Consider the following 71,711-nt stretch of genomic DNA (forward strand, 5'->3'; position numbering starts at 1 on the left):
TATCTGAGCCAGGCTTTAATTACAGTCCCTTTCTGACCAAATCCTGCCAGCTTAAAATGTTTCTCCCTGTAACTGCAACATAAACCTTGGTTAGTGTGCGTCATCCCAAGCGCTCCACCTTTGAATGAAAGTACCCAGCATTTCGATCAGTCCCCCAAAATGTTTTCGGATTAACATGTCTTTGTGAAAGCACCACAGAAGTTTTCAATTTTTCCAGAAATTTATTATCAGATAACATCATGATCGGTGACCCAGGGTCAGACATAACTTGAAGTGCTACATGTCCAATCACTGCATCACAACATAGACCCTTTACGTTGCGTACTCAACTCTTGGAACCTTTGCAGAATGCTTGAAAATGGCCCACCTTCATGCAGGACATACATTTCTTGCCAACGGCAGCACAATTGGGAAAATTACCTATGTGTGTTTTTGACCCTCACCTGAAACATTCTAGGTTTCTTTGGTGGTTGTTTTCCTGTGTTATGGCCAGTGTTTACCCCACCAACAGTACCCTCATTGCACACATTAATAAACTAACTGACTGGCATTCATGGACAGCTCTAGTGGAAATCATTCATCGTTCTATTCTTTTTGCTAGTTCAATTGTTTCCGATAGGGTAGGATTTCTGAAGCCGAGGAGTCTCTTGGATATTTTGGGAATAGCATGAAAACACAAACTGATCGCGTATAGATAGATCCACGGTTGTGCCAAATTCACAAGCTGAAGATAGAATTCTAAGCACTGCCACATACTCCTCAACAGTTTCATCTGCGCTCGGCTTTCTTTTGAAAAAGTTGTGACGTTCAAGCATGATACCGGTTTCCTCATTCCCTTTCCCTACGCTTGCAATACTTCCTTGTACGGATCTGTCATCTCCTGACTCACCGTGTGGAACAATCTGTGGAAAATTGTCAAAACCTTGCTGCGCTGCTAATCCAACACAGGTATACAAAACTGCTGCTTTACGTACCGGTGGGAACTTCACAGCATCAATTGCCACCAAGTAACTCTCAAAGATTCTTACCCATTGGGGCCACTTAAAATTGGGTTTGCCAGGAATTTGTAAGAAAGGTGGTGGCAAAGTAATCTGTTGTGTTGCTGCCATGAGTAAAATGTACAATTTGAATTTGCCAAAACAATGCAGAGGATCAAAAATGACGAGTGAAACGCTGACAAGCAAATAAAATAACTGAAGGAAATTATTATTAAGCAAGGGAGCCAGACATAAACCCCCAAAAAATAAGAAAAAACAAAGAAAAAACAAAAACATAAATATACAAATACCTGCTCAGGAAGGCAGTATTGATGATTTGCAGCCCAAACACAGTAGAAATGAGCGTACGCCTGATCAGGCAGGTGAGATCTTGCTGCGTGTACAGAAGGCAGAGTGCAAGGCAGAACTGAAAACACACAAATGTGTGTATGACAGAGCACGCCGAAGGGGCAATCGCGTGAATGGGAGCGTGCACACAATGGCAGCTGTGTAGTACACACCTGCCGCGTTGATGCAGAGGTGCCATAGACCCTCACTGCAGGAATGCATGCGTGTGACAGAGCACACGGTGAGGCAGGCACGACCACAAGCGGTACAACGCATGCCTGCCACGTGATGACGTGAAGTTGCCATAGACCCTTACTGCAGGAATGCATGCGTATGACAGAGCACACTAGTGAGGCAGGCACGACCAGTACAACGCATGCCTGCCGCGTGATGATGTGCAGTTGCCATAGACCCTCACTGCAGGAATGCATGCGTAGGACAGAGCACACCGGTGAAGCAGGCACGACCACAAGCGATACAACGCATGCCTGCCACGTGATGACGTGAAGTTGCCATAAACCCTCACTGCAGGAATGCATGCGTATGACGGAGCACACCGGTGAGGCAGGCACGACTACAAGCGGTACAACGCATGCCTGCCACGTGATGACGTGAAGTTGCCAAAAATCCGTACTGCACCAACGCAAGTGAAAACCAACTCTGGTGAGTTCCATAGTGCGACTCCGAGAGCCTGCAGGTAGGTCTCCCCCCCAGCCGCCACACGGTCCTCCTTGTGCCCTGCTGCTGCCTGTTCTCACCGCCGCCGCTGCCGAGTGAGTCCCCGCTCGTTGTGCCCTGCTCTGTGCCCCAGTGACCTACTTTGTTTTCTGTACCCCGTTGGTTTTGCTCCCCCGCTCTGTTGTGCCCTGCTCTGTGCCCCACTGTCCCGCTCTTCGTTCTGTACCCCGCTCCAGCCCGCGCCCCCCCCCCCCCTGAGCGTCCACTTTCCCGCCACTGAACCCTGCGGCCACGCCTCCCGCTGCCCCTCCCTCCCACTTATATGGAGGCCGCGCAGCACTGAAGGGAGCGACCTCTGACCCTGCCTGCAGGTAGGTCGCCCCCCCAGCCGCCACACGGTCCTCCTTGTGCCCTGCTGCTGCCTGTTCTCACCGCCGCCGAGTGAGTCCCCCTCTCGTTGTGCCCTGCTCTGTGCCCCAGTGACCTACTTTGTTTTCTGTACCCCGTTGGTTTTGCTCCCCCGCTCTGTTGTGCCCTGCTCCGTGCCCCAGTAACCTGCTTTGATTTTCTGTACCCCGTTTTTTCTGCTCCCCTCGCTTTGTTGTGCCCTGCTCTGTGCCCCAGTAACCTGCTTGTTTTTCTGTACCCCGTTATTTCTGCTCCCCCCGCTTTGTAGTGCCCTGCTCTGTGCCCCACTGTCCCGCTCTTCGTTCTGTACCCCGCTCCAGCCCGCGCCCCGAGCGTCCACTTTCCCGCCACTGAACCCTGCGGCCACGCACCCTGCTGCCCCATTCGCCACCCCGCTCCCGCCTCCCAGCTGCCCCTCCCTCCCACTCCCACTTATATGGAGGCCGCGCAGCACTGAAGGAAGCGACCTCTGACCCTGCCTGCAGGTAGGTCGCCCCCCCAGCCGCCACACAGTCCTCCTTGTACCCTGCTGCTGCCTGTTCTCACCGCCGCCGCTGCCGAGTGAGTCCCCGCTCGTTGTGCCCTGCTCTGTGCCCCAGTGACCTACTTTGTTTTCTGTACCCCGTTGGTTTTGCTCCCCCCGCTCTGTTGTGCCCTGCTCTGTGCCCCAGTAACCTGCTTTGATTTTCTGTACCCCGTTTTTTCTGCTCCCCCCGCTTTGTTGTGCCCTGCTCTGTGCCCCAGTGACCTACTTTGTTTTCTGTACCCCGTTGGTTTTGCTCCCCCGCTCTGTTGTGCCCTGCTCTGTGCCCCACTGTCCCGCTCTTCGTTCTGTACCCCGCTCCAGCCCGCGCCCCCCCCCCCCTGAGCGTCCACTTTCCCGCCACTGAACCCTGCGGCCACGCCTCCCGCTGCCCCTCCCTCCCACTTATATGGAGGCCGCGCAGCACTGAAGGGAGCGACCTCTGACCCTGCCTGCAGGTAGGTCGCCCCCCCAGCCGCCACACGGTCCTCCTTGTGCCCTGCTGCTGCCTGTTCTCACCGCCGCCGAGTGAGTCCCCCTCTCGTTGTGCCCTGCTCTGTGCCCCAGTGACCTACTTTGTTTTCTGTACCCCGTTGGTTTTGCTCCCCCCGCTCTGTTGTGCCCTGCTCCGTGCCCCAGTAACCTGCTTTGATTTTCTGTACCCCGTTTTTTCTGCTCCCCTCGCTTTGTTGTGCCCTGCTCTGTGCCCCAGTAACCTGCTTGTTTTTCTGTACCCCGTTATTTCTGCTCCCCCCGCTTTGTAGTGCCCTGCTCTGTGCCCCACTGTCCCGCTCTTCGTTCTGTACCCCGCTCCAGCCCGCGCCCCGAGCGTCCACTTTCCCGCCACTGAACCCTGCGGCCACGCACCCCGCTGCCCCATTCGCCACCCCGCTCCCGCCTCCCAGCTGCCCCTCCCTCCCACTCCCACTTATATGGAGGCCGCGCAGCACTGAAGGAAGCGACCTCTGACCCTGCCTGCAGGTAGGTCGCCCCCCCAGCCGCCACACAGTCCTCCTTGTACCCTGCTGCTGCCTGTTCTCACCGCCGCCGCTGCAGAGTGAGTCCCCGCTCGTTGTGCCCTGCTCTGTGCCCCAGTAACCTGCTTTGATTTTCTGTACCCCGTTTTTTCTGCTCCCCCCGCTTTGTTGTGCCCTGCTCTGTGCCCCAGTAACCTGCTTGTTTTTCTGTAACCCGTTATTTCTGCTCCCCCCCGCTTTGTTGTGCCCTGCTCTGTGCCCCACTGTCCCGCTCTTCGTTCTGTACCCCGCTCAAGCCCGCGCCCCCCCCCCCCCGAGCGTTCACATTCCCGCCACTGAACCCTGCGGCCACGCCCCCCGCTGCCCCATTCGCCACCCCGCTCCTGCCTCCCAGCTGCCCCTCCCTCCCACTCCCACTATATGGAGGCCGCGCAGCACTGAAGGGAGCGACCTCTGACCCTGCCTGCAGGTAGGTCGCCCCCCCAGCCGCCACACGGTCCTCCTTGTGCCCTGCTGCTGCCTGTTCTCACCGCCGCCGCTGCCGAGTGAGTCCCCGCTCGTTGTGCCCTGCGCCCCAGTGACCTACTTTGTTTTCTGTACCCCGTTGGTTTTGCTCCCCCCGCTCTGTTCTGCCCTGCTCTGTGCCCCAGTAACCTGCTTTGATTTTCTGTACCCCATTTTTTCTGCTCCCCCCGCTTTGTTGTGCCCTGCTCTGTGCCCCAGTAACCTGCTTGTTTTCCTGTACCCCGTTATTTCTGCTCCCCCCGCTTTGTTGTGCCCTGCTCTGTGCCCCACTGTCCCGCTCTTCGTTCTGTACCCCGCTCGAGCCCGCGCCCCCCCCCCCAGAGCGTCCACTTTCCCGCCACTGAACCCTGCGGCCACGCCCCCCGCTGCCCCATTCGCCACCCCGCTCCCGCCTCCCAGCTGCCCCTCCCTCCCTCCCACTCCCACTATATGGAGGCCGCGCAGCACTGAAGGGAGCGACCTCTGACCCTGCCTGCAGGTAGGTCGCCCCCCCCAGCCGCCACACGGTCCTCCTTGTGCCCTGCTGCTGCCTGTTCTCACCGCTGCCGAGTGAGTCCCCGCTCGTTGTGCCCTGCTCTGTGCCCCAGTGACCTACTTTGTTTTCTGTACCCCATTGGTTTTGCTCCCCCCGCTCTGTTGTGCCCTGCTCTGTGCCCCAGTAACCTGCTTTGATTTTCTGTACCCCGTTTCTTCTGCTCCCCCCGCTTTGTTGTGCCCTGCCCTGTGCTCCAGTAACCTGCTTGTTTTCCTGTACCCAGTTATTTCTGCTCCCCCCGCTTTGTTGTGCCCTGCTCTGTGCTCCACTGTCCCGCTCTTCGTTCTGTACCCCGCTCCAGCCCGCGGCCCCCCCCCCCGAGCGCCCCCAGCTGCCCCATTCGCCACCTCGCTCCTGCCTCCCAGCTGCCCCTCCCTCCCACTCCCACTTATATGGAGGCTGCGCAGCGGCCGCGCCGCTGGCGCGCCAAAGGCAAGCCCATCTGCGCCCGTCCGTGCCTGGACCACGCCCAGCGCCAGGACCCCTGGCCCCCGAGAACGCCAGACAACACGACGGACCTACGACCCCGCCACCCTCAACGCACTCAACACCGGCCAGAACCCCGCCTGCTACCGAGCCACCCCGAGACGCACCCACGGACCCTTCACCTGCCAAGACTGCAAATTCACCTGCCTCCGGACCTGCACCGCTTCCGCCAAGCCAGACACCAGCAACAACCACCTCAAGTGCATCCTGCTCAACACCCGCTCCGTCCACAGGCACGCCGTCGAACTCTGGAACCTGCTCGACACAAAAGCACCAGACGTCGCCTTCCTCACTGAAACCTGGAGGAACGCCTCCTCAGCGCCAGACATCGCCATAGCCATCCCGGACAGATACAAGATCACCCGGAAGGACCGCGTCAACCAGACGGGAGGAGGCATCGCCATCGTACACAAGAACACCATCCGCATCTCGACCAACTCCAACGAAACCTTCACCGCCGCCGAACACCTCCACTTCCAGATACACACCGACCCCAAGACCACCCTCAGAGGCACCCTCATTTACAGACCCCCGGGACCACAGCACACAGTTCAGCAAAGACATCGCAGACTTCATCAGCCCGCACGCCCTTCCCTCCGCTGACTACATCCTCCTAGGGGACCTCAACTTTCACCTGGAGAACAACAATGACAGAAACACCACCACCCTGCTGGACAACCTCGCCAACCTCGGACTCAAGCAACTGGTGAACACCCCCACCCACTACGCCGGCCACACGCTTGACCCCGTTTTCTTATCCAGCAAGCACATCTCCTTCAGCCACTCCACTGGACTGACCACGGCTGCGTTCACTTCAGCTTCAGAAGAACCACGAACCACCACCACCCGCAAAAGGTTCCTCGCCGGAGCAAGATCACCGTCGAGCAGCTCACCGCCTCCCTCAGCCAGAACCCTCCCACCAGCACAACGGACCCCAACGAAGCAGCCAGCAACCTCACCAAGTGGCTGACCACATGCGCCGATGACCTCGCACCACTAAAGAACCCTCCCAGCAGACCAGGCAGCAAGAAAACCCCCTGGTTCACCGACGAACTCAAGGACTCCAAGAAAAACTGCCACACCCTCGAGAAAGCCTGGCGGCTCGACCAGACCACAAACAACAGGACCGCCCTCAAGCACGCCACCCGCAAACACCATCAGCTGATCCGCGCCACCAAGAAGACAGCACTCAAAAATCGACTGGACAACAACGCCCACGACAGCAAGGAACTCTTCAGCATCGTCAAAGAGTTCTCCAACCCCAGCGCCGGAAACAACAACATCACCCCCTCTCAAGACCTCTGCAACTCACTCGCCTCATTCTTCCACCGCAAGATCGCCGACATACACAACAGCTTCGACGCACAGACCACGCACCCTACCACCGAACCAACGCCCGCCACCACCACCCTCGGCAACTTGACCACGATCAGCACCGAAGACACCGTCCACACGATGAACACCATCCACTCCGGATCCCCCACCGACCCCTGCCCCCACCACGTCTTCAACAAGGCCGACGCCATCATCGCACCCCATCTCCAGGACATCATTAACACCTCCTTCCACACCGCCACCTTTCCGGAGAGCTGGAAACACGCCGAGCTTAGCGCCCTCCTGAAGAAACCAACGGCGGACCCCACCGACCTCAAGAACTACCGTCCCATCTCGCTCCTTCCTTTTCCTGCCAAAGTCATCGAGAAGACCGTCAACAAACAGCTCGCCGCCTTCCTCGAGATGAACGGTTCCCTCGTCCCATCGCAGTCTGGGTTTCGGGCCAACCACAGCACCGAGACTGCCCTGATCGCAGCCACCGACGACATCAGATCCCTGATCGACAACGGGGAAACGGCGGCCCTCATCCTCCTGGACCTCTCTGCTGCGTTCGACACTGTCTGCCACCGCACCCTAGTGCAGCGCCTCAGCAACATCGGAATCCAAGAGAAGGCACTGGAGTGGATCATCTCGTTCCTCGCCGGAAGAGCCCAGAGAGTCCGCCTTCCCCCGTTCAGATCCGAGGCCACCGAAGTCATCTGCGGCGTACCACAAGGATCATCACTCAGCCCAACCCTCTTCAACGTCTACATGAGCCCCCTCGCAGCCATCGCACGCCAACACAACCTCAACATCATCTCCTACGCCGACGACACCCAACTGATCCTCTCCCTCACCAAAGACCCCGCCACCACCAGAGCCAGCCTACACGAAGGGATGAAGAACGTCGCCGAGTGGATGAAGAACAGCCGGCTGAAACTGAACTCAGACAAGACGGAAGTCCTCATCCTGGGATCATCCCCCTCCGCCTGGGACGATTCCTGGTGGCCCCCTGCCCTGGGCACCACTCCCAAACCAACGGACCACGCGCGCAACCTGGGCTTCATCCTGGACTCCTCCCTCTCGATGACCAGACAAGTCAACGCCGTCTCCTCATCATGCTTCAACACCCTGCGCATGCTCCGCAAGATCTTCAGATGGATCCCCACAGAAACCAGGAAGACCGTCACCCAGGCTCTCGTCACCAGCCGACTGGACTACGGGAACACCCTCTACGCCGGAACCACAGCCAAACTTCAAAAAAGACTCCAACGCATCCAGAACGCCTCCGCACGACTCATCCTGAACATCCCCCGACAAAGCCACATCACCGGACACCTGAGAGACCTGCACTGGCTCCCCGTCAGCAAGAGAATCACGTTCAGACTCCCCACCCACGCACACAAGGCTCTCCACGACCTGGGCCCTAAGTACCTCAACGACCGCATGACCTTCTACACGCCCACCCGCCAGCTACGATCGACCAGCCACGCCCTCGCCACCGTACCTCGCATCCGCAGAGCCACCACCGGAGGAAGATCCTTCTCCTACCTCTCCTTCAGGAAGCAGCTCAAGACCTGGCTGTTCGAGCAGTGACGAACCCCTTCCCCCCCCCCCCAGCGCCTTGAGACCCTTCCGGGTGAGTAGCGCGCTATACAAATGTCGTGATTGATTGATTGGTTGTGAAGACAGAGCCCAATGAATAGCCTGGCTGTGATAGCAAGGTCCGGAGCGATGACAACAAGAATGCCCCGGTTACTTACCGGTAATCTTCATTACTCCGAGTCCTTGTCTTCCTAGCCACAGTATTAACCAATGAGCCTTCGGCTCCCACAGAAACTCCAAATGCAAATTTCACATTCTAGTCTACCTCTCCCTCCAATATGGCCCCCAGTTACGACAGCCAATCCCATAAAGGGATACAGAAAGCTCCAAAACGACCTGAGAAACCAAGCCGCAAACATGAAGCCAAGACGACGGCCGGGAGGGAAAGGGAAACTATACTGTGGCGAGGAAGACAAGGACTTGGAGTAAATTAGATTACCGGTAAGTAACCGGGGTATTACCTCCTCGTCCGTCTTCCTCGCCACAGTATTTTTTTATTTTTTTTTAAATTCTTTTTATTAAACCAATTCGACAGTCTTACAACAGATGTTCAGTGGCAGGCGAAATCAAGTACAAACGGCCACATAGTACACATTTTAATACATGTTACAAGCAGATTTTCCAAGCGGTCAGGGGGATACATGAGCCTCATCAACAATCTGCCTGCTCGGTGGGGGACATACATCACCTCTATAGTGGTTCCAAGCTCCCCATACCTTATTCCACTTTCCGGGGCAGCCCCTGACAACAAACAGACTTCTCCCTCCACATGCACGAATCTAGGTCTTCTCTCCATTTCCCTAGCCCAGGTGACTGCGCCGCGCCCCACAACTGCGCGATGTTCCACTTTGCTATCATGAACGCTAGCGTAGCCCACTGTTGAGTATGTGTGTTGAGGTCGTTGGGCTCCCAGACATTTAGCAGGCACCTACGTGCCTCTGAGTGGATGTCTACCCCCAGCACGGCCCGCATAACCCGGTGCACGTCTCTCCAATACGCTTCTATACGCCGACAACCCCAAAGGATATGAAAGTCCCAGTGTCTCAACATCCCCTCCTACACAACTCGCTGTCCGCCCGCCCCATGCGAACCAGCCCGGGACCCGTTACATATGTCATATGTAGAATATTAATCTGTACCAGCCCAAGTCTGGCCTGAGTCGCCACCACCCTAGGGGAGGATACCGCGTCCTGACAATCCTCATCATCAAGTTCAAGACCTTCACTATTCCACTTGCCCCTAAGGCGCACCAGCGGATCCTCCATATTATTGATCAATTTCCTATAAATGAGAGAAATAGTTCTCTCAGGAATATGTCCATCTAACACTCTGGCCTCCAGCGGCGAGGCCTCCAGCAGCGATTCACCCCCAGGGACCCGTGCCCGCAACGCATGCCGGACCTGCAAATAACGGAAGTACTCAGCCTCCGCCATGTCATACTGCTCCTTAAGGGTAGCAAACGGCAAGACCGCGCCCTGACCCCACACATCCTTAATCTGAGTGATTCCTATAAGATCCCACTCATCAAATCCCTTGGATTTCCAGAGGCTCCCTAACTTTTCGGAGTTCCATAGAGGCGTTGCTAGCGTCAGTTTACCGTCCCACCCCAAATGCTTATTGACTGCATGCCATACATGGACTGCATGTGCCGCAGGGCCGGTGAGCGGGAGCCTACCCTGCCTGGCATACAACGCTCTAGTATACTTCCTCGCCACAGTATTAACCAATGAGCCGATACCAAAGCATATCAGCTTCATGTAAGGACAGAGTCCACCAGTAAAGTCAGAAACAAAGCAAAACTTTATTACAACAACAGGAAATAGACACCTAGAATCTCCAACCTAAGGAACCCCAGAACCCAGCACAGAAGAGGCAAAGGCAACCGAAGCACCACCACCAACCTGAAGATGGTAGTGCGACATGAAGGTATGAGGGGAAGACCAAGTGGCAGCACGGCAAATATCCTCCATGGACACCCCCTTGAAAGCGGCCCAGGAGACAGCAACCGAACGAGTGGAACGCCCCTGAACCGGAAGAGACGGAACCAAAGAAGAAGAACCGTAAGCCAACAGAAGAACGTCCTTAATCCAACGACAGAGTGGACAGGGACGGACGCAAACCCCTACGGGACAAACCAAAATTCACAAACAAATTGTCCACCTTGCAAAAAGAAGAAGTCCGATCCAGGTAAATCAACAAGGCGCGCCGAACATCCCGAAGATGCAGCAACGACTCATCCCCAGGGGAAGGATCAGGACAAAGAACTGGCAGAACCACCTCAGCAGAACGATGAAAAAAGGAATTCACCTTCAGAACAAAAGTGGGGTGAGGGCGCAGTACAACACGATCCTCCAGAACACACAAAAAAAGAGCAGACCTCAGGAAAGCTCCCAACTCCCCAATCCTCCTGGCAGAAGCAATAGCCACAAGAAAGACGACCTTAAGAGTCAAGAACTTCAGGTCAACCGACTCCAAAGGCTCAAAAGGAACCAACTGCAGCGCACGCAGAACCAGCGGAAGATCCCAAGGAGGAGAAGATAGAACAGGACGGGGATGCTGAAAAGCCAGATTTCAAAAGCCTGGACACCAAAGGCGACACAGAAATCAAAGGAGGAGCATGAAAGGCCCTAATGGCAGCCCACTGTGCACGAAGAGTAGAGATGGCCAAACCCAAAGCAAAACCCTCATGCAAAAAAATCAAGAATGCGCACAGGATCCAAGTCAGACACAGACAAACCGCGCTGAACGCACCAAGCAGCAAAGTTGTCCCAGTGTTTTGCATAGGAACGCAAAGTAGACGGGTGCCGGGACCGCTGAATAACATCAGCAACTACCACAGAACACCCACCCCGAATCAGGGAGTCCCTCTCAAGAGCCAGGCCCGCAGACCCAATGACCGGAACACCGGAAGAGGAAGCGGAGGCCCCATCAGAGGAAAGGGATCGAAGGGCAACAATCATCCCGAACCCACCGCCAACTCCAACAAGAGAGGAAACCATGGGCGGCGACACCAACCCGGCACAATCAGAAGAACAAGGGCCCCCTCCCTCTTGATCTTCTGCAACACAGTGGGGATCAGGGGAACAGGAGGGAATGCATACAACAGGCCCCTCGGCCACCGGAAGGACCGAGCATCTATCCTCCACGCCTCCGGACACGGCGTAATCGTGCAAAAGCAACGGTTTTTCGCATTGGACAGGGAAGCAAACAGGTCCACAATCGGAGACCCAAACCACCTCCTCAAAACCAGGAACATCAGGCGCGTCAGGGACAAGGACCCTATGGACAGAAATACCCGGCTCAGGCAATCCGCAACCACGTTCTCCCGACCAGGGAGGTAAACAGCCGACAGAGACTCAAGGTGCAACTCCGCCCAAGAACAAATCCGGTAACTGAGGGTTCTGAGGGAAGGAACCCGGCAGCCCCCCTGATGATCAATATACGCCATGACTACCTGATTGTCCGTCCTGACCTGAACATGATGACCCAAGAGAAGGTCCGAGAACACCAACAGACCCAAATGGACAGCCTTCAGCTCTCTGTAATTCGATGAACAAGACACCACAGTCTGATCCCAAACACCCTGAGTCGAAGAGTCCCCAAGAGTAGCACCCCAGCCCAAAAGGCTGGCATCGGTAGTGAGGACCCGAGAAGGAACCACCAGAAAAGGACAACCACGTGATAGATGAACCACGTCCATCCACCATCCCAGGGCCACCCGAACCCCCACCGACACAGGAATCAAGAGATCGAGATCTTGAGAACAGGGGTCCCAATGCAACAAAATGTGGGACACCATGGGATACATGTGTAGGCGAGCCCAAGGAACCACTGACAGGGAAGGTGACATTAGACCCTGAACCCTCAACCAAAGTCTCGCAGGCTGGGAATGACCCGACAGCAGGGACCGAACAGCAGACTGTAGAGTGGCCATCCGAGCAGGGGGCAGGAACACCGATTCCAACAGAGTCCTGAAACGAGCCCCAATGAAAGTCAGATCCTGCGAAGGAAGCAGGGAGGACTTCCCCACATTCACCAGGAAGCCGTGTAATTCCAGGACCTGGCAAACCCTCCGGACATGGACCACCGCCTTAGAAAGAGAAGAAGCAGAAATCAATAAATCGTCCAGGTAGGGAAATACCTGAATGCCCTCCCCATGTAAATGACCAATGACAGGCGCCAGAACCTTCGTGAACACCCTGGGCGCAGAGCAGAGACCAAAAGGCAATACCTGAAACTGGTAGTGCTGACCCAGGACACAGAACCTCAGAAAACGCTGACTGGCGGGGTGCACCGGCACATGGAGATAGGCGTCCTGCAGATCCACCGATGCCAGAAAGTCCCCTCGAGAAATCAGACGGAGGATCACCCTCAGAGACACCATCTTGAAAGTCTGAGGAGGAATGAACCCATTGAGCCACTTCAAGTCCAGGACAGGCCGGAGATCCCCCGTGCGCTTGGACACAAGGAACAGGATGGAGTACACCCCCAACCCCTGCTGATTCACTGGAACCGGAATCACAGCACCTTTTGCTAGAAGAGAGTCTATACCGGCCAAAAGCGCCGCCTTCTTGAGAGCCAACCTGGGGCAAGGAGTGGACCTTAAATTGTCTGGTGGATCCTGGCTGAACCCAAGGCGAAAACCCTCGGAAACCACCCGAAGGACCCACTCCCCGGAGAAACAGTCATGATTTAGAGGGAGCAGCATCGGAGGAGCGAACGTTGGAGAACGGGGACTTATCTGTGGAAGGGGCACCCCGGCCACGCCCCTGACCACGAAAGGGCTGGTGAACACGGCCCCTACGAGAAGGACCAAAGGCACGGGTAGCACCAAAAGACCGGAGACGACCAGCCCGATCCGGAGCCAGCAGTTTCCGATCCTCCGCCGTCTTCTTCACCATATCCTCCAAATGAGGACTAAAAAGTTTAACTCCAGTAAAAGGAATCTTCATAAGCAAAGATTTCTGGGCAGCATCAGCCTTCCAGGAGCGCAGCCACAACTGGCGCCGAGCCACCACAGAATAACCAGCCGCAGAAGCAGCCGCACCCAAGGCATCAAAAGAGACGTCCGAAAGGAGACGAACCTGTTGCTCCATCATGGCCAACGTAGAGGAGATATCCTTGCCCTGGTCCAACAGCTCAGCCAAGGACTGAATATCCTTCAGCAAGGATTGAATGGCATAAGAAGAATAAGTGGCAGCCCGGATGGAAAAATTTGCAGCAGAAAAAGTGCGCTTCACCGCCCCATCCACCTTCCTATCCACAGGATCGGAATCCTCAGAAACCACAGACCCAGACCCATGAGATGACATCGCCGCCATCAAGGAATCAATCTTCACCGATGACGGATACTTGGCAGCAAAATCCTGCAAAGGGTAACGTTTAGACCGGTAACGTGGGAAAGCACCCCTGTCAACATCCCTCCATTCAGTCTCCAACACTTTCACAACAGAAGAATGTAAGGGGAGATTCTCAGGATCGGGACGATGATATTGCGCAAAAAAATCCTCCTCCATCGGAACAACCGAATCAGGAAACAGCAAGTTGACGCGAATGTGCCCCAGCACATCCTTAAGGTCAGCACCCTGTACAAAGCAACCCTTAACCTCCCCATCATCTTCAGCGTCAGAACCAACCAGGGAGGCAGGATCAGATCTGACCTTCTTAGAAGGAGGCGCAGCCATCTTGCCATGTAAAGCAGAAGCCACAGCGGAGTCTATCATTCGCTGTATCACAACTAAGCAAGGTAACTCATCCCGAGACCCAGAAGCGACTTCCCCAAGGCCAGAAGCCACCACGTCATCAGCAACCTCCATAACCGCAGGAAAACGAAAGGCAGGAAGTGAACAAGCATACAGCACAAAACCAAAGAAACCTGTACTTTAAATGGCTATCAATCACCAGGAAAAAAAAAACATGACACGCCCCCAACAAGTACATAAGGAACCATAAGCACGCCCCACCCCCTTTCACCAAAAAAGAAAAACGCAGCCGAGGAGACGCTGCAAAGGACTGCCGCCTCAGAAGAAACGAAACCAAGTCCCAAACGGGAAGACGTTAAAATCAACACCCCGCGCTGGAAGCGCGATCATAAATAATAAAAGCACCGACCGCATGAAGTCCGCTGAGCAGGACTTGCGGTCGGCAATCATCTGACTAACTCGCCGGTAAAGTCCGACCTAACAGCAGGACACCTCGGCGTAGAAACAGAGAGGAGGCGGGTCCCAAAACTAACCCGACCCCAGCCATGCCGGTACCGCAATAGCAGGAACCGGAGCAGCATGCAGGACCGAGGGTCCAATGTAAAACAAAGTACCCCCAATACCAAACGTATACAGGGCACAAGAGTCCGCTAAAGCAGGACCGCCGCCCCACACTTACCTGACAAGCAGGAACACAGCACTCGGAGTAGTGCAGAAACAAAAAAACAGGTCGTTTTGTAGCTTTCTGTATCCCTTTATGGGATTGGCTGTCGTAACTGGGGGTCATATTGGAGGGAGAGGGAGACTAGAATGTGAAATTTGGAGTTTCTATGGGAGCCGAAGGCTCATTGGTGAATACTGTGGCGAGGAAGACGGACGAGGAGGTAATACAAAATAAATATATCCAAGTTGAGTCGGCGGGTGTGAAGGTGCTCCGATTATCGCCAATACGTAGCAAGTTGAAGCGCACTCAGGAGGTAAGATTTTCATAAAGATTTATTAAGGTTCTTTCACACCCCCGACAGTGGGCATCAGACGTCCAAAAGTCTCTCCTGCCACGGACCTGTGTTGCCGAGACACGCAGACGCCGGTCCATCCCCCAGCATGAAACACAAATTAAATGTAAGTCACCTTGAAATAATCCATAAATTGGCCTCGAGAGTCTGACATGAACAAGCCTCGCGCTACCGCGAGGCGATATACCTCATACTACAACAGTACATTTGTGATGCATCCATATTTTATTCACTTTGCATTTCACACGCAAAGCCAATGAGTTTGGCACCTTCTGTCCTTTCTCAATGTTTACGGTTCACCCTTATTTTTGAATATAAAAAAAAAAATCTCCGATTCGTGTTGCTCTAGTGGACACCTGCAGGACTGTTGACTGCTACCACCATTTTAAGACCCCGTTCTCAGGGACTGAAGAGAGACCAGTGGCCCCTCTGAAGGAGGGTCGATCACGGACTATCGGCGCCAAACCTGATCGAGTCACGCCACCACTTGCTTACTTGTTGCCAAAGTCCTGAAATAATTGCTTCATTCACCTGCTAGGATATACAGACACATGGAGAAAGCAATCTGAAGCTGTGCGCCTGAGCGCAGCAGAGCTCGTTTCCAACCAGTGATTTCACAAAGCTTCGTTCCACTAGAAAGTAAAAGCTGCTAAACATGTACACCACAGACATAAGCTCACAGACAGTAAAGGAAAACATGAAAGAAGCAACAATACACCTGCTGTGGTTTACCAACAAAGGAAATCAGAGAGGGCCAGAAACATAGCGGAAGCGATGTGTCAGTGCGGCTTGGGCATTAGCTATAAAAGCAAGGGACGTGCATTGTAATCCTGGCGTTCCCACTTCACAACGTTTTCAAACATCACAACCTTCTGTGCCTTCGTTTCCTCGGCCTCCAAAAATAGGAGCACCGACAACAAGCAACATACAGGCATTGACTCTTACAGACATAAAGGAACTTCAGAAAGGAATCTCAACCACCAATAAGGGGTGGCACTCGTGTGATCTTTTGTTCGGAGTAACCCATTGACCAGGCCAAAGTTTCCAGAATTTAGCTTCGAAGACAAACGAGGCTTGTCAAAATCCAGTGCAAAGCAAGCTCCACCTACCACCAACAGGTCAAAGAATGCTGCTCAGACATTATTAAACACTCATCAGCAAATTTTATTTAAAGCAGTTTTAATTTCATTGCACTCCAACAATTGAGCTCACGATTTAATTATAAAACATTATAAAAGTGGCAAATTTACGCAGGAGGAAAAGCATACAGAAATAAAGAGGTAGCAATTTTGTTTGGGGAAAGAGGATTAAAAAACAGACAGGCGTCCTGGATAATCAAGCCACCATTTTGGAAAGGTCCAAGTCAAAAATAGAGGGGACAAACATTTGAGACCTTGGACAACAGAACACATTTCTCATTGAGAGAAACTGCCTATACTATGAAGTTTCTGTAGGTTTTGTTTTAGCTCATGTAGGTTTTTTCTTAAAATAATTGCAAGGCGGGTCACCAAAGAAGCATAGGAAGTGGGCGGGAGGGGATTCCTCAGAAAAACTTAAAAAAGAAACTCTTTCCCATTGATAACATCAGATGATACATTTGGCCCCACGTCAAACATTTGTCTCTTGAATGGCAGTCTACGGAGAAGGTCTTTAGTTTCTCCCATAAAGGAGGCTAGTAATGGCCCATCCCAGTTTGTGCAGCATCGTTTAAATGGGAAAGCATGGTTATGTTATGGCAGAAGGGGGTAACAGTTCTTCGCTGCATGGAGGTTTCTTCCTCATTGGTTTATTCCAAGACTTTGGGCAGGGTATCCTTGGAAAGGGGCAGGATACATCTCAGAAATCCTTGTTTTCGACTGCCAGCAGATGGGACAGAGGATGAATCAGACAGGGGACAAGGGAACACCTCAACCTCCCATTCGGATGCTCTGGATCAGCTGAAATATTGCTGCAAAGGTAGAAACAAGGAAACCATTAGACGGGGCCAACCCCGGATATCTCAGCTCCTGGCTAGACAAACCTCCAACCGTGAGCCAGAGGAAATTAGACACACCACAGACACAAATACACAATACCAGAAATTAGTGAAAGACTTTTCGATAAAGCAGGAAGCTAAATGGGAGCTTTCTACTCCAGCCTCAGGCACACAACACTGGCTGAGTGCCTTTTTGGGCACAAGTAGGTATTTCTGCTTCCCACCATAAGAGTACCTAGAATTTCCAGCTAAACAAAACAAGTCACTCAGTTCCATTCGAAAGATAAGGCACATGTGGGCACTTTGAAGGGGCTTGATCAGCACTTAAGACTGGTAGGGGTAAATGCATGTAGGGCTACCAAAGCAGTGCCATCATCCAAGGAGCTTGGTAAGAATTCTAATTTTGACAAAGAATGACATTCTGATGCAAGTTCTTATAGTTTCACATCTGAGAATACATCTCTTTACAGAGTTAATGGTGTCTTGTACAGGCACCAGATAAGTTTTGTAATTTGCAGTGCCTTCCATACTACTGCTGTATCTCTACGTTTTGGCGTATATCTGCTCTGATTTCCCCCCAATTTTTGTGTGTGCCCACTGACTATGGATGTCATTCATCTAGCAGTTTAATTACTGGCATATATCAGAGGCCATCACCCCGTCAAACTGAAAAAGACGGATGTTTCCAGTTCTTCTCTTAATACGCACAAATATAGTCCTCCTTTCATTTTTTCATGAAAGTCTTTCCACCATTTCTCACTGCCTTCATATTGTTTCCTAGTTATCAAGAATACATTCATGTGTGCGGCACACTTTATGCATGACTAGTTTAGGACTCCTCGTGTTTAACACCTAATAGAGTCTCAGAGGGCGGATTCCACATCACGCAAAATATCTGGTGGCGGCTCAACAGCAAATTCAGCCTAGAGTTGCTCCTCTTCCTTATTACCTTTTCTTTACCTACTGACTCACCTATATTTATCTTACTTTCCATAGCATACCGTCTCTGGTTCAAGTAACATATGTCCTGATGAAGAGCCTTGAATGTCCGAAAAAAACATCAACCGTTTCTACCGTTCAGACTAGGAAACCAATCAGGGTAGTTTTGAAGGTTGGTGCCCAGCCAGCAACTTCATGCACAGTCTATACCCTGGTTTGACCATTGTTTTTAATTGGATACAAACCATAATTTACACATTTATTGCGCTCTGTGCAATCACTCCTCATTCAGCACTGATGATTGACAAAAGTCATTTTAATTGCTTATGTTGTACAATGCGGTCTACTTTTGAGTTGAAACATTTTGTATGTGATCTATTTTTTCCAGAGCGTACTGCCTGGTGTTTGTTTGCTTCTTGAAAATCCGCTATTTGGAATGTGGGATATTTCGTAATTCCCCCAAAAAATGTTTCTCCTTAAGCTACTTTTTCCATATACATTACCTCACTGAAACACTAAGTCCTGAACTATGAAAGCAGGCATTTATTCCACATAGGTGGCTGCTAGTTCAGACAGCCAGGGTGACAATGAAAGAGTAGACCCTGAACTGTTCAGCAACTGGTTAAACTTGTTATATGAACCCTAAATGTGTCCCAGGTCTGTAAATTCAACTAAACGTTTGACTTGAGATACAGTGCTGAATATATGGGTGCACTTCCTATTTAAAAAATTTAGGATACTTTAAGACAGGGCAACGTTCTAGACTCTGCAGGGCAGATAACATTTTCTGGGAAACTCCACCACAAACATTGTCTATTGGTTAAGAGGCTTCCACTGACTTCTCCCATGTCCCCAAAGAGACCTACCTGAGCCACAAACCACAAACACAAACAGGGCCACCAGCCAAGGACCCACAGGGGCTTTTTCCTCAGGCAGCGGTTTCTGAAAGAAAGAAAAATCTGTTTATACGTAGAAAACAAATAAACTATTGCTCCTGTACCACCACTTCGCACCCCACTCCCACCTCCCCATACAAATATACCTAGCTTCCTATTTTCATATGAAATCTGCCTTTTACACCTTTGTTGGCCAACCATACCCAAACATGTGCCATATCTGTAGGAAGCAAAAGTGAGAAGGGCTCCGTACATTAGAGCCTTCTCCAAGTTGGATCTAAGTGGAAGACACATGGGAAATTGAATTATTTTCTGTTTTCCAAACAGAACAATCTCTTTCTTTAAATGGAAACCATATTACAAGAAAACAACAAAAAACATGAACACGGTCCTTTGTCCTAAAGTTTCTTCCTATTTTATATTGCCTCTCCATCCCACCCCAAGAAAACACAAAGGGCTCATAAGGAAAATAAGGAATAACACTTCCTACCCACAAATTTTATGATCCACTCACTATTTGAATGCAATCAATTACTCTCCTTGGCTCGAAGTGAACAAGTGTTTATGTGGCACCTTAGGTGGAGAGTAGCTGCTTTGGGAAGCACTGTTTCTGCTGTGATCTGCTGCGGACTGATGATGCCCAGAGAATAAATGTTTCTATTTCATGAGTGCAAAACTAGGTTTGAGTGTTGCAGAGTCAGTGGATTCTATACTCACTTCAATCCTCCATTTATGAACCTGATTGTGCGGAACCGCTCCTCGACAGGGTTATATGAATGTACAGTGCACCGCACACATGACATTGTTCTGCAGTGTGCACACTCACTTCCAAACTTGTCGTGAGTTAAGGCAAATATTTAACTACCTATTCATTGACTACTACTTCTTATTACCACCAGTGCCCATTGTGGCAAAACTAGGTGACAAAACAGTTCAGGGAGCAAAAGTGATATATGCCGGCATCACCGCTGCTAAAATCCTGAGGTTCAAGGAAAACTTTATCAAAAAGGATCCTCATATTTGTTCGACAGGAGCAGGACAATGGCCTAATCCTATTGCCGTAAATCCAGTGACCAAAGATTGGTTTGGTTGTCCAATACCAGAACACCCATCTATGAATAGTTACATTTTGGGTAAATCATCTATGCATATGTAACAAGTAAAGTATATGAAATGTATGCAGCATGAACCTAGACAGAGGAAGAGAAGAGTCGAACAGGTTTAGAGGAAATGAATACAAAGACAGAGCAGTTCCCGTGGATGCAGAGAATGGGTGCTAAGTTGTTAAAGGAGAACAGACTATTACATCGAGATGTAGTGTTCTTTGAAGACGTGCGTCTTCTGCCCTTCTCTGAATTGAAGGAGAGTTGGGGTGGTTCTGATGGATGTTAGCCATCATGCCAGATCCTGGGTACAAAGATGAAAGTGCTCTGCCTTATGTTTTTTTGCCTCTGTTCATCTTCAGTCTGCCAGTTCCTTGGCTGCAGATGTGGCACCGGAGAGTGCCAGAGAGGCAGGGTGCTGTTTGGGATAGCTCAGTAGACAACAGACAGTGTAGTTACTCATGATGATGGTGGGGCTTCTAAGGTGGAGTGATGTGGTTTAACTTCTTCAGGGCCTTGAAGTGAAGGATGCCCTTCAGAGGAGCCAGTGTGATGTTAGGGAAGACTGAGGATAGCGATGCCACTTCTAAGATGCTAGAGCACAAGCGCTTCGACAGCAGTTCAGAAGTTGAAGATGCTAGAGCACAAGCGCTTCGACAGCAGTTCAGAAGTTGAAGATGCTAGAGCACAAGCGCTTCGACAGCAGTTCAGAAGTTGAAGATGCTGGAGCACAAGCGCTTCAACAGCAGTTCAGAAGTTGAAGATGCTAGAGCACAAGCGCTTCGACAGCCGTTCAGAAGTTGAAGATGCTGGAGCACAAGCGCTTCGACAGCCGTTCAGAAGTTGAAGATGCTGGAGCACAAGCGCTTCGACAGCCGTTCAGAAGTTGAAGATGCTGGAGCACAAGCGCTTCGACAGCCGTTCAGAAGTTGAAGATGCTGGAGCACAAGCGCTTCGACAGCCGTTCAGAAGTTGAAGATGCTGGAGCACAAGCGCTTCGACAGCCGTTCAGAAGTTGAAGATTCTGGAGCACAGTGTGAGAAGTTGGCCTGATATATGATGTCACTAGTTCTAGTGTACACCTTGTATCAGTCCAAACAACCCTTATGGCGATTGGTTGTAAAGTCAACCTTATAGACCAGCTATCCTAGGGGTAGCATGGACAAAAGCAGTCTTAGGCTAAACTCTGTATGGCATGTGAAGCCAGCTGTTATACCATATGTAATCCCTTGAATACCAAATGAAAGGACACCACAACAGATATATATAAAAATAGAATGTATTTATTCTAGTCAAACCCTCAGCACTCTTTATGAGATTCGAGGTAAGTACAACACAGTCTTATTTAAGCATACATTAAGTCACACAGGTAGTAATACAGTTAGGCCCTAGGGACCACGCAAACCATATACTAAGTAAGTGGTATAAGAACCACTGTCACGAACACAGGATAGGCCTAGGGAGTCGATGGGGCTACACTATACTACCAAAGGTTAGGAAGTGGGAGGCCCACGGGATTCAGGTGCAGAGTGGAAACACTCACGCGTAATGCGTAAAAGTCGATTGAAATGGAAGTTGTTAGAAATTAACAGTTTTAGGACACTTCTGGTATAGCTAGGAAGTCGAGACTCGGAAACTAGACCCTTGGATAATCAATACCCCTGTGAGCACCGAAGTACTCAAGTTACCTAGCCCACAGGCTGCGGGTGCATAGGTGTGAACTTGCGTCGGGTTTCGTCGTTGACTCCTATGGATGCCTGAAGGAAAGTTGCTGACAGGCAGTCAGTGAAGAGTGTCCGGTGGATTCCAAGGATGGAATCGAGAAGGAAGGATACCTGCAAGCAGAAGGGACAGAGTCTAGGTCACCAGCCAGGAGCCGGGAAGGAACCAGGCGATGTCGTGAAGATGCAGGTGAAGAGGTGAAGCTTGTCGCAGCAGCCATGGATACCAGGAGGCGTCGAGGACGACCAGGACCAGGAGGTGAGCTGTCCCACGAAGGCTCTTGCTGTCGGCGGCGTCGAAGTCGAGTTAGGACCAAACAAGCCTTGGCAAGCGGAACCCACGCAGGATGGAGGACTTGCTTCTGGTGCAGACCAGGAAGGTCTGGGGTGCTTCTCTTTCACAGAGGAGCGGGTGCCAGTCTGGAGGAGCCGGACCAGCAGGATGAAAACAAAGGTTCGTCGTCGCAGAGGTTACTAGCCAGCGGGCCAGCAACCGGACAACACGTCGAGCAACTCAGGTGCAGAAGGGCCCCACGCAGAACACGTGAAGTGTGGGGAGCTGGTCTTCTTTGCAGATGGTGCTCGGGATGGAAGCTTCTCAATTCCCCAAGCACAGCCTCGAGGAAGCCTCAGAAGTCGCGCTAGTCAGGTACTAGCCACTTTTCCCAAGTCGCCGGTCCCACGTCCCTCGTCGCCTCCACGGGTCTCAGCTTCGCTGTAGATGTGGATCTGGTTCAGAGGTGTCTGGAAGTCTCGGTGCTGGTCAGTCTCTGCAGTCGTCCCTCGTAGGATCAGTCGCAGAGCAAGCAGAGGTCGCTGGATGGTGCCTGGTTGCCCAGGGTGGTCACTCCTTGGCCACAAGGGAGATTTCTTCAGTCTTCTTCCTGAGGTCGAATGTCGAAGGTCCAGAGTTTCTGTTCAAGTTGCAGATTCAGGTTAATCTAATCTAGCAGGGCTCAGCTACCTACTGATATACCGGGCTAGTGGGCTGGGCTACCTGCAAGGTCCCTCCTATGGGTGGGACCAGGAAGGGGAGTGGCTACACCCCCTTTCCTTTGTCCAGATTCGCGCCAGAGCTGGGGCTGGAGTGCCCCAGCACCGGTTTGAACTGGACTATGCATGGAGCACCTTGTGTGCCCCAGGCATGTCTCATTCCTTTCAGCCCTCCCTGCCCCAATACACTAAAGTCTGTCTGGGGAGGTGCTAGCACCTCCCCAAGCAGGAAACCTATTGTCCAGGCCTCCCTGGCTGGGAGGGCTCCCAGCTGCAGGAGGTCAGACTCGTGTCTGTGGCAGCAGTTTCCATTGTGTGATGCTGAGGCTTTGGTCAGAGTTAAACAGCAAAGTAGGATTTTAACATGTCTCTCCCTCTAGAAGGGAGGAATAATATCCTCATTACCAGAAATGGTATGGGGGTATTATTCTAAAGTGTTAGACACCTTACACAACATGTTTTGATAAAGCCAAACCATAGTTACCATAACCGTTTAAGATTATAAGGTACTTTAAGAGTATATGGTAGGCTATATCATAGAACAGCTATAAGGACATGGTTCCGAAAGCTGCAGACAGGCTCAGCTCATGCTAGAGCACCATCTCACATGTTACCAAGCACTCTGCCTCCAGGATTGTTAAGGCCTGCCATAGGAGTGGCTCACGGGTACACATGTGTCTATTTTAAGGGTAGATATAGGTATACTATATCTAAGCAAGGGGTGATTACACGACCTTGCCCCAGCTGAGTGATCAGCCAGTTGTGTCTGATTGGAAGGCCAGGCCAGGGGTGGCATAATACATGCTGCAGCCCCTGGGAGGCCTAGGGTACACCTATGCCCTGGGTACCTAGGGTACACTGTACAGGGTCCAATAAGGTGACCCTTACCAATTGGGTATGTACCTAAGGTACATGGAGTCCATTTTAAAGAGAGAGCAGACAGCCTGAGACCCTGAATGGCAGGATCTCAGGCCAACTAAGTAGAAAAACCAGCTAGACACTAGGCAAAAAGTTGGGGGTAACCATAGTCAGATATCCACCTTCCTACACACAGCTGCTCAGTAGTTGAAGATGCTAGAGCACAGCTGCTCAGTAGTTGAAGATGCTAGAGCACAAGCGCTTCGAAAGCTGCTCAAGCACAAGCGGTTCGAAAGCTGTTCAGAAGGTGAAGATGCTAGAGCACAAGCGGTTCGAAAGCTGTTCAGAAGGTGAAGATGCTAGAGCACAAGCGGTTCGAAAGCTGTTCAGAAGGTGAAGATGCTAGAGCACAAGCGGTTCGAAAGCTGTTCAGAAGGTGTAGATGCTAGAGCACAAGCACTTCGAAAGCTGTTCAGAAGGTGGAGATGCTAGAGCACAAGCACTTCGAAAGCTGTTCAGAAGGTGAAGATGCTAGAGCACAAGCACTTCGAAAGCTGTTCAGAAGGTGAAGATGCTAGATCACAAGCACTTCGAAAGCTGTTCAGAAGGTGAAGATGCTAGAGCACAAGCACTTCGAAAGCTGTTCAGAAGGTGAAGATGCTAGATCACAAGCACTTCGAAAGCTGTTCAGAAGGTGAAGATGCTAGATCACAAGCACTTCGAAAGCTGTTCAGAAGGTGAAGATGCTAGAGCACAAGCACTTCGAAAGCTGTTCAGAAGGTGAAGATGCTAGATCACAAGCACTTCGAAAGCTGTTCAGAAGGTGAAGATGCTAGAGCACAAGCACTTCGAAAGCTGTTCAGAAGGTGAAGATGCTAGAACACAAACGCTTTGAAAGCTGTTCAGAAGTTGCTTTTCAGGAGACTCAGTTTCACTTTGATTAGACAGAGCGGCTACCAGGCCATTTGTGTCTTTTTTTAAATGTTTTCCTTGGGGATGAGGTCAATGTTGAGGGTAAAGCCAAATGAATTGGAGTTAAGTGATAGTCATGGGTTGAATCTATTAAAGCGGAAGGAGTTTAGTCAAATCTGAACTTGTAGTTGTTGGCAAGCAGAAGGAATGTTGTCTTTGGTCAGGTTACTTTTTGGGTAGGTGCTGGCATCCATAACTGGATAAGGTGGCAGCAGTTTAGATGCTGGATCTTAGGACCAGAGGAGACTTTTATAAAGTCTGTCTCATCAACGTACTGGTGAATTTTTATGCGGTTATCATTTAGTTGCGTTTCAAAGGGCTCCATGTATTGATTAAAGATGGTGAGGATAACATGAATTTGTGGAGGACTCTGGAGTAACTGGGAGCAACTACTGAGGGGCTCATGCAGATCTGAATAAACCACCAGCTGAAGATCATCTTAGTGGCTGTATATTGTTGGGGCAAATTACAGGTTTATATGATCCCAATAAAACTGTAATTTGCCCCGACAATATTAGAAGCATTACTGTGTTCAGTCAATCCCAAGGATTTTGGGACCAATTTATATTTAGGCAGACAGCCCACCGTTCCACCATAGGGACGGAGTAAAATACTCCATCCCCATGGCAGAGTGGCCGCCTGCCTAATTTAACAAGCATTGGCATAGCCAATAGGTCTCGCCTTTGAGACCTTATAAGTGTTTAGCTATGCAACAGTTGCATAACTAAATACTTATAAGGTCCCAAAAGCGAGACCTATGATCGCGATCACGATCAAACATCAAAGCGGCCGTGGGGCCGCGAAAGTGAAAGTAATCGCTGTAAAGCGCGGCGTGCGCGCCCACGCACATTCACTGTAGCTCTAGGCTGGCCTGGTAGCACTTTTTGGAGCCCTCTCAATAAGTCTTGCCAGACCAGCGCATGCGCTGGGACAGACGAGACCTAAAAATGACCACCAAGCAGGCGATTATTCATAAAAGTATTGGCAGGAACCACTGTCACAGCCGGCACTGTCAATATATTCTACCCTTTGCTACAGGGCTGCGTCAGAGGGACGATGCCCTGTACCAAACAGTATTAATTTTTCTTATTTCCAAAAAGTAAACCCTGAAACTGGATTTTCTTTTTCTAAATAAAATAAGTATTGCTCCCCTCGCCATCTCCCATGGCGGGGAGCAACATTTTGTTTTTATTGTACCTCACCACCAAGGTTTGCCTGGAGGTGACAGACAGTAAAAAATCCTAATTGGGCGAGTAGACATGTAGTAATTTAGCCGACAGCCCTTACTCCACAGGGCCATTGGAGAAGTTTGGCCATGATGGAGACGGAGCAGTCTTTTCTGCGGCCAAACGGAAGGGTTGCCCGCATATAGATTGGGTGGGCGAACCACCATGTTGGTGGGGAGGAAACTCAGTTGTGACAGGGTTCCCTTCACATCAACATATAAATCAGGCCCTAAGTCCAATGTTTGTAGATGGTGAGCACATTGAAGTCAATGAAAGCAAACACTTTTTCATAGGATGAAACATTTGGTGGGTGGGAGACCCCAATGAAGTCCAAATGTGTTGACAATTTTCCAAAAACTATTAATTGAGCCTTATACATAACATTTTCACATTTAATAAATACATGTCCATATCTGTTAGGGTAAATCAACTTCCCAGATTTGCCTATTCAGTCTGTTTTTTTTTTAGAATTTAGTCCCGGCGTACCCGCTGGTTTCTCTCGAGGAGATAAATGCTCCAGTTTTGCACGAGACACTTAGACGAGCGTATGCACTGAAATTAAATTCTTGTTCATGTTTTCACCTACATGGGATCTCTTGTGATGTTTGTAACGGCATGAATTGGAGGAACGAATGGTTCAGCCTCTCACCCTGCTCAGGGTAGAAAACCTAACAGCTGAGTTTATCGTGCGACAAGTCAAACAGAATGTCAAAACATTGCGGCATGTACTATTTTAGATAACTATTTCATTTTAAAACAGTTGTAGCCAACTGTGGCATTAACTGAAAAACAGGACAAGAAGGAATAAGTAGGTTCCATGACAGCACCAGCCAAATAAAACCTTATTTATTTAATTTTATTTGGGACTTCGTATAGCACTATTAACCACCCTAAGGGTGACGGAGTGCTTTACCTTCCAATATGGAACAGTATTTTTTTTTTTGAAGTAGCACAACAGTATTTTAAATAAAAAAAAAAAATAGATGAGCAGGTTGTTAAAGCAGGTTAGGGACAGATTGGGGAGAGTAACGCAACACGGCAGGCAGGGGAGAAGCAACACGAGAAAGAGCCCATGGGACAAAGAGAGAAATGCATGGGTGAAAGAGAGCAAAACATGTGTAGGTATTAGATACCGTGCATGAGAGAGCAACATGTAGGGACGCACACAAGCAAGACAGCTGGAAAACCTAGTCAGCCAATCAGAGAGATGGTAAACAAGCTATGCTCCATGGGAGGGACAAACACAAGATGGGAAGCAAGCAAATAAGAGTGACAGTAAAGCCAACGAAAACATGCAATTGGCAGGCTGCAAACCCACATGTTCTTGGTAAACGCACAATGTCTTTCACTACCAAACATCTTGCACTGTCTGGTAGGCTCAACATAAAGATGGCCGCACACACGTCATCACACCTTGTCTACAATGTGGCAAAGCATTGCCAGGAGGATATTTTTATTTTCTTTGTGTCGACACTGAACCACATTGGCTAACCCAATAAGTGCGCGTTAGCAGCCAAAAAGCGAGAGCCATGGATGCCAAAGCTTGTCGGTTTTGAAAATCTGGTGACTTGATCATCTGCATGTATCCGGAGTATTTTCAAAGCAAATTAGGCAACCTGCGTTATCCAGTTTACTCTAATCGCCTCTACTCTACACTCAAGGAGTCCACGCTCTTTACCCTGACACATGTGTTCTGCCCCCACGTAAGCCAGCGAGGGCAGGGCCCCCGTGCCTCAAGCACCTGTCCCTTCAGCCAGCTTCCAGATTAATTCATCAGCGCCCCCTCACTACACCACCCCGGTTCAGTATCTCGCACTTCGTCACTCCCTGGGCCACAATAATCGCTTCCCTAGCACGTTTTCAACACATATATCTTTCCAGGGCTGTTAACTTCCCTAACAACCCCCCGCTGATCCGCAGCTCGGTACAAACACCACCATAATCACTCCACCTCACCGCCTGTGGCCTGGGTCCAGCTCCCCTCTGAGTGATGCTCTTGCTGTGCTTCTCGTTCGCCACCTTCATGCGCTGCACCCCGGACATGGTTGCACTCCGTCCCCTCTCGTGCCCTGCTCAGCCCTCCTGCCACTGCCACTGCCCCGACACTGACACCTCTCCTCCCCCTCCCGAGCCTGACACCGAAGTCCACGAAGCCAATCCGCGTGGCAGCACCGCCGCCATCTTAGAAGAGGTCTAACATAAAGACATTTACAGGTGTGCCACTGAAGTTATGCCTGTACTAGACACTGAAACGATATTCTTTTGTTATGAAGAAACAAGTTATGTCTTTACTGTTTCTAGAAAGTTATTCCACTGTGTTTATATAAAAAAGTATGCACAACTATATATGAATACTTTAATGAGTACTGACATAAGAAATAATTCACAAATAACTTGAAGGTTATCGGTTAAAAGTAATGCCCTGAACGTACAATTGATCAGAAAACATACGTTCTACACATCACTACTTCTTGACACCTGTTATGGCACAATAGTATTTCGCAATCTTTTCGTTTTACTGATACACTGGCTATGTGTGACGTCAGCTCTCGCTCTATTCCCCCATCTCCCAGGAGCAGCGCGTCACTCTTTCTTCTTCATCCATTTCCAGCGGCGTGTTCTTGCAGTTAAAGGGCGTTTGCAGTGGAATGCTTAGAAAGATACAAATGTTACAGACATTTTAGCATCCTTGAGTTTTTTTGAAAAACATAAAAGTGTCACATTCTGACATTAATCCTAGGCTCCTCAAAAAAACATTAAGACGCCATTTTTACAAATATGCTATGTAAGTACATCATCCTTGTGTTATTAATCATTATTTAAATGAATCTGCGCAATGGAATTGATTTATTATTAACTACCTAAAAGACGATACTGTATAAAGGACACCTGCTGTCATGCTTAGATGGCCGCTAAGTATGCTGAACTGTCCGTTTTTTGTTTCCATTCACCCCTATTACAATGCTGGACAGTGCGCACGCGCAACTGCCGCCATCTTCCCTTACTTAATGACACGTCGGCCGTGTAGCATAATGTTATGAGTCGCGCATACGTCATCGGTGACGGCACTTGGCCTCTTGGGGGAAAAATATTCAACGAGGTTCAAATGTTCTGGGTGGTCCTTGTTCGCTTCTGTTAATTAAGTGCGAGCTACACTACCCGAGATCACGGGGCCCTCGTGGGCAGCGTACGCTGTACTTGTTATTTTTTCTGTCTGAATGTTTTGATACTTTCGACTGTTGTTGCTCTCATTGTTTGGTAAATAACGCCTTTTGCAGATTTTCAAAGTAGTTTATTCATTTATTTAATGCATTTTTATATAGCGCGTACTTTACCCAAAGGTGTCAGTGCGCTGCACAATAGAGCCAAGTAGTTACATGAGGAAATTTACATACTTACACGTTACAGATACAAACGAGATCGATGAAAAAGTAAAATAAAACAATAGGTGGCAGTCACACAAAAATCCAAAACACTATAGGATTAGGATCGTACAGGCATACATTACATATTTACAACATTGTAAGAACTTCCTAGAGGGACATGAAAAGGGATGTATTAATTCTGGAAGTGTCTTTGGAAGAGAAGAAATTTGAGGTCAGTTTTGACAGTGCGGGTAGAGGTGGTGGTACGGAGTAGTGAAGTGTAATGGAATGTACACTTCATGTTCTTTGCTTTGTTGTTGCTGGAGCTCATGAGCTCTCGTTTGTCAATGAACATTCTGTTATTGGAATGCGCGCAATTGTTGTTATGCGCGCATGTTGTTTAATTGTTATTCAAAGTAGCATTTGTTAAATGTGCATTCTCATGCGTCCACCTCCTCCTTGAAGCTTGAACAAATCTTTGCTAACAGGTTAGTTTGGACTTCAAAGAGGAAGGACGCACTCCCGTGGTGTCATCTTTAAATCTGGAATAAATCATCATATTTTATATCAACTCGTTTCCTCTGGATCATCTGTACTTGAAAAGAAATATCTTCATTTCATTTGGCGACGATTTACCTGGTTTTCCTCTTTCAACACCACAATTGTTGTGTTTCCTACGTTCGCTGCAACAGCTGATTTAATTGAAAACTTCAGCTACGTCATTCTGCTAAGGAAATCCTTCCTGTTTAATCTGCTTTTACGCATTGGCTGGAGGAGAGGGTTTCCGGATTGGCATCTGCTTTTCCTTTTACTCCGCAACAAACTTCTCTCAGGGTGAGTGTAGTGTTGATGAAAGGACGCTCCAAACCAGGTAGTTTATCTTGTAGATTTATTGAGTTGGTAAATTATATACAGAGAGATAAAGCTAGAGTCTAGGTAGGAGCCCCACCAGGAGCAGCTTCCCTGCTGCTCAGCCCTTCATCCAACTGATTCACGCACGCACACATTCCAAACACTAACATTCCAGGAGGCAGTCATTCTGGCTGAGCAGCAGGATACCACATATCTTCCCCCTTTACAATGCAAAGGAAGGAAGTTTTAAAAGGCATCAAAAATAGGCAAGAAAATGAGAATTAAATATAGTGAATGGTACACTGAAAGAAGGCGTGAAAATGAAATAAGGAAATTGCAGGCAGAGGAAATAAAGTGGATAGGAAGTGAGAGAAAAGAGAAGTACAAGCGACTATTACACCATCTTCCTTTTCACAAAAACACAAAATGAATACAAACGCATACAACAGACTAAAGAGGAAACCGAGTACTACGATCATGTATGCTGGCCAGGCAAACAGAAAAGTACAGGGTGTTAGAAAGAAAATAAAAGTGAAGTAGTAAGTAAACGTAGAATACGCAGAAATGGGAAAGTAGCAGAAATGGAAAAACACCAGAGAACTCTCCCCAAGATAAGGTGGGTGGTGTAGTGTATAATACAAGAAATGCAGAATTACCCCAAAGGAGAAGGGTAGAAGATGTGGGAGAGACAGACGATATGAAACGTGTGGAGAAAGACCCCACCGTGTCAAATGTGTGGAGAAAGACCCAACCGTGTCAAATGTGTGGAGAAAGGCCCCACCGTGTCAAATGTGTGGAGAAAGACCACACCGTGTAAAACAAAATGCAAATAAAGGAAGCACAATAGCTCATGACACATGCAGAAATACAAATCAATGAAAGGTTCCCTAAAAGGAAACAAAAACATGTAGCATGTAAAAGAGAAACTTACAGTCATGTAAATATAAATTGCGCAGGACATCGCAAAAAAAAACAGTTTTTAAAGAGCTGAAACTTCTCTCCGGTGAGCGACTCCTCACCCGAAGCTCTGGACAGAAGCACGAAGTAGTAGAAATGGAAACACAAAGTACTTAAATAGGGACACGCAAGTTCCAATGAGGCACAAGTAGCAATGAAGAAGTTGTGTAACTTGTGTGACTCGCCATGTGTGTCCAGTACATAACACATTCCTTTACACGAGTACACAGACGCAGAAATCAATCAATCAATCAATCATAACACTTGTATAGCGCGCTACTCACCCGGAAGGGTCTCAAGGCGCTTGGGGGAAGGGGGCCGCTACTGCTCGTACAGCCAGGTCTTGAGTTGTCTCCTGAAGGCGAGGTGGTCCTGGGTCAGCCGAAGGTGGATGGGGAGGGAGTTCCATGTCTTGGCCGCCAGGTAGGAGAAGGATCTGCCTCCGGCGGTGGCTCTTCGGATGCGTGGTACGGCGGCGAGGGCGAGGCTAGCGTGTTGTAAATTGAAACAACGATGTGATTAAGCATTTACTAAAGACATTAATTCCTCTGTTATAGATTGTGTTTTCTCTGTTATGTTGGCCGAAGCTTGGACTCCATTTTGTATTGTCATGCTTCCACGTGTTCCCCACGAGAAGAGTCCAACCTCTGTGTTAGTTGCTCTTGTAATCTGCCTAGTAACAGTCTATAAATAGCTCCTTTGTCTATCTGGCACATGCCCAGACTTGACCACATCTGTTATCAGTTAGCCTTGCTTGACCATGTTTTCGCGGGCTCAAGGAGTGCGTTAGCTCCGCCCACATATTGATTCAGTATCGAAAATGACCATAAATGGTAATGTTCTTCGTCTTCATGTTGTATCCACCCACTTATGAGCCCCTCTACTGTGTATAAAAGGGGACCATGTACGAAGGTTCTTTGTGCTACTCTATGCAATACTGAAGAGTGTTGTGTGGATTGTAGGACCACCCTTAAGGGTTAATAAATGCTGTCTTTGTACTTTGCAGTTTCCGTGCCAACTTCCTTATAGATTCCATTACAGGAGAGCGAACCCTTGTGTCCTGCGGGCCTAGCTGGGGCCTGTATTCATCAATTGGCGCCCGTCACGTGGGGCTCATCGGCGACTCGGATGCTCGAAGGACTGGTCGCGACGAAGGTGAGGAATTGGGCCGGGGACGTGATCACTGCCAGCGGCGTCTTAGCCCTGGCATCCCGAGGTTTTCTTCCTTCCCTTCCGAGCTGACCGTCTGGGTGGCGCCGGTCCTCGACTGAGACCTCTTCTGTCGGTCTTGCCGTGAAAGCCGTTTGGGCGATTGTGGAGCTTGGCAGTTGGAATCTGGACTCTTGATTGGTAAGAACCGGTGTACGGTACTTGCTCCGAGTTTTTGAAGCCTGATCTGGCTATTTGAGTTTGATTTGTGATGACTAGTCATATTTTGAATTTGTCTTTTTGAATATATATGCGTTGCAACACATATAGGCAGGTAATGTGGAGAGATTTCTCCGGAGCTGTGTAACTTTGAACGGCGCAACGATTAAGTGCCATTTTTCTATAATATTGCATATTTTGCATTATTTTTGAGCATGCCTGCTTTCAGCGCACTCCGTAAGTGGTGTGGCTGTTTTGGGAACCGGTTGAACCTCGAGGAATCTGCTCCAGCTCCCCCAGAGGGGACTCCTAATAGGGATATGTATGTGAAGCATGGTCTTTCTTCCATAATGTACAGCACAGTATGGAGGAAATATACAAAAAAAGATTCTGAGTTGCGATGGCCTTTGTATGGATCGTTTGATATACGTAAGATTGAGTATGTGGAACAGTGTATGTGTAAGCGGCGTGCTCGTCAGGATATGTTTGAGTGTGTGCGGTTGTGGGTGAAGGAGGTACGTGAGCGAGAGAAGCGTGAGAAAGCGCTGTTTGATAAAGAACAACGGAAGAATGATCATGTGCGAGCACAGGAAGCGAAGCGACGGGAGGACAGAGAGCAGACGGACAGGCAAGAGAAGGAGCGTAGGCTACAAGTTTCGGGTCAATACGTTGTTCGGCAGCCACTTTATCCTGTCCTTAATAATCCTGATGATGATTTTTATTTACTAGATCGCTCTCCGCCCCCTTATGTCGGCGCATCTGCTCCAAGGCCGCAAGATTCTGGCCCGGGTCCGGGTAAGGTAGATACGCGGTCCATGTTATCAGCCGAACAAATGGCTGCGCTTCGGCAAATTTCCTTCCGTGCACTTAACGGCAAGATATCCATAGAGGAATTATTTCATACTTGGGGGGCGTGGCAGGAGAGAGATAAATTGTATTTTCTGGGTCATTTCGCGGAGGAAGTGATTGATGCTTTCCGGAAACGTTCTGGTGTTTTTGAGCCCGACGAAGTATCATCGGATGCTAAAGCATTGCGTAATGGTGTTTTCTCTTTTTCTAAGGCTCCAGATATGGCTCGGCGGCTGTTCGCCTTGCGGGACGAGGTGCTGGTCTATAAAGAGAAAGCGCGCCAGCGAGCAGGGGAGGAGAAGCAGTCGGATTCGTGCACAACAGAGGGCCACTCATCCACCTCCCAGTCAGATAAGGATGACATAGTGCATGTTAAACCAATGCGAGAGGCGGCGCCTTTGTATGTTCCTCCTAAAGGAGCGGGGACTAGCTCGGACATTACCTCCGCCGATGCTAAGGGATATTTTGTGTATAATTGGGTTTACACTCCGTGGCATAGGGCTGATGTTATGGCATTAAAGAATGCGCTGCCCGACCCCCGCAAGAATCCAGCGGCCTTCTATGAAGAAGTCGAGGGGGCCTTGAATTCTTGCGTCATGACTTTAGCAGATATAGATCTGTTCTTTGGGCTTATTCTACCACCAGATATGTGGCGATCTGTGCGAAAGGTAGATGATGTTGCCACTTTTAAGGCTCGATGGTCTGAATTGGAGGATGAGGATAGGGAGAGGAAGCCCGCGCAGAAACCGCCCCAGAATATTTTAGATCTCCCTGCTGCTATTGTGACTAAGTTGAAGACTATTATCCCCCCTAAAAAGATTGACTGGAATATGTTAGCTGCATGTAAACAGAAAGTTGATGAGTCAGTTGCGGACTTCTTTACGCGCTTTGAGGAGACGTTTCATGATTTTAGTGGACAGTCGCTTACCGACGATACGGGACGCCACCTCTTTGCGGATAAATATGTGGCTAATCTGCTGCCGGCAGTTGCGGCCCGTCTAAAAGCGAGTGAAAGTTCTTGGTCCTCCGCTACACCGACGGCCCTCCTGACTATCGCCCAGTATTATGAGCGTCAGGAGCAAGAAGCAAAGGGCCAGGAGGAAAAGAAATCGAAAGATTTGAAAACAAAGGTGATGTTGGCGCAAGTCTATGGCCCGCCTCGACGGGGTAGTAGTAGAGGTAGGGGAGGATCTTATGGTCCTCCCTCGGGCCGGTCTGATTTGAATAGGAATCAATGTGCGTATTGTAAGCAATCGGGTCATTGGGCTAGGGACTGCCCGGCGTTGCATGCATCGCGCCAGGGGCATACCCACGGTGGCCCGCGAGGTAGAGGGGGTTTCTCGAACTTCCGAGGGAATTCTAACGAACAGGCTCGTCTTGAGTCTGCTGGGCAGCACCGAGATAGATCAAATGTTTTCGATCGCCAGCATCAGTATCAAGCATCAGGAATTGACCGGTCGGGGTACCATGACTCTCAGCATGCATAGGATTGCGTTGGATGGGGGTTAGAATCAGTTGAGGTGCCGGTCGATCAGAAGGGCCCTTATGTATCGGCTGAGGTTTTGGGCTCTACTGATCAGTTCCTAGTGGATACTGGAGCGACACGTAGTGCGCTATCTAAGCAATTGGTTCCGGGGGCTCCCCCATCCGGCTTAATGGTCACATCGGTAGGGTTTGATGGTACACTCTCCCGAAGCCCTCTTTCACAGCCCCTCATGTTTAAGGTTGATTCTTTTTCTGCACCCTGTCCGTTTCTGCTTGCCCCGTACACACCGGACAATATTATGGGTCTTGATATGTTAAAGCACTTTAGGGCTACTATCCGCTGCTCCCCTGCTGGTGTGCGGGTAATATTGAATGACAATTACCCCCGATCTGAACGGATGTGTACGATGTCAGAGGATGCGCTGTTAGCTACCCTCCCTCATGCTTTGTGGGCAACTTCGGATACTGATGTGGGACAAATGGTGATTCCGCCGGTCCACATTAGCGTCCAGGAGGGGGCGGTGTTACCACGCCTCCCGCAGTACCGTATTTCCCAGGAGGGTGAGGAGGCTCTCATACAGATAGTGCAGGATTTGATAACGGTTGGGGTAGTCGAGGAAGTCACCTACAACATTTGTAACAGTCCGATTCTTCCCATACTGAAAAAGGATACGGATGCCAGAGTTTATCGGTTTATAATTGATTTGAGAGAAGTGAACAAGATCGTGATACCTCAATACCCAGTGGTTTCCGATATCACGACGTTGCTTACCTTGGTCCCGCCTACGGCGACCATGTTCTCAGTGATTGATTTGAAAAATGCCTTCTTTTCCATTCCCATTCACCCTGATAGCCGATACCTTTTTGGGTTTACATTGAATAATAGATCTTATCGTTTCTGTAGGATTCCCCAGGGCTATACAGAAAGCCCTAGCATTTACAGTCAGGCTTTGAAAAGACAATTGGATTCCTTTGTTCTGCTCGAGGGGGTCGCCCTCATTCAATATGTTGATGACATCTTGCTGGCGGCTGACACCCTGGAGTTGTGTGAAAAAAGTACGTTATCCTTACTTTCCTTTCTAGCGTCCCGAAATCATAAGGTATCTAGGAAGAAATTGCAATTCTGTAGACCAAAGGTGACTTATCTGGGTCACCTTTTGTCTAAGGAGGGACGTGCACTCACACCGGATCGTATCCAAGTAATTTTGGATACACCGAGACCATCCACACAGAAGGATGTGCGTGCATTTTTGGGCCTTGTTTCTTTTTGTAGACAGTGGATATTGGGGTTTTCGCACATAGCTAAGCCATTGTTAGCCCTTTTGACAAAGGACACGCCTATCCCAATCCCTTGGTCAGATGAGTGTGATACTGCTTTTCAGCAACTACGACAGGCCCTTTGTTCAGCACCAGTGTTAGGAACCCCTGATTATGCAAAACCCTTTTCGTTGTATGTGCATGAGAAAGATGGATGTGCATTGTCAGTTTTAGTGCAGATGCACGGTGATAAGCAGCGCCCATGTGCATATTTTTCGGCTGTACTTGACCCTGTTGCCCGAGCATTACCAGGGTGTTTTCGCTCGGTTGCGGCGACAGCTGTGTCAATACGCCAAAGCGAGGGAATTGTGTTATCTCATAAGCTGTTGGTATTAGTCCCCCATGCTGTGGATGCCCTGCTTAATCAAACAAAGACGCAGCATTTGACCAGTGCCCGTTTAACGGGATATGAGTTGACGCTTTTGGCTCCTCATATTACGTTGAAAAGGTGCGTAACGTTAAACCCGGCAACATTGTTGCCATACCCCGAAACCCAGCCTGAGGCGCGGAAAGCGCATGATTGTATTCTCGTGACTGAGGAACAAACAAAGGGTCGTATTGATCTCCAGGATACGCCCTTTCCAGATGTAGATGGGGAACTGTGGGTGGATGGATCCTGTCTGAAGCTGCCAGATGGTACGACTTCAGCAGCATACGCAATTACCACATTACAAACGATAGTGGAGACAGCACGCATACCACAGAAATCAGCTCAAGCAGCGGAACTGATAGCATTAACACGAGCATGTGAGCTCAGTACAGGATTATGTGTGAATGTTTATACAGATAGCCGCTATGCCTTCGGAGTAGCGCATGACTTCGGCCTACTCTGGAAGGAGAGAGGGTTTTTAACGTCACATGGAGTACAGATAATGCATGGAGAGTTAGTTCATAATCTTTTAACTGCATTGACATACCCAAAGAAAATTGCCATCGTTAAGTGTAGCGCCCATAGGAAAGTGGTTGATAAAGTTGGAGAAGGGAATGCGTTAGCGGATCGAGTAGCACGGGAGACTGCGATGCAGCCCGGTACTACTGCCATGTATGTAGTGAAGTCACAGGTGGAGAGATGGCATGATGCGAAGGAGGAAGTGCGAGAAATGCAAAGGACCGCTTCTGACAAAGAGCGGGAACAATGGGCTAGCGAGGGAGAACTGGATGACGAGGGTTGCTGGAGAAATAAGCAGATGGATAGATGGAAATTACCCACGGCCTTTGTACAACCTATGGTTCAGATGGCACATGGGCTAGCACATGTTGGAGCTTCCGCAATTGTGAAATTGCTTACCCAAGTCTGGGAGCATCCAGAGATTGCTAGCACAGCAAAGAGGGTGGTGCAGACCTGTATGATCTGCCTGAGGTATAACCCAGGAAAGGGTACCCGAACTCCAGCAGGAGGATTTGTGACACCCACTGCACCCTTTGAGGTTCTGCAGATGGATTACATCCAGCTGGAGTGCTGTAATAATCTGAAGTATGTTCTAGTAGTGGTCTGCGCTTTCAGCAAATGGGTTGAAGCGTACCCTACGAAAGACAATACTGCAATGACTACTGCGAAGTTGCTGCTGAAAGAGTTCTTCCCTCGATATGGCGTCTGTAGACTTCTGTGGAGTGATAACGGCCCTCACTTTGTAGCGGATGTTATAAAGTATGTCTTGAAGGGTCTAGGCATCACTCAGAAGTTCCACGCCGTGTTTCACCCTCAGTCTGCAGGCCTAGTTGAGAAGTATAATGGTACACTGAAGCTTAAGATCGCCAAAATTCAAGCTTCGACGTCTTTGACTTGGCCAGACGCTCTGCCACTGGCGTTATTGTCAATTAGATCAGTACCGCACTCTCGAACTGGCCGCGTTCTCTGGTCCCTGCCCCTGGATTGAGGGTTTCTTGAGGGGGGGAAGTTGCGTTGGTGGCTGCAGGTGGACTACTCAGTCTCTGCCTGTCGTCCCTGGATTCTCCTCTCGCCGGGCCAGATCAGTGGGTAGTTCAGGATCCCTCACTCACTTAAAGGGCAGTGCCTAAACCCTGTCACCTTCAGAGGCATAGGTCCCTGACTGATCCTACCGCCTAAAACTCCTGTGAGGGCTTCTCCAGGTTTGCGTTGCCCCAACTATATCTTTCCCTCGCCCTGTGGACAGTAGGGGGGGGGTAGGTAGGCTCAGGGCCCAGCACACAGGCCTATGTGGCGGTAACCCCTGGCAGCAGGTCCCCTCTCTCCCAGGTCCACCCTCTGACTGACTGCATGGCAACCCAGCTCCTCCCTTTAGACGCCCCTCACCCCACCTTCCAGACAGTGCCAGAAGCTTCTAGAAGCGTCTGGGAAAACTGGCTCTAACTGGCCTAGGGGGAGGGGTAGAGCACCCTGGGTGCCAGGCTTCCCTCCAAAAGCTGGGGCTGCTGGGAAATAATGCCTAGACTGTCAACCCAGCTCAGTCAAACGGCGCAACCACACAGCTTTGGCATCCATCTTAAATTACATTTTTAAAATGGGGAAACTCCGTCTGCACACATTCATACAGCATTCATATGTGGTTCCACAGAAAAGCGAAAAATTTCTGGGAAAAGGGCCAAGTCCAACACAACCCCCTTCCAGCCAAAAGCCAGGGTAGACCGATCAATGCCTTGATGGGCTTCCCTGCTTAGGGCGAGAAAAGGTGGACGCAGGCCCACAACTGCAGGAGCACCCGCAGGTTCTCCTCCACTCTGGAACCCGAAGGTTCCCTCTCTCAAACCTTCCTCGACCGACTGAGCCACCACCCGGGGGTCCCCTAGCTGGTTGTGGCCAGGACTGGCCCCTAGGCCACCCAGATGTCTCTGGCCCTTGCGGTCTCACAGAGTGGGGGGCAGTAACCCCAGGCCCGTAGTACCCGTTGACCACTCTCCTCCTCCTCCTTGCAGTTCCGAACTGCCACTGGTCCTCCCACCTGGGGTCCGCACCCTCAGGCTGACCAGCCCTCAGGGGCGAGGCTCTCCTCCCCCTACCTCTCCTTCTGGGGTTCCTCACCCTACTCCCATGCGAGGCACCCTCAGACCACCACTCTTTCCCCAGTCCAGGGCCTTGGCCCTTCAACTGGTTCCCCAGCCTAGGGTCTAAACCCTTAGGCTGCACCGGTGCCAGGGGCGAGTCCTCCCTCCCCCTGCACCCCCTCCCAGAGTTCCGCACCCTCCCAACGGGAGTAGCACCCCTGGAAGACAATTCTGGGGGGACACTGCTAACAGATGTCCCACCCGCCAGGTCAGGCAGTACCCATCCCCGGCCCCCCAACCCAGGATCTAAGCCCTGTGGCTGAGCCGGTGCCCGAGGTGAGACCTTCCTCCCTCTGCACCCCCTTCCAGAGTTCCGCACCCTCCCACCTGGAGAAGTACCCCTGGAAGTCAATTCTGGGGGGACACTGTTAACAGATGTCCCACCCGCCAGGTCAGGCAACCCCTGAACCTGGCATCCCAGCCCAGGATCTAAACCCTGCAACTGGGCCAACCCTAGGACCTCAGGAGCTCTGATTACAGATGCCCCGGGTCCTCCTGACACTAGGGGCTCCCCCTCACCGGGCGGCACATCAGGACAGCCTAGGCTCCCAACCTGGGGCTCCCTTACGGAACTCTCCAGGCCCTGAGACTGCGGTTGGGGCACCTCGGGACACCTCCCCGTCTCACTCCTTCCTATGGATAGGTCGTGAGGCCCTACAACCCTCTCTCTTCCCGGGGACCTAGCTGGGCTATTCGCCACCTCTCCCACCTCGCTGGGTTGGAAGATCCCTGCACCACCCTCTTCAGGGTCACTCCCCAATGCCTCCTCAGACACCCTGGCCCTCACCCAGAGGTCTGCCTCCTGTGCAAGCTCCCTTGGGTCGGAGAACCCACACTGTACTAGGTGGTGACGCAACCTGGGGGAACAATTTCTGAGCATGTGCTCCCGGATGAGTACCTGGCACAGCCCTTCCCACTCATTCACTGCACTCCTCACCACCCAATCCTCCAATTCAGTCCCACACACCTCCACAAACTCCCCCCAGGACTGGTGGGACAGTTTTCCCCTGCCCCTGAACTCTAACCTGTCCCCCTCTTCCTGGGTATCAGGCACCGTCTCCTGGGCTCTGGGAGTGGGACACCCTACATTGGATCCACTCTCGCTGCCACCACTGGATCCCACCCTTACTGGTGAATCCAGACCACAAAAACCACTCTCAGGGGACAACCCACCCTCCCGAGCTGGTCTCTCCCTGGCAAAGGCCCTCTCTGCCTCCGCCATCCTCTCCTGCGCTAGGACCTTCTCCGTCTCTAGCCTCTTCTCCTGCACACTCAGCCGCGCTAGCTCCACCTTGAGCCTTCCCAGCGCCAGCTGATGCTCCCTCTCTTCCCTCCTATCTACCCACTCTTCTGGGGACAGGGAAAGGGACGGGGCAGTGCCCCCAGGACTGGACCCAGCGCGGGACTCCCTAACTCTGGTGTCCTCACTCGCTACTGGCGTCTCCCCCCGGTCATCTTCCTCCTCCTCGTCAGTGTCACCACCCTCCTGGGTTATGGATGGGGTCCCCTCACTGTCGGAGTCCTCCCCTCTCTGGAGGTCCTCCCCCGGGTCTCCACTAAATCCACCCTTTAAATATGCGGAGGGGTAATCTGATAGGTCCCCACCAATCTCTAAGGGTTCCCCCCTCTTGAGGGCCTCATAGAGAAAGAGCTTCCTGCGTGTGTTGCCTACTGGGGGTATCCCTCTCTCCCTGCAGAAATAAATCACTTCCTGCTCCGTGTACTCCCCAAGATCACCTTCGTTGTAGGTCAACCCCATCCTGGCAAGGTACACCCGGGACACACCACCCACAGTGCAACAGGGGGACACAATTTAAAAACACTTCCAGGAGGAAATCACAATCATGGAAAAAACAATAATTCCCCAAAACCTGAGATTACATTACACACTCAGTTTGCAGTGCAACCCGTGGTCGCTGCGGTACTGCGCAAACACAAGTCCTATCCCACCGCTGAACACCAATGTTGGAAACGGGTAGCGTGGTGCAGAGCGGGCGGGCCAAACTCCGGAGGAAATGTGCAAAGCATCCACGCAGTACACACAGGCGACACACAAGGCACACTACAAAAAGAGACACTACACCAGTTGAGGTAAAAATAACTTTTGTATTTGTCAAAACACCTCAAGGGGTCAGGTAATCTCTACACTGCGCCAACTGGCGCTGGGTCAAATTTACAGGGGGGAATTATATACATGGCAGGGCCAATCGGGCCGCTGCCAGAACCATTGCGAAGCACAGGTAGAATAAATGTACGTGACAGGAATAAAGGTAACATCCATCCACATGAATCCTGCAATAAAATACATCAGGGCATGATGTTAGACATTAGGCCGGAACACCTGTAACGGAAACCTCACGGCATCACAATATACATGACCGGCCTGGGCATCCCCTGAGGCAGGAAATTAGGGTAGGCAGAGCATCAATACATCAAACCCTGGCCTCTGAAACTAGCGCTGCACAGAACAAATGACTAGCACTTTAAATCCGGCATCTAAACATAGGGCTACGCCTATCAATCTATTAGCGCTTCAAACAGGGCATGGCAAATAAACATAGCGCGTGAAAACAGGCATCAATACATTAAACCCTGGTATCTGAATAGCACTTTAGATCATACCCTTCAACATAGCGCTGCACAGGGCGATGCACTAGCGCGTTAAAACATGTCCTGTAACATAGCGCTTAAACATGGCCTGTAAATATGGCGCCAACCCTGGCATTTAATCATGTTCCTCAGCGTTACAGTAGGTCAGGGCATCCACGGTCGTGATGAGGAAGGGACCCTGGGGCCCCACTCCGGGAGTCGCTTCAAATGCGGCCCCCCAAGGTCCCAAACAGTAACAAGCTCTTGGAGCCCTAAACGAAGCAAGAGGTGGAGGCATTAAATATTGCTAGCCCCTACCCCTGGCACTTGCTCGGAGCCTTTCTGGAGTCACACTGGTGCAGGGGGAAGGGCGGGCACCGACAATGTGCCCCGTCACGCCCACCATCCCCCGCTCCTCGAAAAGGCCCTTTCGTGGGGGGAGCCCGCCCTCCAGGTGCTTTAAATCGATTCCGATGCAGCTGCCCGCTGTCAAGTGGGGCAGCTGAGGACCACCCACACTCAGGCGGTCCCGGGGGGGGAAGGCGAGCACCGATCCTATGCCCCGATGCCTCCCCCAGCCAACGCGGACCAAGGCCCCACTCACCGGCACTTCCCTGACGTCTTCACCCAGGCGGGGGCAGGCGCCGACAATGCGCCTCGAGCCCCTCCTTCCGCCTCTCTGCTACGACCGCGGGGCTCTCTTCAGCGTAGGAGAGCCCCGACCACATCAGCGCTTCTCCGACTTCGCCCAGGCCCCCTCCTGGGACCCGGGACTTCTTCCGCGGGGCTCTCCTCTCCTCACGGGGAGCCCCCAACGTCACTGGGGCACTTCCTCGCCAGGGGGGGAGACGGGGTAGGCTCCCGCTCTCCCCGGGCTTCTTCGTCCGGCGTCCTCCGGCCTTCTTCTCGGGCTGAGCCCGACAGCCAATCCCGTCGCGGCTTCCCGGGGGCGCGGCCACTGACACGGCCGGCGCCCCGGTTGCCGGGCAACGCCTGCTTGCGTGCCTCAGGCCTAGCGCGGCCTTCGCTGAAGCTGCGGCGGCTCTCCCTGGGCCTCGGGGGCCGCGGCGGTGATTTTGGTCAGTTTCTCTTCGCGGGGGCAATGCGGGGTAGGCTCCCGTTTCTTAATTCAGCGCCAATACGGGGTAGGCTCCCGTGGTCTAACTCCACACACCGCGTGGCGGCACACACACGGGGTAGGCTCCCGATGTCGTGAATAAGCACCGAGGCAGCTGGCACTCGCGCCGACGGCGATATCACGCGGGGTGGGCTCCCGCTGGCCTCCTCAGTAGGCTGGCACACGGGGTAGGCTCCCGATGTGTCTTTCAGCGCCCAGCTCTCCCCGGCCACACGCTCCTCACCTCCTTTGGGCCACGAGGTGTAGCGCTTCGCAGGCGCTAGACGGTCCCACCAGCGTTAGGGGCAGTGTGCAGTCCATTCAAAGATAGCGCTCACCAAACCTAGCGCTCTCCTTCCAGGGGGCTTGTAAATCGCGTTCTCTGGTCCCTGCCCCTGGATTGAGGGTTTCTTGAGGGGGGGAAGTTGCGTTGGTGGCTGCAGGTGGACTACTCAGTCTCTGCCTGTCGTCCCTGGATTCTCCTCTCGCCGGGCCAGATCAGTGGGTAGTTCAGGATCCCTCACTCACTTAAAGGGCAGTGCCTAAACCCTGTCACCTTCAGAGGCATAGGTCCCTGACTGATCCTACCGCCTAAAACTCCTGTGAGGGCTTCTCCAGGTTTGCGTTGCCCCAACTATATCTTTCCCTCGCCCTGTGGACAGTAGGGGGGGGGTAGGTAGGCTCAGGGCCCAGCACACAGGCCTATGTGGCGGTAACCCCTGGCAGCAGGTCCCCTCTCTCCCAGGTCCACCCTCTGACTGACTGCATGGCAACCCAGCTCCTCCCTTTAGACGCCCCTCACCCCACCTTCCAGACAGTGCCAGAAGCTTCTAGAAGCGTCTGGGAAAACTGGCTCTAACTGGCCTAGGGGGAGGGGTAGAGCACCCTGGGTGCCAGGCTTCCCTCCAAAAGCTGGGGCTGCTGGGAAATAATGCCTAGACTGTCAACCCAGCTCAGTCAAACGGCGCAACCACACAGCTTTGGCATCCATCTTAAATTACATTTTTAAAATGGGGAAACTCCGTCTGCACACATTCATACAGCATTCATATGTGGTTCCACAGAAAAGCGAAAAATTTCTGGGAAAAGGGCCAAGTCCAACACAACCCCCTTCCAGCCAAAAGCCAGGGTAGACCGATCAATGCCTTGATGGGCTTCCCTGCTTAGGGCGAGAAAAGGTGGACGCAGGCCCACAACTGCAGGAGCACCCGCAGGTTCTCCTCCACTCTGGAACCCGAAGGTTCCCTCTCTCAAACCTTCCTCGACCGACTGAGCCACCACCCGGGGGTCCCCTAGCTGGTTGTGGCCAGGACTGGCCCCTAGGCCACCCAGATGTCTCTGGCCCTTGCGGTCTCACAGAGTGGGGGGCAGTAACCCCAGGCCCGTAGTACCCGTTGACCACTCTCCTCCTCCTCCTTGCAGTTCCGAACTGCCACTGGTCCTCCCACCTGGGGTCCGCACCCTCAGGCTGACCAGCCCTCAGGGGCGAGGCTCTCCTCCCCCTACCTCTCCTTCTGGGGTTCCTCACCCTACTCCCATGCGAGGCACCCTCAGACCACCACTCTTTCCCCAGTCCAGGGCCTTGGCCCTTCAACTGGTTCCCCAGCCTAGGGTCTAAACCCTTAGGCTGCACCGGTGCCAGGGGCGAGTCCTCCCTCCCCCTGCACCCCCTCCCAGAGTTCCGCACCCTCCCAACGGGAGTAGCACCCCTGGAAGACAATTCTGGGGGGACACTGCTAACAGATGTCCCACCCGCCAGGTCAGGCAGTACCCATCCCCGGCCCCCCAACCCAGGATCTAAGCCCTGTGGCTGAGCCGGTGCCCGAGGTGAGACCTTCCTCCCTCTGCACCCCCTTCCAGAGTTCCGCACCCTCCCACCTGGAGAAGTACCCCTGGAAGTCAATTCTGGGGGGACACTGTTAACAGATGTCCCACCCGCCAGGTCAGGCAACCCCTGAACCTGGCATCCCAGCCCAGGATCTAAACCCTGCAACTGGGCCAACCCTAGGACCTCAGGAGCTCTGATTACAGATGCCCCGGGTCCTCCTGACACTAGGGGCTCCCCCTCACCGGGCGGCACATCAGGACAGCCTAGGCTCCCAACCTGGGGCTCCCTTACGGAACTCTCCAGGCCCTGAGACTGCGGTTGGGGCACCTCGGGACACCTCCCCGTCTCACTCCTTCCTATGGATAGGTCGTGAGGCCCTACAACCCTCTCTCTTCCCGGGGACCTAGCTGGGCTATTCGCCACCTCTCCCACCTCGCTGGGTTGGAAGATCCCTGCACCACCCTCTTCAGGGTCACTCCCCAATGCCTCCTCAGACACCCTGGCCCTCACCCAGAGGTCTGCCTCCTGTGCAAGCTCCCTTGGGTCGGAGAACCCACACTGTACTAGGTGGTGACGCAACCTGGGGGAACAATTTCTGAGCATGTGCTCCCGGATGAGTACCTGGCACAGCCCTTCCCACTCATTCACTGCACTCCTCACCACCCAATCCTCCAATTCAGTCCCACACACCTCCACAAACTCCCCCCAGGACTGGTGGGACAGTTTTCCCCTGCCCCTGAACTCTAACCTGTCCCCCTCTTCCTGGGTATCAGGCACCGTCTCCTGGGCTCTGGGAGTGGGACACCCTACATTGGATCCACTCTCGCTGCCACCACTGGATCCCACCCTTACTGGTGAATCCAGACCACAAAAACCACTCTCAGGGGACAACCCACCCTCCCGAGCTGGTCTCTCCCTGGCAAAGGCCCTCTCTGCCTCCGCCATCCTCTCCTGCGCTAGGACCTTCTCCGTCTCTAGCCTCTTCTCCTGCACACTCAGCCGCGCTAGCTCCACCTTGAGCCTTCCCAGCGCCAGCTGATGCTCCCTCTCTTCCCTCCTATCTACCCACTCTTCTGGGGACAGGGAAAGGGACGGGGCAGTGCCCCCAGGACTGGACCCAGCGCGGGACTCCCTAACTCTGGTGTCCTCACTCGCTACTGGCGTCTCCCCCCGGTCATCTTCCTCCTCCTCGTCAGTGTCACCACCCTCCTGGGTTATGGATGGGGCCCCCTCACTGTCGGAGTCCTCCCCTCTCTGGAGGTCCTCCCCCGGGTCTCCACTAAATCCACCCTTTAAATATGCGGAGGGGTAATCTGATAGGTCCCCACCAATCTCTAAGGGTTCCCCCCTCTTGAGGGCCTCATAGAGAAAGAGCTTCCTGCGTGTGTTGCCCACTGGGGGTATCCCTCTCTCCCTGCAGAAATAAATCACTTCCTGCTCCGTGTACTCCCCAAGATCACCTTCGTTGTAGGTCAACCCCATCCTGGCAAGGTACACCCGGGACACACCACCCACAGTGCAACAGGGGGACACAATTTAAAAACACTTCCAGGAGGAAATCACAATCATGGAAAAAACAATAATTCCCCAAAACCTGAGATTACATTACACACTCAGTTTGCAGTGCAACCCGTGGTCGCTGCGGTACTGCGCAAACACAAGTCCTATCCCACCGCTGCCACCAATGTTGGAAACGGGTAGCGTGGTGCAGAGCGGGCGGGCCAAACTCCGGAGGAAATGTGCAAAGCATCCACGCAGTACACACAGGCGACACACAAGGCACACTACAAAAAGAGACACTACACCAGTTGAGGTAAAAATAACTTTTGTATTTGTCAAAACACCTCAAGGGGTCAGGTAATCTCTACACTGCGCCAACTGGCGCTGGGTCAAATTTACAGGGGGGAATTATATACATGGCAGGGCCAATCGGGCCGCTGCCAGAACCATTGCGAAGCACAGGTAGAATAAATGTACGTGACAGGAATAAAGGTAACATCCATCCACATGAATCCTGCAATAAAATACATCAGGGCATGATGTTAGACATTAGGCCGGAACACCTGTAACGGAAACCTCACGGCATCACAATATACATGACCGGCCTGGGCATCCCCTGAGGCAGGAAATTAGGGTAGGCAGAGCATCAATACATCAAACCCTGGCCTCTGAAACTAGCGCTGCACAGAACAAATGACTAGCACTTTAAATCCGGCATCTAAACATAGGGCTACGCCTATCAATCTATTAGCGCTTCAAACAGGGCATGGCAAATAAACATAGCGCGTGAAAACAGGCATCAATACATTAAACCCTGGTATCTGAATAGCACTTTAGATCATACCCTTCAACATAGCGCTGCACAGGGCGATGCACTAGCGCGTTAAAACATGTCCTGTAACATAGCGCTTAAACATGGCCTGTAAATATGGCGCCAACCCTGGCATTTAATCATGTTCCTCAGCGTTACAGTAGGTCAGGGCATCCACGGTCGTGATGAGGAAGGGACCCTGGGGCCCCACTCCGGGAGTCGCTTCAAATGCGGCCCCCCAAGGTCCCAAACAGTAACAAGCTCTTGGAGCCCTAAACGAAGCAAGAGGTGGAGGCATTAAATATTGCTAGCCCCTACCCCTGGCACTTGCTCGGAGCCTTTCTGGAGTCACACTGGTGCAGGGGGAAGGGCGGGCACCGACAATGTGCCCCGTCACGCCCACCATCCCCCGCTCCTCAAAAAGGCCCTTTCGTGGGGGGAGCCCGCCCTCCAGGTGCTTTAAATCGATTCCGATGCAGCTGCCCGCTGTCAAGTGGGGCAGCTGAGGACCACCCACACTCAGGCGGTCCCGGGGGGGGAAGGCGAGCACCGATCCTATGCCCCGATGCCTCCCCCAGCCAACGCGGACCAAGGCCCCACTCACCGGCACTTCCCTGACGTCTTCACCCAGGCGGGGGCAGGCGCCGACAATGCGCCTCGAGCCCCTCCTTCCGCCTCTCTGCTACGACCGCGGGGCTCTCTTCAGCGTAGGAGAGCCCCGACCACATCAGCGCTTCTCCGACTTCGCCCGGGCCCCCTCCTGGGACCCGGGACTTCTTCCGCGGGGCTCTCCTCTCCTCACGGGGAGCCCCCAACGTCACTGGGGCACTTCCTCGCCAGGGGGGGAGACGGGGTAGGCTCCCGCTCTCCCCGGGCTTCTTCGTCCGGCGTCCTCCGGCCTTCTTCTCGGGCCTGAGCCCGACAGCCAATCCCGTCGCGGCTTCCCGGGGGCGCGGCCACTGACACGGCCGGCGCCCCGGTTGCCGGGCAACGCCTGCTTGCGTGCCTCAGGCCTAGCGCGGCCTTCGCTGAAGCTGCGGCGGCTCTCCCTGGGCCTCGGGGGCCGCGGCGGTGATTTTGGTCAGTTTCTCTTCGCGGGGGCAATGCGGGGTAGGCTCCCGTTTCTTAATTCAGCGCCAATACGGGGTAGGCTCCCGTGGTCTAACTCCACACACCGCGTGGCGGCACACACACGGGGTAGGCTCCCGATGTCGTGAATAAGCACCGAGGCAGCTGGCACTCGCGCCAACGGCGATATCACGCGGGGTGGGCTCCCGCTGGCCTCCTCAGTAGGCTGGCACACGGGGTAGGCTCCCGATGTGTCTTTCAGCGCCCAGCTCTCCCCGGCCACACGCTCCTCACCTCCTTTGGGCCACGAGGTGTAGCGCTTCGCAGGCGCTAGACGGTCCCACCAGCGTTAGGGGCAGTGTGCAGTCCATTCAAAGATAGCGCTCACCAAACCTAGCGCTCTCCTTCCAGGGGGCTTGTAAATCGCGTTCTCTGGTCCCTGCCCCTGGATTGAGGGTTTCTTGAGGGGGGGAAGTTGCGTTGGTGGCTGCAGGTGGACTACTCAGTCTCTGCCTGTCGTCCCTGGATTCTCCTCTCGCCGGGCCAGATCAGTGGGTAGTTCAGGATCCCTCACTCACTTAAAGGGCAGTGCCTAAACCCTGTCACCTTCAGAGGCATAGGTCCCTGACTGATCCTACCGCCTAAAACTCCTGTGAGGGCTTCTCCAGGTTTGCGTTGCCCCAACTATATCTTTCCCTCGCCCTGTGGACAGTAGGGGGGGGGTAGGTAGGCTCAGGGCCCAGCACACAGGCCTATGTGGCGGTAACCCCTGGCAGCAGGTCCCCTCTCTCCCAGGTCCACCCTCTGACTGACTGCATGGCAACCCAGCTCCTCCCTTTAGACGCCCCTCACCCCACCTTCCAGACAGTGCCAGAAGCTTCTAGAAGCGTCTGGGAAAACTGGCTCTAACTGGCCTAGGGGGAGGGGTAGAGCACCCTGGGTGCCAGGCTTCCCTCCAAAAGCTGGGGCTGCTGGGAAATAATGCCTAGACTGTCAACCCAGCTCAGTCAAACGGCGCAACCACACAGCTTTGGCATCCATCTTAAATTACATTTTTAAAATGGGGAAACTCCGTCTGCACACATTCATACAGCATTCATATGTGGTTCCACAGAAAAGCGAAAAATTTCTGGGAAAAGGGCCAAGTCCAACAACGCCCAATGAATATTTGGGGTCCACCAAGACCTAAGGCTGTGTATGATGTACCTTGTGTAATGATGAGCGATTATCTGGCACAGTTAACGGATAACTTGGTTTCTATCCATCAACAGGTCCGAGAGGCGCTCCCTGATCGGTCTACCGGCGAAGGACATGGTCTCCGGCCTGGTGACCATGTCATGGTGAAAGTCTTCGACAGAACGAACAGTTTGGAACCGAGATGGGTGGGCCCTGAGCAGGTCCTCCTCGCAACGAGGACGGCTGTGCGAGTCTCCAACCGAAAGAATTGGATCCACTCTCTGCACTGTAGGAAGGTGCCGCCCGGATTGGTGGAACCTGCCGTGCTGACCGATCAACGAGACATTTTGGCTGCGGAGACAGGCCGTGCTGCGGAGCCAAACGCCACTGAGGAGCTCTTTCCGGACCACGCGACTCCTGGAGGAAGGCGATATCATCTTCGACCAAGGAAGTGAGTTTTCCAGTACTGGGACATACTGTCAGAACGGCCCTTGGGTTAGTGAAACGGAGAGCCGATGAGGCAAGGGGGGGGGATCAGCCCTGCATTAGTGTAGCGACACCCGTCTTGGCCCGCTGGTGAAGAAATCAACCGCTGCCCAAGGGGAAGAGTTCTGACAGACTTCTAGTTTCAGGAAGATATTGGGTTTTATTTTTGCTTTGATATGGAGAAAAAGAAAATACTTTGCGCATTAGGGTTCATGTTGACAGTAGCCATTGTTGGGATAACCACATGGTTCGTGGAGGATGTAACTCCCGCTCGGAAGATTCTTGTGTTGACAACTCCGGTGCCTGAGGAGCACTACTTTTATACATTACCGTATCAAGAGTTGAAGCATCGACAATCTTACTTGAATAACACTTTCATCCAGATGCTGCATCATACCCACGTTGCTACAAATGCTACGAACTGTTGGATATGTGGGATGATGCCAGCTCATCAGAAGAAAGGAGGAACACCATTTATACCACTTCCTTTCTCTCATAATGGCTCTTGTAGAGCATGGTATACCTTGCTTTTTGCCACTCGGAAACCGACAGTGGGACGATTGCTTTTTAGACTTAATAAAGAATGCCATCAAGACAAGAATGGGTATCCACAAGCGAATGGGACAATTTGGGAGTGGGAAGAGTACCGACCAGACAATGAATCCATTCCCTACATCTTTACGAACACAAGAGACACTGTGGGAAAAGATAAATTTGTGATTCAAGTAGCACAAGCTCAAGCGGACCTGTGTGTCCAGAGTGTGGGTTTCATCCCTGTTGGTGTCAGTGATTGCATTACTGTTTTGAATATTGATGGGTTGAACAATAGTACCTTCTTAGCCTCCCATAATACGTACTTTGTGTGTGGAAATAAAGGTTATTACCGTCTGCCGGCTGGGTGGTCTGGGGTATGCTATGTATCATTTCTATTACCTCCTGTATTCCTAGCTCCCGCATCTTATCATAAGGATCTGAAATTGTTAAATAATGTGACTGTAAATAGGTATAAACGTACTTTATCAATTGACGATGTAGATCAGACTGACACCAGTCTGCAACAGTATATTGATTTTAACTTAGGACTGTTTTTCTTTGTTGGAGCCGCCCTGAACAGTAGGAAGATCCGAAGATTAACAAGAGTGGTAGAAGTTGTGACAAATCAGACTGCTGCTGCTCTTGGGAATCTTACGGAGGAATTACAGATTACTAGAATTGTTGCATTGCAGAATCGTATGGTATTAGACGTTATGCTAGCTGACAGAGGAGGAGCATGTAAAATTATTGGAAGTAGCTGTTGTGTGTTTATTCCTGATCATACGCCATCAGTTTATAATGCCATCAATAAACTGCATAAAATTGCAGCTGAGATCCATACAGAGAATGGCACTTGGTCCTTTTCTGGATGGTTTTGGGCGTTAATTACCACCTGGGGATGGAAGGTTCTAACTGGTCTCTGCATTATTGTAGCGGTTCTGTTTTCATGCTGTATCTGCGTTCAGTGTGGTCCCTTGCTCTGCTCATTATGTGTATCATTTTGTATCCCTGATAAGAAAGCTATTGCTGATGTTGCCCACCAAAAACGTTTAGCTAAAGAAGTTGAAGAAATGATGACAATTGACATATATGATGATTATCCTAACAAACCGGATGTCTTCAGTAAATGCTGAAAGGGTCGTCTGTTGTAAATTGAAACAACGATGTGATTAAGCATTTACTAAAGACATTAATTCCTCTGTTATAGATCGTGTTTTCTCTGTTATGTTGGCCGAAGCTTGGACTCCATTTTGTATTGTCATGCTTCCACGTGTTCCCCACGAGAAGAGTCCAACCTCTGTGTTAGTTGCTCTTGTAATCTGCCTAGTAACAGTCTATAAATAGCTCCTTTGTCTATCTGGCACATGCCCAGACTTGACCACATCTGTTATCAGTTAGCCTTGCTTGACCATGTTTTCGCGGGCTCAAGGAGTGCGTTAGCTCCGCCCACATATTGATTCAGTATCGAAAATGACCATAAATGGTAATGTTCTTCGTCTTCATGTTGTATCCACCCACTTATGAGCCCCTCTACTGTGTATAAAAGGGGACCATGTACGAAGGTTCTTTGTGCTACTCTATGCAATACTGAAGAGTGTTGTGTGGATTGTAGGACCACCCTTAAGGGTTAATAAATGCTGTCTTTGTACTTTGCAGTTTCCGTGCCAACTTCCTTATAGATTCCATTACAGGAGAGCGAACCCTTGTGTCCTGCGGGCCTAGCTGGGGCCTGTATTCATCAAGCGGACCGTAGCTGGCGGGTGGGCGTGTGGAAGGTCAGGCGGTCGTTGAGGTACTTGGGGCCCAGGTTGTGGAGAGACTTGTGTGCGTGGGTGAGGAGCCTGAACGTGATCCTCTTGTTGACGGGGAGCCAGTGCAGGTTCCTCAGGTGGCCGGAGATGTGGCTGCGTCGAGGGATGTCCAGGATGAGTCGGGCGGAGGCGTTCTGGATGCGTTGTAGTCTTTTCTGTAGCTTGGCTGTGGTTCCGGCGTAGAGGGTGTTTCCGTAGTCCAGCCGGCTGGTGACGTGGGCCTGGGTGACCGTCTTCCTGGTTTCGATCGGGATCCATCGGAAGATCTTGCGGAGCATGCGGAGGGTGTGAAAGCATGAAGAGGAGACGGCGTTGACTTGTCTGGTCATCGAGAGGGAGGAGTCCAGGATGAAGCCCAGGTTGCGTGCGTGGTCTGTCGGCTTGGGGGCGGTGCCCAGGGCTGGGGGCCACCAGGAGTCGTCCCAGGCGGAGGATGATGGCCCAAGGATGAGGACTTCCGTCTTGTCTGAGTTCAGTTTCAAGCGGCTGTTCTTCATCCACTCGGCGACGTCTTTCATCCCTTCGTGGAGGCTGGTTCTGGCAGTGTCGGGGTCTCTGGTGAGGGAGAGGATCAGCTGGGTGTCGTCGGCGTAGGAGATGATGTTGAGGTTGTGTTGGCGTGCGATGGCTGCGAGAGGTCTCATGTAGACGTTGAAGAGGGTGGGGCTGAGTGATGAGCCTTGCGGGACACCGCAGATGACTTTGGTGGCCTCGGAATGAAACGGGGGGAGGCGGACTCTCTGTGTTCTTCCAGCGAGGAACGAGATGATCCACTTCAATGCCTTCTCTTGGATGCCGGTGTTGCTGAGGCGTTGGACTAGGGTGCGGTGGCAGACAGTGTCGAACGCGGCGGAGAGGTCCAGGAGGATGAGTGCCGCTGTTTCCCCGTTGTCGAAAAGGGCTCGGATGTCGTCGGTGGCTGCGATGAGGGCGGTCTCGGTGCTGTGGTTGGCTCTGAAGCCGGACTGCGAGGGGTCGAGGGATCCATTCGTCTCGAGGAAGGCGGCAAGCTGTCTGTTGGCGATCTTCTCGATGACTTTGGCAGGAAAAGGGAGGAGCGAGATGGGGCGGAAGTTTTTGAGGTCGGTGGGGTCTGCTGTAGGTTTCTTCAGTAGGGCGCTGAGCTCGGCATGCTTCCAGCTCTCCGGGAAGGTGGCGGTGTCGAAGGAGGTGTTGATGACGCCTCGGAGTTGGGGGTGCGATGGTGGAGTCGGCCTTGTTGAAGACGTGGTGGGGCAGGGGTCAGTCGGAGATCCGGAGTGGATGGTGTTCATCGTGCGGGCTTTGTCTTCGGTGGTCACAGCAGTTCAGGTGCGGAGGGTGGCGGTGGGGTGCGTTGGTCCGACGGTTGGGTGCGAGGATGGTGCGCTGAAGCTGTTGTGGATGTCGGCAATCTTGCGGTGGAAGAACGAGGCGAGGGAGTCGCAGAGATCTTGTGAAGGGGTGATGTCGTTGTTGCCGGTGCTGGGGTTGGAGAACTCCTTGACGATGCTGAAGAGTTCCTTGCTGTCGTGGGCGTTGTTGTCCAGTCGATCCTTCAGTGATTTCTTCTTGGTGGTGCGGATGAGCTGGTGGTGCTTGCGGGTCGCGTGTTTGAAGGCGGTCATGTTGTCAGTGGTCCGGTCGAGGAGCCAGGCTTTCTCGAGGGTGCGGCAGGTCTTCTTGGAGTCCTTGAGTTCGTCGGTGAACCAGGGGGCCTTCTTGCTTCTGGGTTTGCTGGGAGGGTTCTTCAGTGGTGCGAGGTCGTCGGCACAGGCGGTCAGCCACTGCGTGAAGTTGCGGGCTGCTTTGTTGGAGTCCGGTGTGCTGGCAGGTGGGTTCTGGCTGAGGGAGGTGGTGAGCTGGTCGGCGGTGATCTTGCTCCAGCTTCTGTGAGGAACCTGTTGCAGGTGGTGGTGGGTGGTGGTTTTTCTGAAGCTGAAGTGGACGCAGCTGTGGTCGGTCCAGTGAAGTCCGGTGGAGTGGCTGAAGGCGATGTGCTTGCTGGATGAGAAGACGGGGTCAAGCGTGTGGCCGGCGTAGTGGGTGGGGGTGTTGACCAGTTGCTTGAGTCAGAGGTTGGCGAGGTTGTCCAGCAGGGTGACGGTGTTGCGGTCCTTGTTGTTCTCCAGGTGGAAGTTGAGGTCGTTGAAGTGTGGAAAGAGAAGAACACACCAGCTCCAAAACGACTCTGAGGCAATACATGTTGCTTGTGTAACATGTGGCAGGAATGCGGAAAGAAAAAAAACAGTACCTTTGTTTTGAAGATTTGCCCTTTATAGAAATTTCCAAGATTGCATGTCTGGCTAAAAAGAAGTCAAGTCAGAATAAAGATTCGGCTCCGCAGGGCACAAACGAGGAGGAAGTCCGAGCACCAAAGCACCGGGCAGAAATAAGACGTAGGGCATTCTAAACACAGGAAAGGTAACGTGCGAGCGACGACTCAACCAAGGCAAGTAAACTGATTTTGCAGTACAGATGAAGATGCGGATTGAGATTTAAGAAAACAGTACCTGCATAGGAGCACGAGTGTCCACTGGAAGAGCGCTGACGCAGATGGAGGCGCAAAAGGACTTCTTCAGCCTCACAATAACTTTATTGAGGCAAACAAAAATGTGGTTGGCAGGAAACATGGTCGGCAGAGAGGTTTAGGCAAATCCAAAATGGCGGCACGCACGGTGACGCCACGCTGGGTGGCTCCCGGCATCACCGTGCACCAAATATGCTTAGTATCCAAAACCAACTGAAGACGTCACAGTGGAGTGAAGAGAGAAGTCACGAGGCAGCAGGAGGAAAGTAAGGCTGACAGAGGTAAGGCTGCGCGCTCTGTATGTGCTCGTGGCAGATTTTTAAAATGAAGAAGCGGTTAAACTGGCAATCGTGAAAACGAAGTAAAAATGGGCAAGATAACTCAAAATATTCTATCAGCCCCAAAATTTCAATGTCGCCTTCACTGAGAGAAATTAGGCAGTCTTACAAAAGCACACAAATACAGCACCTGCGCCGTGTTCAAATGTCGCATGAAACTAATTACCGGTAATTGACAAGGAGAGAACGGGAACATTTTCCTTCAACAAAACGAAATTGCAGGCAAATAAAATTCCCACTAACCTCCAGTAGATGGCAGCAAATATCTATACAGTTCCGTTTTAAAAACCAACAAAATTAGAGTGCTGTTTAAATTGTAGAAGTGTGAAATTGACAATACAGCTGGCTCTTGAGCTTGTCAAACGGCCTCTTGTCATGTAAAATTTCTCTGGTTTCAGAGTTCCTTCGCTGGTATTGAAAGTACCGGTTCAAAATGAGGGCAAAGGATGTCGTAGGAACTGCAGACAGCAGGCAGGAGGTAATGGCAAAATAAAGTTGTCTCAAGCTTGCGGCAGGTAACGGCAGGCAGCAGGAACTGGCACTTTTAGACTGGGTTGTGGGCGACCGATGGCGGGGTCACTGGTGGGGCTCGAGGTGCCAGTGTAATTTTAAAAGCTTAGTTTCAGGGAAATTCCTTTACCTTGAGCGTGAGGTGAAAGCTTCTTCAGGTTGATGAAGTTCAGCACTCCTGGTACCAAAATGTAGTGTTGATGAAAGGACACTCCAAACCAGGTAGTTTATCTTGTAGATTTATTGAGTTGGTAAATTATATACAGAGAGATAAAGCTAGAGTCTAGGTAGGAACCCCACCAGGAGCAGCTTCCCTGCTGCTCAGCCCTTCATCCAACTGATTCATGCACGCACACACTAACATTCCATCAGGCTGTCATTCTGGCTGAGCAGCAGGGTACCACAGTGAGTTCTGTGCCTGGCGTGCTAATCTTTCAATCCGGAAGTATAGGATTGATTGGTCGATGCATCCCACAACTCCCCTTCCTTAAAAGAAACACGCACCGTGATTGGCTTCACTCGCGCATGCTCCCCCTGCTCTTTTATCTGATTCCCGTCTTTGATGCTCAGTGGATTTCCACCTTGGGGACAATAACTGTAAGTTTCAACACGCTTTATACGCGTGCAACGTTATTTAACATGTTTATTGCTCATAAAAATTTGGCAAACACCTCTCATCAGTTGAATTCTGTCTTTTTATCAAAAATACTTCTTTTACTCAAAACAAGCACTGCTATTAATTTCAACTACAAACAAGAATCTGTCATTACTGGCACTTATAAACCAAAAAAAGGCCTTTTTCTCTTATTCTAATGGCCTCTCAGCAGATTTTTCAACTAGATCACTTTCTTCCAAGACCAGGCAAACCAAAAGAAACCTGGAAACTCTGGTTTAAATCCTTTGAAAATTATTTGGTTGCCATAGATGCTGAAAGTTACTTTCCAAAATGCAAGTTGGCAATTCTTTACAACTTTTTAGGCAGTGCTGGGCGTGAAACTTTTGATAATCTACCAATATCTATTCCACCACCGGGTGAAGGAGATGGTTGGAACGTTTACACCGAAGCTGTTCACAGACTTAACAAAAAATTCTTAGAACAGCCAAGTGTTATGTTGGAGAGATTTAACTTTATGAAAAGGAAGCAGAATTCAGACGAGTCAATTGAGGACTATATTTCAGTGTTGAGAAATCTAGCTTCAAACTGTAACTTTGGGGCTGAGTTAGATTCGTATATAAGAGATCAATTTGTCTACAGCTGCTTTCATAAGAAGATTCTGGAACGCATTCTCAGCTGTAAAGATCCTTCTTTAGCTGTCATTGATATTGCTAAAGGCATTGAAAGATCTATTATTACCTCAAAATGTTTAGGTAATGAAAATGTGTTTCCTGTCAACATGATCCAACAGGATTCTGCCGTTAACAATGTTTCTTATAGGTCTAAATTTGTTAAATCATTCCCACAGAAACAAACCAAAACTAACTCATTTTGTTATAGGTGTGGTTCAAAATCGCACTTAGGAGATAGTCCTCTTTGTTTTGGGTAATAAATGCACCAGGTGTGGCAAAATGGGTCATTTCTATACAGTTTGCAGGAGCAAGAAAATTGTCAGAGTTAGTAATCTAGATACCGAAGAGTGTGTCAAAAATCAGAATATGGAATCTAATCAATTGCAATCTGACAACCTTGAGAGACTTATGCTTTCCATTGACTCTCAGGATTTGACTTCTTTTATACAAAGAGTCAAGGAACCTTTCTGTGAAGATATTGTTGGTGATGTTAAGGTAGATATGATGGCTGATTCAGGGGCACCGGTCACCATCATATCAGACACACTTTTTGAAGAGCGATGGGCTTTAAAGAAACCTTTACAACATTGGATATTATCCCAAAAGCATATGGTGATCATATCATTTAAATGTTTGGATATTTTACTGAATTCATCACATGTTTAGAACGTAACATTTTAACAAAGGTGTATGTGGCTCCAAAAAGTAAGAATATTGTTGGATGGCAGGATCTAGCAAAAATGGGCCTAAAGTTGGTTCCTGGCTCTGATAATCCTGTTCAAATTAATTCTGATATTTCAATTTCTTCTGTTTCAGGAAATAAACTTGCAGACTTTCCTAATATTGCTACAACCTTGTTTGCAGAATTTCCTGAAGTATTTACTTCAAATATAGGAAAAATTACAAAAGTGGAGCATGTTATTGTCGTGTTTGCCTTGGGTTTCCTCTCCTCAGGATGGCGCTGATGCTCTATAGGGGTCCACCTCCCATCTGCCCCTAGTCCGGAGAAGGTATAACACACTCGGACTAAGGAGACAGGTGAGCGAGGGAAGGAAGGGTAGGAACGGCAGGGAGAGAGACCTGTAACGAGACAAGCAAACTATGAGGCAAATGACTCTCCCACCACCTCCCCGCTTAACACCCGCTCTTTGTTTTCTCCCACTTTACCTGTTGTCTCCTCCCGCAGCCTATGCCCTCTCTGGACGATGCCCCCTGTTGCCCCTATCCAGTTACACAACACTGGTGGGTGGCCTTGGGCGGAGTGTGTAGTTGAGAGAGGAACATTTGAAAACACAAGGAGCGAGTTTCTCGGAGCAAAGAGCAGCTCAATCCTGCTTGAGCTTTATGCCCCGATGTCTCTGCTTCGTGGTGTAAGTAACGCCCCACTTTTTCTTCCCTCTAGTCTGTAAAGCGCGCACAGCCCCGTTAATACTCACGGAGATGCAGCGCCGCGGGAGTGTCTCGGCAGCGTTGGGAGACCTTTGGTTGGAAGACCTCAGGCGGAGGTGGTGCTCGCGCTGCTACTCGAAGCTCAAGGGGTAGGAGAGCAGAGGAGCTCGCACTCGGTGGTCTGGGGGGCCCGGAAACTCCTTGGGCAACGAAGGTTGGCGTTCGCGCTGCCACTCGATGTTCCTGGGGGGTTGCGAGCAGAGGACCGCTTACGCGGTGGTCTGGGGGCCCGGAAATCCTTGGGCAACGAAGGTTGGCGTTCGCGCTGCCACTCTATGCTCCTGGGGGGTTGTGAGCAGAGGAGCGCTTACGCGGTGGTCTGGGGGCCTGGAAATCCTTGGGCAACGAAGGTTGGCGTTCGCGCTGCCACTCTATGCTCCTGGGGGGTTGTGAGCAGAGGAGCGCTTACGCGGTGGTCTGGGGGCCCGGAAATCCTTGGGCAACGAAGGTTGGCGTTCGCGCTGCCACTCTATGCTCCTGGGGGGTTGTGAGCAGAGGAGCGCTTACGCGGTGGTCTGGGGGCCCGGAAATCCTTGGGCAACGAAGTTTGGCGTTCGCGCTGCCACTCTATGCTCCTAGGGGGTTGTGAGCAGAGGAGCGCTTACGCGGTGGTTTGGGGGCCCAGAAATCCTGGGGCAACACGGGAAGCCGATGGACGAAGAAACAGCCGAAGGGAACCAACAAGAACGCTGTACGCCGAAAGCAGGAAAACATCCGGGAATATTCGGCAACACCCCCCAGGCGTCTCGGCCTATATCCGCTCTTCCGAGCATTACGTCCATCACGTGGAGCGTGCTCCACTCGGGCATCATGGGAATTGAAGTTTGAGCGGGGTTCGAGCTGCTGCTCGGGAGTCCGTTTCTTTGGTGCTCAGCGCATTCCCGGGCTGCGATCATGACAGTTATCAAACTAAAAGATAATGTCATACCCATTTCACACAAGGCTAGGCCTATTTGCCTAAGTGTTAGAAATGACCTTATGGTTTTACTAGACAAACTGGTTAATGATGGTATTATCAAAACCACTGAATCATCCGAATGGGTCAGTCCCATTATGATAGTGAGAAAAAAGGATAACTCAATTTGTTTATGTGCTGACTTGCGCTCACTTAACAAAAACATTGTAGTGGATTGTCATCTGTTACCAAAGATTCAAGATTTATTATCTAATATTACTGGTGCGACTTGCTTTACCATTCTTGACTTAAGGTCAGCGTACCATCAGATACCGTTGTCCAAATCATCTACTGATCTCACCACATTTATCGCACCTTTTGGGGCATATAAACTTCTTAGATTGCCCTTTAGTTTAGCCTCAGCGGCAAGCGTCTTTCAGAGATTTATGGATCATATGCTAGAAGGTATTGAGTCTGTACAAGCCTATCAGGATGAGGTTTTAATTTATTCAAAAAATGAACATGATCACATGATAACTCTAAGTAAAGTTCTCAAAAAATTCAAAGAGTTCGGTGTTACATTAGGCACTGATAAGTGCAAATTCATGGTGGAGTCCCTGGATTACCTAGGTTACACAAGTTCAGCTTCTGGTATTAGTCCAAAATTTTCTCTTACTCAAGCCATTGATGAAGTTGTGGTACCTAAAAGTAAAGATCTACTCAGATCATTTTTGGGTATGACTGAGTACTATTTGAGGTTTATTTCAAAATATGCTCAGGTGGTTCAACCTCTGCGTGTTTTGTTAAAAAAAAATGCAAATTTTTCATGGAATATTTTGTCAGTCAGTCAAAGGCTTTTATTATCGGTAAAAAACCATAAAAAGACATATATACAAATTTACAGTAAAAAAAAGCACAGTTACAACTAAAAACAAATATATTTAAAAGATCATACATTCTGGTCCTGACACATAAGAAGTTCATAACAAAATCAAAAAAGGATCGTAAAATTTCTTTAGATACATTAAAAAGGGCACAGCACCCCTAATGGTCAATCCCTAACTATAATATATATAGAAGACCACATTCATTACAGTATTTAAACTACTGCAGGAACAATAGTTTGTGGACTTTCAGATTTTAATTTTTTACACCTTGAGTGCCACATAGACAAAAGAACTCTAGCAGTCGCAAACACTATCAGGGGGGTGGTATCATATTTGAGAATTCTAAATACCTCCCTGTAGTCCTTAAGCCCCCTAGACTTACAAAGTTGAATGATCCATTTTGCTCTTGCCTTGCCGTAAAAGGGGCAGAAGAGCAGGACATGCAAATCTGTCTCTCTGCTACACGCACAACCTGGGCGGGAACTCGTGGTATACAGGGAGTTTGACCACTTATGTGTCACGCCCCTAAGAGGCAATGAACCATGTCTAAACTGAATAAGTAGTTTCTTGGCCAGGGGAGGCTGGATATCATCCCCAAATTTCTCAAAATGAGGATGGACTTGGATATCCAAAAAGGTGTCAGTCAGCCTACCCGTGGAAGAGTTTGTTGTTATATATTCCATACGGTAGCGCTTGAAAGCCACACTCAGAAATTTCTTGGAGTACAGGGCACAGGTCTCCTCGGGGGACGACCACATGTCCCCCCTACCTAGAGCATAACAAAGTTGCTTGATGTAGTTTAGCCATGGAATTTTACCCTTGCTCCCCCTGGACAAAAGGTCCCTTAGATCCTCCCTGTAGCTGGAGAGCTCAGGGGTCGACCATAAGCGTCTCCAATACAGGAGGGGGCGATTTGAGACAATCTATTGAATGGGAACCAAGCCCAGATCCAACCGAAGGGGGGTCAGGGGGTACTCATAGGGAGTCTCAAAAGGCACCTAATAAAACTATTCTCAGTGAGAGATAGGGGGGCAGCACTGACATGACCCCATAACTCTGCACCGTAAAGTGCTCCCCCTCTCGCCTGGGTTTTATAAATTTCCATGGGCGGACTCAACAGCTTAGAAGAGGTGTCATTAAAAACCTTTAGAATACCGCCAGTTGATTGGGCCAGCTTCAGGTTAGCCTTAAACATATGAGATCCCCAATCCATTCGATCATTTAATGTGACCCCCAAATAATCGAAGGTGGACACTCGGTCCAAAGCAGTTCCATCCAAGTGAGGGAGGGGGCAATTGGCTAGATTGATGTTATAAACCATAAACTTGGTTTTAGAAAGGTTAATCTCCAAGTTCCTCAGTCTACAAAAGGAGCAAAAAGCTTTTAATGTGCGCTGTATACCTGTAGATGATTTTGACAATAAGAGGGTATCATCAGCGAACATTAGGGCAGGTATCTTCCGCCCCGCTAAACTTGGAGAGTCCAGATCTCTTGCTCCATATAGGTGGTCTATCAACCTGTTTAGGAAGAGCGAGAAGAGCGTGGGGGCCAAAACACACCCCTGCCTTACTTCCTTTTCCACAGGGAACGGAGATGACAGCTCCCCACACCTCCCAAATCTCACCCTTGCGTATGTACCTTGGGGCATACGTTTAAATAGATGCACAGGTAGGCCGGAGCACCCATCTCCAACAGGATTGCCCAGAGTTTATCCCTTTCGACCAGGTCAAATGCGGACCGAAGGTCCACAAAAATCAGATACAAGCTACCTGCCCCAATAGTGACCTTCTTCCAGTAGACCAACTATAATCTGAACAGTTGGTCAATGGTGGAAACTTTTGCACGAAAGCACGCTTGAAGGGAGGTTAGGATGTGATGTTTGTCCATCCAGCTCTGCAACCTTGATAAAAGAAAGCGGGAAAATTGAAGCACAACAAGCTTTTGACTTAATCAAAAAACAAACTCCTCCTTCAGGCTCCTGCACTTTCACCTTTTTCACCTGGGCATAAATGCATTTTATCTGTTGATGCCAGCCAACATGGCTTAGGACCTGTTTTGTGTCAATGGATCAATGGTAAGGAGAATACAGTAGATTTTTCATCTAGGTCTCTCACATGGGCTGCAGAGAAATTCAAAACATTTATTTGGGGCACGCAATTTGAGATCTTTTCTGATCATAACCCTTAATACACTTATTGAATGGTAATGGGACAGGAAAAGCTTCTGCAAGACTTGTCCGCTTACTCTCACGCTTGCATGAATATAAAGTACATACCTGGAGGTCGAAATGGAAGGGCAGATTGTCTGTCCAGATTGTCATTAGAGGATAATTCTTCATCTTCCAGGTTTGATGATGTGGAATGCGTGGTGGCTACTGTTGAGGATATTATTAATGATCTTCCTCACATTACTCAAGAAGATCGGATGAAAGCTTCTGAGGATGATTCTGTTCTTGTTGCAGTCAAAAACATGATTGTGTCTGGTTGGCCCAAAGAACATTCTCTACCCTCACCATTAAAATCTTTTGTTCAAATCAATCAAGAACTTTCCCTCGTGGAAGGTTTGGTCATGCGTGGTGATCTTGCAGTACCTCCCACATCTCTACGCACAAAAATTATTAAAATAGCACATGAAGGGCATTTGGGAATAGGAGCCACCTCTAGAAGGTTGTAAAAAATGTTTTGGTGGCCTGGTTTAGAATCAGATGTTACAAATTGGATGAATTCATGTGAAACGTGTCTTGTGTCAGATAAACACTGGAAAACCACGAAAACACCCCTACATAATGTTACCGTTCCCGAGGATGCATGGACAAAATTAGTTTTGGATTTTGCCGGACCTTTTGAAGTACTCTCTAATGATAAGAAATACATTATAGTATAAATAGATTATTTTTCAAAATGGGTGGAGTTTGATTTCTGTTCTTCTCCCAACTCATCTTCTATGATTAATGTTCTCTCTAGGATTTTTCTATCTGAGGGATGTCCCAGAGAATTGGTCACAGATAATGGTTCTCATTTTACATCAACTTCAATGGAGAATTTTTTGTCCTCGCATGACATTAAGCATTTAAAAGTTGCCTTATATTCTCCTTCTGCAAACAGTTTGGTGGAGCGAATGAATAGGTTTATAAAAGAAGGTATTCAATCTGCCTTATCTGTAAATGCACCTGTTGATATGTTTTTAAAAAAAAAATGATCATATCTCACTACACCTCATTCCTCAACAGGACTTTCTCCCTTTAGACTTCTCAAAAAAAGAGATCCCAATGGAACACTTTGCCATTCTTGGATTAAAACATTGAGAAAGAATGATAACTCTTGTTTGGTTTGTAAGGATAAACAAAAAATGCTTAAAAATGTTGCTCTTCAACAATCTATACAAAAGAAAAAGTTTGATACCAAAGCTTGCAATAATACACATGATTTCAAAATTGGTGACTGGGTTATGATCAAGTCTCCCAAGAAAATTAAGAAGGGTCTTTCAAAATTGTCATTTCCAGTACAAATTCTCAAATTGTCTAAGGGATCTTTGTTTCTGGGTCACAAAGGTCGGTGGAGTAAAAGAATGTTGGTCAAGTTAACACCTGATCAAGCTCACAAAAGATTGTCAAATAAAAAAAATGTTTCTCAAGATGATTTACATTTTTCATACTTTTCAAATGATTCTAATATAGATGAATATTTAGTTTCATCTGGAAGTGACATTAGAGTACAATATTTAGCTGATCCTGTGTCAAACTCTTTGCAAGATAATGACTCTGTACAAATTAATGATGCTGTGAATTCTATCCCAGTTTCAGAAAGATCTTTTCGCAGTTGTACGTTTCCTTCTAAATTCAAGGATTTTTATTTGTCTTGAGGTCATTATCATTTTATTTTTGTTGTTTTTGTTTATGAAAGGGGAAGGGTGATGTAATGGAATGTAAACTTCATGTTCTTTGCTTTGTTGTTGCTGGAGCTCACGAGCTCTCATTTGTCAATGAACATTCTGTTATTGGCATGTGCGCAATTGTTGTTATGCGCGCATGTTGTTTAATTGTTATTCAAAGTAGCATTTGTTAAATGTGCATTCTCGTGCGTCCACCTCCTCGAAGCTTGAACAAATCTTTGCTAACAGATTCGTATGGACTTCAAAGAGGAAGGACGCACTCCAGTGGTGTCATCTTTAAATCTGGAATAAATCATCATATTTTATATCAACTCGTTCCCTCTGGATCATCTGTACTTTTAAAGAAATATCTTCATTTCATGGAGGTATAGAGTTCCAGATTCTGACCGCATTGCCTGAGAAGGATTGAGCCATCAATCTTTCCCTCTTGAAGGTGGGGGGCTCAAGCAGTAATTTTCCGCATTACGTGAAGGTTAGAACCTCCAGAGATTTTAAGTTTATTTGCTAGGTATGGGGGGAGGAAGTGTGCAGGGATTTGTGGGTGATACAAGCAGTCTTGTAGATTGATCTTGCTTCGATGGGAAGCCATTGAAGAGAAAACAGTTTGGCTGTGATGTGGTCACTTCTTTGTGTTATTGTTAGGTCATTAGCTCTGATAATGCTCGTAATTGCATCAGAAAGACGACCTCTCCGATCCACTGGGCTGTTTAAAATGTGATTGTTCTCAAGACAAACAAGCATTGGCAAAACCAATCGGTCTTGCTTACGCAAGAGCTTTTGACTTTCTTAATGTGTTTTAGCCTTGCTGTACACCAGCGTGATTGCTGTTCAGCATTGCTAAAAGTTAGTGGCAGTGAGGAGAGTCTTGTGGAGTGTCATGGGGTAGTTTAGGGAGGGAATAGGAGAAGGAATGTGTGAGGAGGGGTTAGGGTGATTTGAGGTAGATATTTCATTAGCGGCTTTGCCGCTTCATAATGAAGTAGAAAGGGTGTCCCGCTCTCATCCAGGCCACACACAGTGTACATTTTCTTTTATGGCAGCACAGGGAGCTCACTCCTGTGGTGTCTATGTGTTTTTTATCATATCTTTTGTGTAAGTGGGTGCCATGGTCCCACCCAGGAAGCACAACATATGTAAACATTGCGGCCCATGGCCCTATGGCCCTAGAACTCTTTGCCAGCTTACATTATATATTAAATTCTAAATAGCTTATTAAAACATTGTACAATAAATATGTACTATTTATATATATTTTTTACAATTAATGTATACTTATTTATAGTTTTAACTAAAAAAAATAATTTAATTGACTGTTGTTTTTTTAAGATGTTTTATTTAACAATTGCATTGTTTTCTATGGGCTGGTGTTACAGTATCAGTGGTGGTCCATGTGCAGTGCTGACCTACTACGGTTTTCTTTGTAGTAACTTACACTCCAAGTTTGCGAAAAGTTGTAAACTTACTCAAACGTGTAAACTTACTCAAACGTGTAAACTCACTTAAATTGTAAGTTGCATTTGTGGATCAGGCACAATGTTCTCAAGAACATTTTCAAGGATTGCACAGCTGCCACTGGCTGTATACATGGGTGCAGTCCTATTGCGACAGCATCTGGAGCAGATGATAAATAAGCAATGACTGTCTTTTGATCAATACAATCCTCCGTTATCACTGCAAGGCAAAAGCTCTCCTTTTCATAGCAAAGCTGTGCAAAAAGATTGAATCAATTTATCAAATCTAAGACAAGAGCCGAACACAATGTATTCTTTAAAGAGACAGACGCATTTTCTGTCTCTGCGGACCAGGGTAAAGGATCTAGAGTGTCTTTCTTTTTTTAAACTTTGTTATAATTCTTTTTATTAATTCCATCGACATAAAATATACAGTACAGAGGGTTCCGTGTGTTTGTATACAGTGGAGACAAGCAGCAGTTACAAATTACATCATTGCTTTTTAGAGGAAGGTTACGGGGTAGGGGCATCATCGTGATCAATGCTATGTGGTGGGCTACATATATTCCCTCGATAAGAGTTCCAAGGGTTCCATATTCGGACCATTTTTTGGGGCAACCTCGGGCCGTGTAGACTGTCTTTTCCCTGTACATGCACCAATCAAGGTCTTTTTTCCAGTCTGTTATCGCGGGTGCGTGTGCCGCTCCCCAGGACCGTGCAATGTTCCTCTTAGCTACCATTAGGTCAAGTATGACCCACTGTGTTTGGTGAGTGTTCAGGTCTGTGGGCTCCCAAATGTTCAAGAGGCATCTACGTGCCTCTGGACGGAGGACGATTGTGAGTACTTCACTGATTACTTCATGTACCTTTCGCCAGTAGGATTGAGCATGTTCGCAATCCCAAATTATATGAATAAATGTGCCTAACTGACTGCACCGTCTCCTACATTCTCCTCCCCCGGACCCTCCCATCTGTAACAGTTGGGGTCCTGTAATGTAGACTCAGTGGAGGATTTTGAGCTGTATTAGCCTAAGTCGTGCTGGGATTGCGACTATTCTCGGAGAGGACACTGCTTCCTTCCACTCTTCATCATCCCTTTAAATCCCATCCCTTACCCATTTTTCCCGTAGTGATTGGAGGAGGTCTACCATGTTGTTTATCAGTTTCTTATACATTAAAGATATGATTTTCTCGGGTAGGGGACCATCAAGTATTCTGTCTTCCATGGGAGTGGACTTAGGAGGGGAGGAACCCTTCGGAAGAAGTGATTGGAGTGCATGACGGGCTTGTGTGTATTGAAAATGCTTCAAATCAGCTAACTCGTGTTGGTGTTGAAGCATATTAAAGGTCTTTACCCCGCCCTTTTCCCAGAGATCCTCAATTTGTGAAATCCCAATAAGTTCCCATCTGTCAAATCCCTTCGATCTCCGTAGGTCACCCAGCAGTTGGGGGTCCCATAGCGGAGTTGCTAATGTGAGTTTCTGCACCCATCCGTGCGATCTGGTTGCAGCATGCCAGACACTAACTGAGTGTTTAGTAGGGCCTTTCAGTGGATATCGACCAGGGTTTGAGTAGAGTGCCCTATTGTGGTTTCCCCCAGGGAGGAGCCACCTATCCATGGTATATCCAGGGCCATTGGGTTGGCCATATGTACCGTGGTTAATAGCCTTCAAGGTGCGCCGCTCAATAGTATTTCTTGATGTCTGGTAAGCTGATGCCCCCATCATACAAGTTTAGTGTAAGTTTGTGTAAAGCGATGCGTGGTTTCCCTTCCCACAATAAGTCCCTCTGGAGCCCCTCAATTTCTCTAAAGTACGAACTCGGGACCGGATCTAATGAGTTCTGCAGCGCATACAGAAAACGGAGTAGCAACATAATTTTAAAAAGAGCCGCTTTGCCCAATAATGAAAGAGGAAATGCTTTCCAACTGGTTATGTCTCGTTTGAGCCTCTGCAGTGGTGGGAGGAGATTACGACTGTAGTGGAGTGTCTGATCTAGGGAGATGAATATTCCCAGATATTTGAAGCCCTCTGTATTAACTTGTATTGGGCAGTTTCGCGGTGGGGGAGTGTGAGACCGGCCTCGTGGCGTGGGCCCTCCCGACCAGCAAGCCACCCTGCAACCGCACCTGATCCCCGATGTCACAGACTTCCGCCACCATGGCCCAACAACCCGATGGCCGGCCGGGGCCCCAGCAACACCCAAGACCCTACCACGCATGCCCGGCCGAGAGAGAGAGAAGCCCCCGAGCCAGACCAGAAGACGCCGTCCCTGTCACACCTTTGGTCTCCTCCCCAAGGAGGGTTTCGATCGGCCACTAGGCCCCCGGTGAGCGGGCGCCTCGCCTGCTGGGCGTCTGGAGTCCCTCCCGGACCCACCTGAACAGATCAAAGAGCCGAGCGACAGGAAATCCCGACACACCGCCCCCAGGCACCAAGACCCCTCGCAGCGAAGACTCTGGACTTCAAAGAGGAGGGGGAGTATAACAGGGGTTGCTGAAGGGACGGGAGGCAGAGAAGACCTGGACCTACGAGAGCCCTGCTGACCTGGTCGCGGCTCGATCGATCCCTGAACCGAAGAACGCTACCCGAACTCTGAACCATCTGAGCCCTGCTGACGCTGTCGCGGCTCCCCGAACTCTGAACCATCTGAGCCCTGCTGACGCTGTCGCGGCTCCCCGAACTCTGAACCATCTGAGCCCTGCTGACGCTGTCGCGGCTCCCCGACTCTGAGACCACCTGTGCCTGCTGAGTGACTCACGGCACTCCCCTCCAGGAGAATCGGCAGAGATTGCCGAGAGAAACAACATCCCCCAGCTCGAGGATTGGGAGCTGTGCGAAGGATACTCCGCAGAGACACTGAATTCAAAGACTGTCCCGCTACCCCCATACCCCCATCACGAGACCGCCGCCACTTGTGGCATTGATTTAATACCTGCACCTCGGATCATAAAGATCCCTTGAACTTATCGATAAAGTCTACTGTCTTACGGAGAACTACTGTGTGGTGTCCCTCTGTCAGATAGTGCAAGCTCAGCGTGTGTGATCCTAGGTACGAGACCCTTCCAGGAAGGGCCTCCCCGCCTTGCTCGGCCTAACTCTGGGAGAGGTGGGTCAAAGGGTGGTCAGGAACGTATTCCGAAGCCCCCCCGGAGAACGCCTTTCCAACATTTGGTGGCAGACGACGGGATCCGAGCCGACACCTAGAGATCGTGCAGTAAACGGCTGACGCACTACCGAAAAGAGATGGAAGGAGAAACCTCCCTAGGTGCCGAGGGTACCAACACAAGCCCAACATTCCGAGAGGACCAGTTGGAATATTATACCCATCGAGAATTAAAACAATTCTGCAAAGACCTTGGAATCGCTACCACCGGATTAAGCACGAAAGAGGATTTCCAGGGAGCATTGAAGACCTGGGTCGAGGCAGGAGCTTCCCTGGCCCAAACAGAAGGAGAGCCGCCAAACGAACCACAAAGCATCCCGGGGAGGAACAGCGCCCCAGAGGGGGGCCTATCCCCGGTAGAGCTAGCGGACCGAGAAAGGGTCCGCAACCACGAACTAGAACTAGCGAAACTGAAAATCGAGGGAGAGCTAAAACTGGCGGAGAAAAAGTTGGCGGTAGAACAATTACGCCAACAAGGAGAACTCGAGGAAAAGAAACGCCAGAGAGAACACGAAGAAAGAAAACTCCAACTAGAACACGAACGCAGCCTGAAAGAGATCGAGCTCAAGGCTAAAAGTATGGAGTCCAGACCCTCGGGAAATCAACCACCCTCCTCCACCGTGGAACCAAAGGTCCACATCCCCAAGGATGTGGTGAAGGAATATTACAAGAATGACGACATCCAGCAATGGTTCAAGGCCTACGAGGTTGCCATGACCTCCCACCGAGTTCCACAGAAAGACTGGGGGGCTGGTTTGTGGGGCCGGTTCCTGAGCTAGGGGTGAGATACCCTGCTGGACCTACCCTCCACGGTGCTGAACTCCTACAGTCACATGAAAGAGGCCCTAGTAGCCAGATATGGGCTCACCCCCGAAATGTACCGGCAACGGTTTAGAGACTGCAAGAAGATACCCGGTACCACATGGGTAGAGTACGTGAACTTTTACAGCCGGGCCTTGGACGGGTGGATCAAGGGCAGCAAGGTCTCCACCTTTGAGGAGCTGTTCGACCTAATCGCGTGGGAACACTTGTCAGCCAACTGCTTTGTGGAGTTACGCCAGCACCTCCTGGACAGCAAGCTCACTGACCCTCGAAAACTGGCCGTCGAAGCTGACCGATGGGTGAGCACCCGGGCCTCCCGGGGTCCCGTGGGAGACTACGGTCGCCACAGTCAGGGACCCCCCCGCCAGAGGGGCGGAGGGAACCAAGGCCGACCGAGAGAATTCCCGGGGGGCTCCCAGCACAGTCCCCCCAGGGGCCAACCTCTGCACTTTCAAGCCCCACCTCCAGCCAGCACTGGGCCGCCGGGGAGGTCGGGACCCCGAGTCAAGATCACCTGTTTCCGCTGCCAACAGACCGGACACTATGCCAGTGACCCCCAGTGTCCCATGTACCAACGACCCGCAACGACGACTCCTCCGGCTCAACAAATGGCCTCCGTAGCCCTAGGAGAAGTGATGGAAGACTCCGAAGAGTGGGAACCAGCCGCCATGGCCCTGGTCTCCCTAGGGGACCGAGAGATGGTCCCCGGAACACCCCTACCCGCCAACACGAAGAAGTACCGACAGCAGGTGATGGTCAACGGTCACCGCGTCGAGGGCCTCCGCGACACCGGGGCGAGTGTCACAGCGGTCCACTGCCACCTGGTCTCCGAAGACCAGATCCTGCCTGACGCCTTCTGTCCAGTCATATCTTCGGACAATTCCGAGAGCCTATGCCGGATGGCCCTGGTACCCTTCGAATGCGGGGGAGTCACTGGTAAATTGAGGGTGGCAGTCCGAACCTCTCAACCCGTAGACTGCCTCCTGGGCAACGACCTCGAGAGTCCCCCGTGGGGATAAGTGGAACGAAGAGCCCATCTAGAGATTATGGGCCTGCCCGAATGGGTATGCGCCACCACGCGCTCTATGACTACCCGATTGCCTTCCTCCGAGGGGGTTGAGGCCAGACCGCTGAACACCGTCGCCGTCCCCGAGGTCCGGGACGCGCTACCCGAGCCCGACGACCCTCTTCCGGACGAAGAAACCGCTTCCGATGACGGCTCAGTGCATCCAGATCCCGAGCCACTGACCGAGCTCGGGGACCTGCCCGAGATCGCCCAGTGGCACTGCGAGGGAGGTCCCTCCCGAGAAGAATTCTGCCAGGAACAAGCCAACTGCCCTTCTCTCATTGGACCCCGACACCAGGCCGAAGCCCAGGCAGCAGGCGACCAGTCCGGAACCCACTGGATATATTGGGAAAACGGACTCCTGTACAGCGAACAGAAGTCGGCGGAGCTGGGATCGGCCCGAGTACTGGTGGTACCCCTGCGCTTCCGAAGTCTCCTCCTGGGCCTAGCCCATGATGTACCCCTGGCCGGACACTTAGGCCAAGACAAGACCTACCAGCGACTAGTTACCCACTTCTATTGGCCCAAGATGCGAGCGAATGTGGAGGCCCACTGCAAGTCATGCCGCACGTGCCAGGCCAGCGGAAAGAGTGGGGGGAAGCTCCGCTACAACCCTTCCCCGTTGTTAGTACCCCTTTTGAGCGGGTGGGAATCGACATCGTGGGACCCCTGGACCCCAAGACCGCCCAGGGCCACCGATTCATCTTCGTCCTGGTGGACCATGCCACCCGCTACCCCGAGGCCATTCCCCTCCGCACCGTGACGGCCCCCGTGGTAGGCCAGGCCTTGATGGGGATCTTCTCCCGCGTGGGGTTCCCTCGCGAAGTCGTGAGTGATCGTGGCACGAACTTTATCTCCAAATATATGAGGTCCCTATGGCAGCAGTGCGGAGTATCGTACAAGTTCACCACCCCATACCACCCCCAAGGGAATGGCCTAGTCGAGTGATTTAACAGGACCCTGAAAGGGATGATCATGGGCCTCGAAGAACCCCTACGCCGGAGATGGGACGTCCTCCTCCCTTGCCTCCTGTTCGCCTACCGAGAGGTTCCCCAAAAATCTCTGGGGTTCAGCCCGTTCGAACTACTGTATGGACACCCCGTCCGGGGACCCCTGAGCCTGGTCAAGGAGGGCTGGGAAACGACTCCCCGGGGGACCCCTCCTGATGTGTTCCGCTATATCCTGGCGCTCCGCAACCAGACCCGGAAATTCCGAGAACTCGCCGAGGCAAACCTCGAGGCTAGCCAGGAAGAGATGAAGCGCTGGTATGACCAGAATGCCACGCTGGTCAGCCGGGCCAGCAGGTCTGGGTCATGGCTCCGGTGAAACCCTGCGCCCTCCAAGACAAATGGACTGGCCCCTTCAAGGTGGTCGAGCGGAAGAGTCAAGTTACATATCTAGTTGATGTGCAGTCCCCGCGGAACCCCCTCCGGGTCCTCCACGTGAACCGCCTCAAACCCCACTTTGTGAGGATGGAGTTGAGTTTGCTCCTGGCCACCGACGATGCGACTGAAGAAGTCACAGAGC

The 71,711-nt window shown here is 50.7% G+C and overlaps 2 protein-coding genes across 2 annotated transcripts; both read right to left on the reverse strand.

Moving 5' to 3' along the window:
• Window positions 1–13,061: 13,061 nt before the first annotated feature.
• On the reverse strand, window positions 13,062–14,192 carry LOC146782928 (lamina-associated polypeptide 2, isoforms alpha/zeta-like). Its single transcript, XM_085637261.1, has one exon. It carries the CDS (start codon window positions 14,190–14,192, stop codon window positions 13,062–13,064), a length of 1,131 nt encoding a protein of 376 aa, XP_085493387.1.
• Window positions 14,193–16,234: 2,042 nt separating this feature from the next.
• On the reverse strand, window positions 16,235–27,884 carry LOC146782929 (stress-associated endoplasmic reticulum protein 1-like). The gene is made up of 3 exons (XM_085639702.1): window positions 27,734–27,884; window positions 18,875–18,950; window positions 16,235–17,042 (listed from the first exon to the last, which is right to left on the reverse strand). The coding sequence occupies exons 1-3, from the start codon at window positions 27,818–27,820 to the stop codon at window positions 17,002–17,004; spliced, it is 204 nt and encodes a 67-aa protein (XP_085495828.1). The 5' UTR covers window positions 27,821–27,884; the 3' UTR covers window positions 16,235–17,001.
• Window positions 27,885–71,711: the final 43,827 nt, after the last annotated feature.

This window comes from Triturus cristatus, chromosome 12, assembly GCF_964204655.1.
Source record: "Triturus cristatus chromosome 12, aTriCri1.1, whole genome shotgun sequence".
Taxonomy (NCBI): Eukaryota; Metazoa; Chordata; class Amphibia; order Caudata; family Salamandridae; genus Triturus; species Triturus cristatus.

Bases quoted from the DNA above. Each gene is read 5' to 3' on its own strand.
- LOC146782928 (XM_085637261.1), bottom strand. From the start codon at position 14,192: ATGGAGGTTGCTGATGACGTGGTGGCTTCTGGCCTTGGGGAAGTCGCT.
- LOC146782929 (XM_085639702.1), bottom strand. From the start codon at position 27,820: ATGTCCGGGGTGCAGCGCATGAAGGTGGCGAACGAGAAGCACAGCAAG. The intron at 18,951-27,733 runs GTGAGGTGGAGT...TCTTTCTTTCAG, and splicing joins CTGGACCCAGGCCACAGGCG to AAACCGCTGCCTGAGGAAAA. The intron at 17,043-18,874 runs GTAGGTCTCTTT...CTACCTTTGCAG, and splicing joins GTTTGTGGTTTGTGGCTCAG to CAATATTTCAGCTGATCCAG.